Consider the following 71023-nt stretch of genomic DNA (forward strand, 5'->3'; position numbering starts at 1 on the left):
TAAGATGCATAGATGCTAGACAAGCTACGTCTGTCATGTCCGAAGTACATTCAGGAGTCTGCGGACCACATATGAGCGGATATGTGTTGGCAAAGAAAATTCTCCGAGCAGGTTATTATTGGCTCACCATAGAGCGAGATTGTATTAGTTTTGTGCGCAAATGTCATCAGTGCCAGATACACGGAGATTTGATTCATTCTCCGCCCTCAGAATTACACACAATGTCAGCGCCATGGCCCTTCATCGCTTGGGGCATGAATATCATTGGACCAATTGAGCCAGCAGCATCCAACGGGCATAGGTTCATTATGGTAGTCATTGATTATTTCACCAAATGGGTTGAGTCCAAAACTTTCAAGTTTGTGACCAAGAAAGCAGTGGTCGATTTTGTTCACTCTCATATCATCTGTCGATTTGGAATCCCAAAGGTGATCATCACAGATAATGGTGCTAATCTTAACAGCAATTTGATGAAAGAGGTATGTCAACAGTTTAAGATTACACACTGCAATTCCACCCCATATCGTCCCAAGGCGAATGGAGAAGTTGAGGCAGCCAACAAAAACATAAAGAAGATACTTCGGAAAATGGTGGAAGGTTCTAGGCAATGGCACGAAAAATTACCATTTGCGTTGCTGGGTTATCGCACTACTGTCCGTACTTTGGTAGGTGCAACTCCTTATTTGTTGGTATATGGAACTGAAGCAGTAATACCGGTAGAAGTTGAAACCCATCCCTTCGGATTGTCACTGAGGCTGAGATTGATGATGATGAGTGGGTCAAAACCCGTCTGGAGCAGTTGAACTTAATTGATGAAAAAAGATTGGCAACTGTGTGTCATGGACAGTTATATCAAAATAGAATGGCAAGAGCATACAACAAAAAGGTGCGTCCCTGGAAGTTTGAAGTGGGCTAGCAAGTGCTGAAACGCATCCTTCCACATCATGCTGAGGCAACAGGCAAGTTCGCCCCGAATTGGCAAGGGCCATTCATTGTAACCAGAGTATTGTCCAATGGTGCTTTATGTTTAACAGATATCGAAGGAAAATGCATAGACATGGCTATCAATTCTGATGCAGTAAAAAGATATTATGTATCATTTCTTTGGTATAATTGATTGATTGCTTGTATTTGGCATTATTTCGAACATTGAAATGACGAAGGCAATTTGTTCTACTATCTAAACAATTTACCCTTTATTCCCCTTTTTGAGCCATATTTATTTCTTTCATACCCCTCTTTTGGAATCAATAACAAAAAAGAAAGAAAAAGAGAAAAGAAAAGAAGTGAAAAAATATAACAACAAGGAAATTCAGGTGTGAACTACATTTGACCTGATCCCTGTTAAGGGTACGTAGGTAGCTTCACGGCTCGGTCATAGTAAAATAAAATATTCAAAAATCCCCAAGCAAGAAACTGGGGCAGAGGTTGTATCTGTAATGAGAAATGTGATTCCAAAAGTTGTAATCTTAAACCCATGTCAAATTATTTTGAGTCTTTGATACCCTTTCTTTCTAATCCCATCCAAAAGTCCACATTACGGTCCAAAGAAAGACCTTTTGATCAGTTTTCGAGAGATGACAAGTCGAGCAAATAGAGTGATTCATATCAGGGTAATACTCCGGTCCAAGCAGGGAAAATAATGAAAATAAGAGAGTCTTATTGGTGAAAACCTTCACAGGCACCATAAGGCGACAAAAGTTGAGAGAAATAAAATGAGAGTCTTATTGGTGAAAACCTTCACAGGCACCATAAGGTGACAGAAGTTGAGAGAAATAAAATGAGAGAGTCTTATCGATAAAAACCTTCACAAGCACCATAAGGAGACGGGAGTTGAGAGAAATGAGAGAGTCTTATTGGTGAAAACCCCTCGAAGGGCACTATAAGGCGACAAGGAATTAAAAGGAGCAAACGAGATAAGCTTGATGGAAAGGATCCGTCAAGACGTCAAGCAGAAAAAAGGATGTTGTTTCGGCAAAAGAAGATGGGTTGCGGGACCTTTTGAAAGTAAGGAAGGGACATCAGAAAGATTGATTGGTATAAATAGACTGGGTTGATTAGTCCAAAAATGCACAACATGATCATTGAGATCGGTTATACCATTCAGATAAGTCCTTTTCCTTTTCTTCTCTTCAAACAATTTTTTAGGAAGACTTTTCTTTTTATCTTTTGAAGTCATCATCTTTCATTTCTTTTGGTTAAAGATTTTTATAGTAGTTTGTTTTTGAGAAGGATTTTCGGAGCTTACTACCAGTTTCCAATATGGTGCAAAGTAAAATGTGGATAGGACAGGCCGAAGATAATGTGACGGGACAAGAAAGACGTCATTATAAGACCAAATGATGGATTACTCTAAGATGTCGTGGAAAGTATGGAGTAAAAGTGGAAAACAACGGTTGAGAAGTTGGTGAATACAGAAGAATCAAGAAGGTCGAAAGTTATCGGCCAAGTTTCAAGATGGTCGAACAACGCAGAGCATGGAAAAAAGAAAAGGGAAAACCATCCCCAGCAGGAACGTCCCCCATGTTTTAAACTAACAAATTTTCTTTGATTTGAAGCAGGGACAGGAAATGTTATTGATGACGGAAAGACATGCCACAAGAAAGATTGTCAAACTAGGGCAGAAAATTTTCTTTCATTTCGAAAATTTTCTAGAAGTCTAACACAAGTTTTGAGGGAAGCGGTATCCCCAACAGTTTTCGGAAGAAGGCAATACAAGTTTTAAAGAAAGCAATTTCGGGAGGAAGATAACACAAGTCTTAAGGGAAGTAGTTCCAGAGGAAGGAAAACACGAGCTTTAAGGGAATTAGTCTTTGAAGGAGGAGAATAACATATTTTTGAATGAAACACCGGTGTTATCCCCAACAATTTTCAGAGGAAAGAAACACCAGTTTTGAGAGAAGCAGTTTTGAAAGAAGATAATTTAAGTTAGAAGGAAAATGGTTAAGGAGGCAAGGGAAAACAATGCCAATGTTATATTTTTAAAGTTGTAGTTAAAGTCAGGAGCCCGCCTAGAGAATGGAGGTATTATATTTTAGGAAGTTGTTGAAGTCAAGAACCCGCTTGAAAAATGGAGGTGTTATATTTTTTAGAAGTTATATGGAAGTCAGGAGCCCGACTGGAGAATGAAGGTGTTATATTTTAAGTCATAATTGAAGTCAGGAGCCCTCCTGGAGAATGGAGGTTGTTATCATTTCGAGTTGTTGAAGTCAGGAGCCCGCATGGAGAATGGAGGTATTACATTTCGAAGAAGTTGTTGAAGTCAGGAGCCCACCTGGAGAATGAAGGTATTATCTTTTTAAGTCGCAGTAGAAGTCAGGAGCCCGCCTGGAGAATAGATGTTGTTATCATTTCAAGTTGTGGACGAAGTCAGGAGACTGCCTGGAGAATGGAGGTATTATCTTTAAGTTATTTATTGAAGTCAGGAGCCCGCCTGGAGAATGGAGGTATTATCTTTTTAAGTCGCAGTAGAAGTCAGGAGCCCGCCTGGAGAATAGAGGTTGTTATCATTTCAAGTTGTGGACGAAGTCAGGAGCCCTCCTGGAGAATGGAGGTATTATCTTTAAGTTGTTTATTGAAGTCAGGAGCCCGCCTGGAGAATGGAGGTATTATCTTTTTAAGTCGCAATAGAAGTCAGGAGCCCGCCCGGAGAGCGGAGGGTTACAACAAAAAACCCCAGCATAAACTCAAGTGCAGAAGTCAAAAGAGAGGCAACAATGGTCAAAGAAAGATAATTCGCGTGTTGAAGGAGAAACAATTCGAATTTCACAAGAAAGAAAGAAACATCAGAGGAAACACAAGCCAACAAGAAAGCAAGGCAACAAGAGCAAGTTTGAAGACTTAGATGAGACTTTGTAATCCCTAGTTTAGTCTAGCTTCTTGTTCTCTTCTACCATGGTGTAATAAGGAGGTCAGTAAGTGGTAGCAGCAGCAACAACAGCAGTAACAGTAAAACCACAGCTCCGTGGTAGTCCCATCTACCAAAACTTCCCAAACTACATTGACCTGATTCCCTTTTTGCCAGGGATATGTAGGAAACCTTTGAAGCAGAGGTTCGGTCAAATCTTTCAAAAATGCTTCACACGGAGTAGCCGAACGGGCAAAAATCGCTCGTATCCGCTCACTTTATCGTTGCACGAAAACTCTTCATGTTTCCGGACAAAGAGGGGCAGCTGCGAGCACGTGATTTTTGCCCTACAAGAACTACTCCCAAAAAATTCAAAATAAAATAGTTTTGTGTTGCTTGTGATTTATTTGTACTTGTCTGTGCATGTTTATTTTTACTTTAATTAACAAAAATACAAAAAATATGTGTTGCATGTGCATTTAGGAGTTAATTTACAATTAGGAATTAATTAAACAATATTTGGATTTGCGAGAATGAAAATCACAAAAAAATATGTACTTGGCATTTTTTAGCATTTAATCTCCAATTGTGTGATTTTATTTTAGTTGGTATTTAATGGTGTGATAATTGCTATTAGGAATTAATTAGTATTTTTTAATTTGGTTTATAATCTAATTTAGAATTTTAGTTTTATTAATTAGGAAATAAAAGAAAAGAATGAAAAGGAACAAAAGGGAAACCGGAATGGGCCAAATTGGCCACATCCCAGTTCTTACCCAAAAAATCAGCCCAATACCCGCCCCAAATCCAGTCCACCTGCGACCAACCCAGAACGACATTGTTTGGGCATTGTGAATCTGGACCGTCAATCTCATACGATCAAACGGTCCAGTCCGTCTCCAGATATATCCAAACGACATCATATCTGGCCAATAGATCCAAGCCATTGATTTGTTTTGATCGAATGGTCCAGATCACCCCTCCCATAACCCGTTTTTGACCCATTCCCTATACCCAGTATAACTCGATCCCCACACAAAACCAAACGACGTAGTTTCTCATTAGTGAAGTAATCCAGGCCCCAACACCCTCCGCCTTCAACCACCGCCCTCCGCCCACCGGAAATCGCCTCACGGCGGTTCCGGTGGTACAAACAGCCCTAAAATTACACCACAGCCTCCCCACGACGTCCTCTTTCCAAATCCCGAATCAATTTTCCTCGAATCAGTACCAGACGTTTCAAATCTTAGATCGAAGAATCGAAACAAACCCTAATCTATCCAATGACCACCAAGTTCACACCCCAGCTTCCCCTCGACCTCCCCAACCTAACCCCTCTAACCATCACCCTCGAATCGTGGCCGACTGCTTCGAATCTTAGATCTAAGGCAAGACCTCAAACCTCAAACCTACCCAATCAGTCCCAAAGTTACACCACTGAACCACCTAGCTACCCCCGTCCCAAATCCCGCCCCGGTTCTGTCTGAATCTTGTTAGAGCCTTTCGAATTTCAAATCGAAGGCAAACCATAGAAGAATCAAACTTCAGACTGTGTACGAAGTTAAAAATTTGAGGTCTTAACCGACTTTAATCGAGTGTTCTCAGTCGAGAACACTCGATTAAGGTCCGTTTTGGCTTCAAAATTTCAAGACGAAGTGTCAATGAGAACGCAGTTCATTTGGTTTCTGATTTTTGAGGTATTTCTCCTCTTTTCCTTTTTCTTCTTTGACTGTTGCTTGTTGTTTGCCTAATTAGGTTTCATTGCTATGTTTGTCAATTACTTCTTACCCCCTCCTTCGGACCTTTTTCTGGTCCAAATTTTCATTACTGTATTAATTGGATTTTATAGTTAATTGGATTTAGTTGAAATCGCTCGAACCCCTGTCTGTTTGGTTTTACTCTGGATTAGTTTCTTATTTACATTGTTGAGTGTTTCAAGTTAGGCAAGTTCAGTGAGTGATTGTATAAAACTGTGATCGTTTGATATTACTGTTGGTTCAAATTGTCTTATTATGTTATGTTTGATTCTTTCCTCTCCGTTGCCAATCAGTTTTTTGCATATGAATTCATGATATTACAATGTTTCATTCATTTTTGTCTAGGTTTGGTTTAGAATTGTGAATGTCAGTTATTCCCATATACATGTGCATCTTAGCAGTTTAATATCAGTTTGCTATTTGATCTAATCTGTGTAGTTTGAGTTGCTGTTTCATTTTGATTAAGGAAATTGGTTATAGCTGATGAGGTACAAGGGATTGGACTAGGAAAGTAAATCACAGTAATTTCAGGGGTAATTTGGGAATTGAAAACTTGAAGAAATGGGTAGTTTGAGTGTTCTGTCCACTAAGTACTAATGTACCATTAAATAGACATTTGTTTAATAGTTAGTGGGAAACAAAACATAATGGTATGTGTAGGCTTAAAAGGAATTGATTAAAATATAGCATTGCCCATACACCTTTGAATTAAACAATGAAATTAGACACTTAGTAGTGGCTGTCAGGGAATATGATGGAAGAAGCACATTTCTTAATGACTTAAGTGTTAAAACAGGCTCGAAAAGGGGTCTGTCTTAGGGTATAAAATACAGGGCAGACCTTAGAATGGGGGAGATTTTTTGGAGAGTATTGTAAGAGCATTGCTAATAGAGTCTTTGAGGCTGAAAACAGGCTGAGAATATAGGCATACACAATTGGGTTCTACTGTTCCATTCAGGCCAGGTCTTAGATAATATTCTTAAAAGTTATAGCATTTAACCCTGAAAGGAGCTACTGTTCCATATAAAAAAATGTTGTTACATTGGTCTAGAGTTTCATGCTGAGTAATTTTGGTCAAAGTTTGAGTAGATTTTCGATTGAGTTTTGTTGCTGTCAAGATTTCAAAGGTTTTGAGACAACTTGAGATGAGTTTGGGTGTAGTGTGGCAGTAGTGTTTTTTTTTCTGATTTCATTTCCGAGGGCGTTTGAGCTGTTTGAGTTTGAGTGTCCTGGTTTTGATTGGTTTCAAATTTACCTGGGTTTGTTGTACATGTTACTAGGCTGTTCGTGGATGACTGTGTTGTATTGACTGCTACTAGCCTGTTGCTGACCTCCTTCTCTTCTCATTGTATTGCCATTTCCAGGTATCCCTTGAATCCATAGAAGATGAGATACAAAAATATGTAAAGTTGTAATTACATGAAGCTTGATGAATGAATGATCTTTGGCCTTCAGTCTTCAATAACAACTTGTTTGGAATCCAGTAGCATAATGTGAAAGTAGTTAGTTTAGTCTGTTTCATCATAGTACAAGTAGTGTATTCTGGGAATCATGTTGCTCTTTCTTTCTTATCTGAATATTTGTGGTATGTAAAGTTAATTAAATACTTGAGATACTGTGTATATGGAATATTAACCTATGCCTATTCTCTTCAATAGAATCGACTTTAGTGTGGTTCAATTTTAGTATAGTCCAAGTATGGCACCCTGTTCTATAAAGTATTAAAACTGGAATATGATGGAGCCTAAAAGGTTAGGAAGAATGTCTATGTTCGTACCAGTAATTCCATGTATAATAGATAGTAGAAATGGTTAAATGGTTTATACTTCATTGTTTAGTGTCAATAACCCTAGCCTGGATATCATGTAGTCATAGTTCAGAAGTTGCATCTCTTCTAGCTTCGATATTGAGTTATTATGATTCGCCCACTGATTGCATATTGAAGGAAAGGATTGAGGCATTAGTGTAAGTTCGTTTGGTTAAAGTCTGAAATTTTTGGACCATGGAGATTGGGCTTGAATGCGTGGCAAACAAACCCAAAGATTTCCAACCCACAGAAAGGTCTCCTAGGGGAGATTAAAAGAACGTTGGGCTCTAGAACTGATCCACGACTTTGAGCCCAAACGCTGGTGGCTGAAATGTCGGGTTGCTGCAATCGTGCACAAGCAAATTCATTATTTGGACTTGGCTGGAAGAATTCAATTCATAGTTCAACGTATTATAATTCAATACATAATTAACTAGGACTCTTTCTTTTATTTTAGAGGCTAATAAAGTAGAGAATCATAGTTGCTCTTAGGTTTGCCCTTTAAATAATGAACGAGATGAGCCTCGCCAAATAAAGCACCTAGATTGTGGGGCCATCGATAATTGTATATATTAAAATACTTAGATTTCGGGACGGGCAGTTTAGCGAATTTTACGGCCTTCCCCAAAATAATAACGCGTTAGTCTCTTTAGGCGCGTATTTTAATAACATTACCTCCCTAAACTCGGGTGCGCATTTATGTGACCCAAATCCAAATCCCAACGATGTTAAAGTATGTCCAAAGACCACGGGTGCATTTATGTGACGTGGTTCAAGACTTGTTTTAATGACGTTGCAATTTTCTTTAAAATTGAATAAAAGAGGTTGAGGTTAAAATTTGCACATAGGTTCATAATTGTTAAAATAAGATAATTTAAGCCAAATATAACAGTTGAGCGACCGTGCTAGAACCCATGAACTCGGGAATGCCTAACACCTTCTCCCGGGTTAACAGAATTCCTTACTCGGATTTCTGGTTCGCGGACTGCAATACAGAGTCAAATCTTTTCCTCGATTCGGGATTCAACCGGTGACTTGGGACACCATAAATATCCCAAGTGGCGACTCTGAATTAAATAATAAATCCCGTTTCGATTGTCCTTTAATTGAAAAAACTCCCCTACGCCCCTGCGGGCGCAGGTAAAAAGGAGGTGTGACAATGGTGTGAAGTCATATGTATTTTCTTGTAATTCTTTCTTAATTTTCTTATTCATAATATTCTTTTCTATGTTATGCCACGTATTCATCGCACCCTCACACCAAAACCAAACTCTTTTGTGATAAAAACTTAACAATGTTCATACAAAATCAACAGACACATACCATAAATGTCTGTATTACACACACTTTTCATTTAACTATGGTTAACTAATATGTACTTTTTCCTCATTAAATCACTTAAACGGTAATAAATTCAAATAGTTTAGTATAAATAATAAATTTTATACCACTCTTTTGTAAAGGTAAATATATTGTCTAGTTAGACAGCCACACTCACACTCTTCATGTTTAAGTCTTGACTTTCTCGTCGTCACATTCTTTGTGTTGTCTTTCGTCCCTTTTCCCCTTTTCTATAAACCTCTTCTATTTTTAGAATTAATTGATTTTTAATACCCATTTTCCTATCTTTTCCCTTTTTAATGTTACGTGTTGTGTGAAACTTAGTTAACTTTTCACCTCCTAAGTAAAAAAAAACAACTGTTTTAATCCTCAATAAATACTTGTATTCTTACGTAGGTCCTCTATTTTAATTTATTGGAATTGTTAATTGAAACGAAAACTTCATGCATACTAGTAGTACTAGTCATACAAAATGACAAGATATTGCTATTCATAGAGCTTTCCCTTGTTTAGGCAGTTTTGATCATTAAAACTTAGAACATTATGCTTACTCAATGGAGTGGAGTGACACTGGTGCTAAAATAGTAAACTTTTTAAAACAGAAAACAGAAGAAGATAAAAAACGGTAATAAACTGTGTTACAACTCATACTGTCAAAAAGTTTCTAGAACAGATAATTCTGTATTTTTTTTTTTTTGTTTTAATGGATAAGGGAAGGGAAGAAAAAGATTGGTAGAAATTCGAATACTATGCATCTTGTGTAAGGTAATACTCGAATTTAATAGTAAGCTACCGCTTAATTCCCGTGGTGTTAATCGTGCTATTTGACTATAATAATACGGTCAAAATTTTCTAGAAGAGATAACTATTTTTTCACGGATAGAAAAAATAACTAAAGAAGCGCCGCCCCCAAAAACAAAAAACCCTCCAAAAAGAAGAGAGAACTTTTCCGTGTTCGCGTTCATACGTTTAATGATGTGATATACACAATATAATTTTACGACCAAAGGTATTCAACTCAACACCCTTCATTCTATGTGGCTACGCCCACTGGATCAAGAAATAACCAAAGAATCCAACCCCTTTTCCCTGTCCAAAAAAGGCAATCCGGTGCACATAACATCCCACGTTCAATCAGGATCCGAAGAAGGGTACCATCTGAAAGGAAACAACCTATATTAATACAAGCATTGCTGGTTTCACGACTCGAAACTATCACCTACTTTACGTCGCTCCAAGCTCCACAAAAAAAGCAGAAGAATAGCAGTTTGTTTAGAAATTTAAGTACGTAAGTCCTAATTATACTTGGAGAAAAAGAAATTTACAGCTATAAATGCGCTAATAGGCGGCACCAAAGATCCAAAGTATCTAATTGAAGAGCCTACTATACTATAGTATTCTTGATTATTTGCACAGACCACTTCATTTTTTCTTCCCGTGACCACTTTTCTAAGGAATAGCTCCTCTTCTTCTTCTTGCCTTTGAAGAATTTTATTCTTCAAAGCTTACTTTCTTATCTCTCCATTCTGTTATATCTTTAAAGAATCCTACATATAGAAGTGAACAACAAAGATTTATTAAACAATAAGGGATAGCGAAAAGGAAGAATATTAATAATCATTTTTCTATATTCCCTTCAAGATTCAAGAAAATGGCCGAAAATAGTGGAGAAAAATTAGAAAAAGGGTCGAGAAAAAGAGATCAAGATCAGAAAGTGCCATTTTACAGGTTATTTTCGTTTGCAGATAGGCTGGATGTTGCCCTAATGATCGTTGGAACGATAGGAGCCATTGGCAATGGATTATCTCAACCTTTAATGACACTCATTTTTGGCCAACTTGTTAATTCTTTTGGTTCTTCTTCTGATGATGATGTTGTTCACAAAATTTCAAAGGTACCCATTTTCTTGTAAATATTTTTCTTTCCTTCTCCACTTCTCGTGTTTTTTTTTTTTTTTTTTTTTGTTTTAATGTCATTTTTATATATTGTTCGTTTGTTCTCTTTAATGGAAATCTTTTTGTTTATTCTTGATATTCATGAGTTTTTCATCTTCCTGTTTTAAGAGAATTTAATTTTATCCATTTAATTTGTTGGTTTCATGCAGTTAAAGTTGCGACGTTCTAACCATAAGCATAAACCTAAAACTTGCCTTCTAAGGTCTTATTCAACAACAAGAAGAAACAGCATACATAAAAAGCTTCTATTTTCTTCTTTTAGGGGGGAGGTTTTTTTTTTTTTTTTTTTTTGGGGGGGGGGGGGGCGTGTTGGGGTGAAGGCATGAAAATCTGGTTTTTCTTAAACCCTTCATCTGTTCCTTTAAGCAATGGTGATTCAGGGAAAGTAGATAACTACATTCCACAAATTAGTGTTAATATACGATAATCATATTGAAGAGAGTTAATAAATGCGCCATCAATTTAACCCCATAAGTCCATAACCATATGTATTAAAGTTGATTCTATTATATTGTAATCAGCATCTTACTTAAATTGCATTTTAAAACTTATTATCCATTTGTTAGATTAAATACTTGGATTGCATTTGTAAGATCCTATTTTAAGTAATCATTAGTTGGTCTGTTTTCATTTTTATTGAAGAAGTGACAAGTTCCACTCATCTGAGTAGGAACCTATAGCTATTTTGCAGAGGTAAATGGGATGGTGTACCACAATTTAAATTTATATACACTAATAATATAAAAATAAACTATCAGCTAATCACCTTTTACAAGAAGGATTAGAGAAGTATCCTTAGTGCTGCCCCGCATCTACTTTTTTGACTTTTTATAGGACATGTCAATTTTTGGATTTACAAGAGAATAACAATTAGAATTCACTTTTTTGCCTTGTGGCAAACATAATTATGATTTTCTCATGTAGATTTCCATTTGGTTTTTGCTATGTAACGCAATCATAACTTATTTGCTTTACTTAATTTCAAAATCTTTCAATTTTTCCTTTGCGAAATTCCCACTAGACAGTGGGAAAGAACAAAAGCATATACCTATGTGCAGTTGTGCACTCTAATTTTTTGTCTCACGTCCAAATCAGCATTGTGAATACAGTGATTCGTAAGTGGTCTAATAACAAAAGCTTTTGACTAAAATGTCTTACCTTTTCTCCTTTAACTTCTTCTTCTTCTTCTCTCTTTTTTACATTTTATTTTATTTTCTTATTTCCAGGTTTCCATTTACTATGTCTACCTCGCTATTGGGTCTGGCATTGCATCCCTTCTACGTAAGTGTACACTACTTGGTTTTTAGTGTCAGTAATATTCTTGGTAAATACACAAAAGTATTATGTCTATAGTTATAAATGAGTATAAAGTAAAAAAAATTAATTTTTTTAGAAAACTATATTTCTAAAAAGAGGCTAAACATTGAACTAATTAAAACATCAAAATACCAAAAGTTATTCTTTTAAATAATACATAGAAATTCATCTAAAATATTTGAAATGTGTCCGATATTAGTATGAATATAGTTGCACCAAATAAATGTCATAGTCAAAGGTGGCCCACTCATTAGCGGTAATTTATTCAATGGATGTCTTTAAGAATATCGGTTCGGTGCTTGTTTTATAAAGGCATAATAGCAGTAAAAGGACAAGTTCAATCAATTACTACCCCACCGTGCTTAGAAAAAAATGTTGTCTTGGTTTAGATTATGATAGATATATATCTTTTGGATCAGTAAATTCCCAAGAAACGGCAATTTCCCAATCTAAGTATGAGGAAAGTGTAAAATGAGCCAGAAAAGAAGACTAGTAAGTTTGAGTTCTTGAACTAAATTGCAATGGAGAGAAAATGTGCACTGTATTGAGAGCTTAAATGACACTGTAACATTACAGAAATGTCATGTTGGATGGTTACTGGAGAGAGACAAGCAACTCGAATTCGGGGATTGTACTTGAAAACAATTTTAAGGCAAGACATTGCCTTCTTTGACACTGAAACAACAACTGGAGAAGTCATTGGAAGAATGTCTGGAGATACTATTCTCATTCAAGATGCCTTAGGTGAAAAGGTGCAGTTCCTTATTAAAAACAAATGCTAGTACTGCAACTGACTAATGTTTTAGTTTTCTTGGAAAAGAAAAAGAAATTACCAATAAAAAATAAACCTATGTTGAATGATTCCAGGTCGGGAAGTTCATCCAATTCCTGTCAACATTTATTGGAGGCTTCATAATCGCCTTCATAAAAGGATGGCTTCTATCAATAGTATTGGTTTCTTGCATACCTGCTCTTGTCATTGCTGGAGGAGCTATGGCATTGATCATGTCCAAAATGTCAAGTCGCGGACAAGTTGCCTACGCACAAGCTGGAAATGTAGTAGAGCAAACAATAGGAGCAATCAGAACAGTAAAGACTCAAAATACTATCCAAATCTTTCTACATTCTTTTGTACCAAGCTTGCACATTTAATCTAAAAGCTTGTTAACTTTAGGTTGCAGCATTCACAGGAGAGAAGCTGGCGATAAGTAAGTATGACAGCAAACTAAAAATTGCCTGTGCTGCTACTGTTCAACAAGGGCTTGTTTCAGGCGTTGGACTTGGCACAGTCTTACTCGTAGTCTTCTCTACTTATGGACTAGCCGTTTGGTATGGTTCCAAACTGATAATTGAGAAAGGTTATAATGGTGGAGATGTCATCAGTGTTATCATGGCTATAATGACTGGTGGAATGTAAGCATAAAATTCTCTGTTAAAAGCATCTTAAATTTTTTGCATTGGAAAATTACTGTAGGCTAAAGAGTGCCAACCCTTTTGTTTGTTCTCTTATCAATTTGCAGGTCACTAGGCCAAACAACACCATCATTGAATGCATTTGCAGCAGGACAAGCTGCAGCCTACAAAATGTTTGAGACAATCAACCGGAAACCTCTGATTGACACATCTGACACCAGCGGGATTGTGTTGGAAGACGTCAAGGGTGAAATTGAGCTTAAAGATGTGTACTTCAGGTATCCAGCCAGGCCAGATGTGCAAATCTTTAGCGGATTCTCACTTGTCGTACCTAGTGGGAAAACTGCAGCTTTGGTTGGACAAAGTGGAAGTGGGAAGTCCACAGTTATCAGTTTACTGGAGAGATTCTATGATCCGGAAGCCGGAGAGGTACTCATAGATGGTGTCAATTTGAAGAAATTTCAACTCAAATGGCTAAGGCAGCAGATGGGATTGGTAAGTCAGGAACCTATCCTGTTTGCAACAACGATAAAAGAGAATATCAGTTATGGTAAAGAAAATGCTACTGATGACGAGATTAAGACAGCTATTGAACTTGCTAATGCTGCTAAGTTCCTTAACAAACTCCCCCAGGTAAAATATTTTCCCATTATTCCATATTCACACACCTACAATTAGCTGTTAAATAAGCAAATGACTGTCCAAAAAGTTGTTTAACTTGAAACTCATCTTCTTCATCGCTGCGATCTATAGGGGCTTGACACTATGGTAGGTGAGCACGGAACACAACTATCTGGTGGACAAAAGCAAAGACTTGCAATAGCAAGGGCTATTCTAAAGAACCCAAAAATACTTCTCCTTGATGAAGCTACAAGTGCTCTAGATGCTGAATCAGAAAGAATCGTGCAAGAAGCACTTGAGAAAGTCATGGCGAATAGAACAACTGTGGTTGTTGCTCATCGTCTAACAACCATTAGAAATGCTGACCTTATAGCAGTGGTTAATGCTGGAAAACTACTAGAACAAGGTAATACTTCTAAAGCATGTTTAACAAGCTTTTACTTTTGTGTTTAACTAAGCTATAAGCATTTTTTTTCTTCTCTCATCACGAAAATAGGAACGCATTCTGAGTTGATACAAGATCCAAATGGGGCGTATTCCCAGCTTGTGCGAATGCAGGGAGGGAATAGGGAAGAAGAAAACATGAAAAGTATGGACCTTGATAAGGTAGATTCAACCACTGATTTGGAGAATAACTTGAGCAGGTCATCAAGCCAGCGATTGTCAGCAGTGAAACGATCAACAAGCCACGGATCATCTAGACATTCCTTCACACTCAGCTATCCTGTTCCGGGGCTAATTGATATTCATGAATCAGAGATAGGAGATGAGGGCAAGAAAAAAGAAGATAAAGGAAGCTTAGATAAACGAAAGAAAGTTTCCATTAGGCGGCTTGCTGAACTAAACAAACCTGAGCTTCCTTATTTGCTACTTGGATCGTTGGCTGCGATCATACATGGTCTGATTTTCCCCTTATTTGGACTCTTGCTATCAACAGCTATTAAAATATTCTTTTACCCACCACATAAGTTGCGAATTGAATCAAGATTCTGGTCACTCATGTACGTTGGCCTTGGTGTGGTGACTTTGCTAGTTGTACCTTTCCAGAACTACTTATTTGGAGTTGCAGGTGGGAAATTGATCGAGAGAATTCGTTCTTTGACGTTTAAGAAAGTAGTCCACCAAGAAATCAGCTGGTTCGATGACCCTGCAAATTCAAGGTTCATTAACAAATCAATAAGCATTGAATTCTTCCCTCTAACTTAACATAGTATCATAGGCTAAATAAGTGGATTTTTCTTGAGTGCAGCGGTGCAGTGGGTGCAAGGTTATCAACTGATGCTTCTACAGTCAGGACGATTATGGGTGATGCACTGGCACTTATTGTACAGAACATAGCGACTGTAGTAGCTGGTCTTGTGATAGCCTTCACTGCTAATTGGATTTTGGCAATTATAATCCTTCTCGTATTGCCTTTAATTGGTTTGCAAGGATTCCTCCAGACCAAGTTGTACAAAGGCTTTAGTGCCGATGCCAAGGTTTTCCATTTTTCTCATCTTAAATAAATTTCATTATAGGTGCTTGAATTAAATTAAAAATGGTGTCTCTCCAGGTGATGTATGAAGAAGCTAGCCAAATAGCAAATGATGCTGTTGGCAGTATTAGAACAGTGGCATCATTCTGTGCAGAAGAGAAAGTGATGGACATGTACCAAAATAAATGTGAAGGTCCAATGAAGCAAGGAGTAAAGATAGGAATTGTTAGTGGAGCTAGCTTAGGTTTTGGTTCTTTTATACTGTATTGTACAAATGCCTTCTGTTTCTACATAGGATCTGTCCTTATTCATCATGGATTAGCAACATTTGGCCAAGTTTTTAAGGTAAAAGAACTTGGTTTTCTCTTTCTTTTCAGCTCTTGCATATCTATGTTTAGTTTCTGAGAGAAACCCTTAAAATTGCAGGTTTTCTTTGCATTGACACTATCAGCTATTGGAGTTACTCAAAGCACTGGAATGGCTCCAGATGCTAACAAAGCCAAGGATTCTATAGCTTCTATATTTGACATTCTTGATAGAAAACCCAAGATTGACTCAAATTCTGATGTTGGCACTACTCTAGCTGTTATTCGTGGAGATATTGAATTTAAACATGTGAGTTACAGATATGAAACTCGCCCGGATGTCCAAATCTTCAAGGACTTATGCCTAACCATCCCTTCTGGAAAGGTATTTCCTAGTACTCCCTCTACATTATAATAACGTACCTTATCTTTTATTCGACTGGCTTAACATTTCGCTTCTCTTTGTAGACTGTTGCTCTAGTGGGAGAGAGTGGAAGCGGGAAATCAACTGTCATTAGCCTAATAGAGAGGTTCTACAATCCTGAATCAGGAGAGATATATTTGGATGGTGTGGAGATCAAACAATTCAAGCTAAGTTGGCTAAGGCAACAAATGGGCCTAGTGAGTCAAGAACCAATACTGTTTAACGAAACAATTCGTGACAACATTGCCTACAGCAGACAAGGGAATGCAACAGAAGAAGAGATCATTCAAGCAGCAAAATCAGCAAATGCGCACAACTTTATATCCTCATTGCCTCAAGGATATGATACATCAGTTGGGGAAAGAGGGGTACAATTATCAGGCGGACAAAAGCAAAGAATAGCTATAGCGAGAGCAATACTGAAGGATCCAAAGATCCTATTGCTAGACGAGGCAACAAGTGCATTAGATGCAGAATCAGAACGTATAGTACAAGAAGCATTGGATCGAGTAATGGTAAATAGGACAACCGTGGTAGTAGCTCATCGCTTAACCACAATCAAAGGGGCTGATATCATTGCTGTTGTGAAGAATGGAGTAATTGCTGAGAAAGGTAGACATGATGTTCTTATGAACATAAAAGATGGAGTTTATGCATCCTTAGTAGCATTGCATATGAATTCAGCCTGATCACTGAAAACAAGATTATTTCTTCATCTTGTGACTAAGACTTAGATAAGGTCACTTTTTGTCTTTCTTTTTTCCCACTCATTTAGATTTCTCCCTTTTTCTTTTTCACTTTTTTGCTTAAGTGTACAGTCTATTGGGGTTTTATGATTTGTATTTCAAAATATTGTCGAAGAACAATTTTACCTTTCGCGATAAAATTCTGATATTGTTTTTGTACAAAAGGGGTACACCCTTTGTTGGATTATGACATCACACCCATGTACAGCAACAAAAGCATTTCTACCGTCAAAAGCTGAAATCCAGGAGTTGTTGAAACTATTACCATATAGTAATTCATCATTTTCCACCAAAATGACCCCAATTGCATCAGGAAAACATCTTTGACAGATAATGCTTGACTGGAAGGTCTAACTTAAGTAACAAAAACAATTACTAGAAGAAAATAGTCTAAAAGTATATTTATTAATTTAGGATAATAACTTAAATATAATACAAATATAGGGATATTAAGGAGTTTCAACTTGCTGGATTCTCATAATTTTCAATTCTCATAACATCCAAGTACGATTTCTTATCAAGCTTACGAGCAAATAAACCTCTGAAATAATCTGCAGCTCCAATATTTTTGAACTTTGCCGGATTTTCAGAGGAAATGATACTTGGAGCAGGACCAATTAGTCCATCAAGTTTAGGGTTGTAAAATGTTGCAATTGAGAGTCTCTCCTTCTCGTTATTAACGGTTGCTCTATGCTCAATGCTACGGTAGGTTCCATTAGTCACTATCTGCAAATAAATATATACACATATTAATATATAGTTTGATATAGTAAAATAAAAGAAAAGAGAAGACAGTTTTAGCAGATTAATGACCTCTAAGATATCACCAATGTTGATAATGAAGGCATTAGGAAGAGGACTAATAGGAATCCACATGCCATCTTTCTTGATCTGAAGTCCTTCCATTTGGTTAAGTTGAAGGAGAATTGTGAGGCCAACACCATCTGAATGAGGAGAAAGACCGATCACTTTCTCTGGCTCGGGACAGGGTGGATAGTAGTTCATCCTCATCGCTTGCATCCCTTCTCCAAACAATTCACTCATGTATTCTTCATCTATATTCAATGCTTTCGCAATAAAGTTAATTATCTTTAAAGCCAATGTTTTCAATTCAGCTGCATATAGTTCCACCGTTTCTCTGCTTCAACACATCAACTAATTAGCCAATATCCTGGATTTTAGTTGGCATGAGACAACCACATCTCATATCAGCTCGGATTTAACTCATGTATACTAACAATAGTACCACTTTTTAACAATATCAACGTATCTTAACGTGTTGTAGCAGATAACTTGCTTTAATTTTCAGATTATTAATTTCACTTTTTATAAACACTTACCTATATATCTCATTTAGGTGACATGTAAAACTTTTTTTGCCCTATCAAATGTATTATTCAAGGTTCGTCTTCCCTATGGAAATTAATCTAAATAGTATTTGCAAAGAAAATAGCAGAACTGAGTTTCCAAAAAAAAAAAATGCACTCAGACCAAATAAAGTAGAGAAGAAAAAGTAGGAGTCATTTGGTTATATGTGTTTGTTTTAAAGGAAAGAAAATCAGGAAATTATTTCCTTTCGAATTCATTAAATTTTGGAGGAAAGTTAAACCAGATTAACCTGTGATATCTTTTAACCACTTCTTACACAAGCTAATTGTTTACCCTCAAAATCGGATAACAACTGGATTTATATGTGGTTTAAGGATATGTGGGTTAATTTGACACAAAGCGATAAATTGAATTATAAATAAAGCGAACAATAATAAAGTAAATTCAAACCATATGACTTGAACAATTATAGCCTTGAAAAGTACGTCTCACTCGAACTGGATGTAATTCAAATGGTATCAGATACAGAAGAACAGTAGCTTGCAGGAATAAAATAATATTATAATGCTTTGGCATGCGTGTTACAATGTGTTTTACAAATAATCAAACCCCCTTATATAGCAGGGGAGTCCTACTTTAGGCACATATTCTATAAATGATAAAAATCCCATGATTTGCAGATTAACCGGTTTCTCATTGATACGTGCCGAGAATTACGCCGTGATACCCGACCAATTACAGATATTTCGCCTTCCGTTACCCGGTCTGGCAATGTTTTCTCGTGCTCATTCGGGGTCAAGCCCGATTCCGAGGTCATGGACTTGATGTTATCGAGGATGGGTATTCTGACTTCGTATCTTAGTTTAATGGAACCCGGGGTCGATCTTCAACCCATCACGTTTCAAACCCGGTCTGTCAGAAATCGGACGAGCCCGATTTTGTCGTATACAGATAGTCCCCTCATTTTTTGGAGAATAAATTACGAGAAACGAGATGAGCTCCCGATTCTTGCCTCGATACCTCGCGTCAGAAACGACAATCTAAACGAAACGTCTCGTCTATCACGTCTTAATGACATTAAATGCTCGTCAGTTGCTGTTCGGCCACTTCAGATTTTGAACCGTCATTTGAAAATTATAAATACTCCATCCTTCATTCATTCAGCCTTTACGTTCAAACCTCTTCTACTCTTGTTCTTAAAATCTTTGCATTCTCCAACACTTGTGCCCAGATTTCTTAAGGTCTTTGCAAGAATTCTCACTTATCTTCACTCCAAACCATTATGCGTACTCTTTTAACTTCCTCTCCTTCATCTTTACTCAAAAGAAAATGGCGAAGACGTCTAATATAGTTCCTAAAAAGAAACTGCTTTTTCATCACGACCGGCCGGTGAGGAACCAACGGCGGAACCTCCTCTTGGCGCGTTTATTCCTGGCGGGTGCTCGGTGACCGCCGACTTTAAAGTTGAAAAACCTTCACCCATTCCGGGCCGGGACGAGAAAGTATTGAGATATATTTGCTCGATCACCGAAGAAACCCTCCCTTCAGTCATAAAGGACTACAACTGGGCCGGAAACGACGTGGTGATTCCTGGACCCGAAGAAGATATCACTACCAACGTTAAGGGATATTTAAGTGTTTACACTTATTATGTTGGGCCTGTTGGACCCGGTGATCATCCAATTCTGTAAAAGGTACGAGGTGTGCCTTGGTCAGATCCACCCCTCGTTCTGGGGGATAGTCAACCTTCTCCGATTCTTCGTGAGCAAGATTGATGGATGCCCATTCACTATTGACCATATGTTGCACCTATATAGCCCCTAATTCTTCCGCGAGGGGGGGGTGATTAAACTTGCACGTCGGGCCTCTAAAGCCCCGTTCTCGAGCATTGATGAAGATCAAAACCGAGGTTGGCTGGGCAAATTTTTCCGAGTGAGGACCTCGGATCTGATCCCGGCCGAGGACATGTCGTTCCCTGAGGAGTGGAACACAAAACGTAAGCAAAGCTCCGTTATTCCCAAAAAATTTATTTTTTACACTTTTCCTCCTTTCTTATCGATGTTTGTTGCTGATGCAGCTATTGCTCGGGTTCCAGATGCAATTTCTCGACTCAAGGAGTGGGTCAAGGGCCATGTGTCCCAAAAACCGTATTTCAAGCGGGCATGGTGTGAGCTTTCAAAGGGATGGTGGGAGGCCTGCTCTCACAGTGAGTTTCATTTCCCATGTGAATAATACTTGATTTTTTCCTCGTGTCGTAGAGCTCTTATTCATTCCATTTCCCTTTGTAGGTCTTTCCAAGGATATTTCCATGAGGCCTCCATCCGGTAACGAGGATGTACACGGCAAGTCCCCTGCTCGGAGGCAGGGTGATGAGAAGAAAAGAAAGAGGACCCAAGTTCTCCGAGCTCAAAAAAGAAAAGAACAAAAAAAGTCTGGTGCGTAAATCTAAGGGTAGCACCAGTGCTCGGGCGCCCTCTTCGGACTCACTCCACTGGTTGAGGGACAAGTCAGAAGAAGAAGAAACCTCCAAACTAGTAGCCCGCATGCGGTCAAGGCTCGAGGTACGAGGGGCCTCCGAAGCGGTAAGAGCTGAAAGTGAATTGCCTCGACTTGGGGAGGTCAACAGGGGAGCTTTAGCCGAAGCTTCCGAACTAGAAGGGGGCGAGGCCACTTTGCCTCGAGTTAGGGAGGCTGATAATGAGATCGTAGCCGATTCTTCCCGGACAGCAGATAGTGCCCTGAAGGAGGTACTCAGAGTGATTGACCTCTTTGAGTTGCCTTTATTTACCGAGCCTATGTTTACCGAGGCTCAGACACTGAAAGGACGCCCCAACGAAGAGGCACAAGGGGCGGTAGACCCCTTTCAGAACTTTTTTGATAGTGTATACTCTACCGCTACAGAGGACGTCTCCGGGTTGGGTAATTTACCGATGCCAAGAAAAAGTCCATCATTGGGGATAAATGGACCTTCCTCAAGGACCAAACTAGTCAACCGGTTCCTGGCTCTGAATTTGAATCCTAACCGGAAGTGGTCGATCGTTATGTATATCGCAAAAGAGCCCGGGTTCTTTCTGCTCCCCTAAGGGTGTCTAGTTACCTCCGGTGCTTGGTGACAGAGGAGGACCAGACCAAGATGAATGAGGTGGAAGTACCCTGCCTGTTCAATGAAGCTCAACAGGTGTTAAATCGGGTAAATTGAGATACCTCTTAATAATTTCTAGTTTATACTTAGATTAGTTTGTAGGTGATCATAACTCCTTTCTCTATGTTTGTAGGCCTCGGTACTTCACCACGAGATGTTTCTTCGCTATCGGGAAGAGCTGAACCAGTACGAGGCTGAGATCCGAGGGCTCACTAAGAAAAGAGATAATTACAAACTTCTCAGTAAGCAAAATAAAGGGGAAGTTAAGAGCCTCCGGGCTGAGTTAGGGGTGGCTCGGAAAGAGCATGCCGACCTGGTTGAGCAGGTAAGAAGAGTTTTGAAGTTAGTGACTGCAAATCAGACATGGTGACTAACGGTCCAAACCCATAGGTCCAACAGAAGCTTGATCGGATCGAGTAGCTACGGGAAAAGGTAGATGTGGTGAAGGTCGAGGCCGAAGAGTGGAAAAGCAACATGGACCACTTGGCCTCAGAAAAAGAGTCTCCCCGGACACAACTGGCTTTGGCTGGGATCCAACTTCGAACTGTAAAGGAAAAGGATTCGGTATAGGCCAAAAAGATTGAGAAACTTCAGTCGCAGCTAAATTCGGCCGTCTCCGATCGAGAAAATCTAGCCAAGGAGCTTGAGACAGCCATATCGAAGGCCGAAATGGTCAAGGTTGATGCTGAGGAGATGGTGGCCATTTACAAGGCCGATGCCGAGGTGGCCCAAGTTCGAGCAAAGGATCTCAATGAACTCACAAAGTGTCAATCCCGAAGGGAGGCTCTCGAGAAAATTCATGCTCGAGGTTTCGACTTGTCGGCCAAAATCGAGAGCGCCAAGGAGCTCGAAGCCAAGGTTAAAAAGTTGGCTTATCCCGATAATGATAATGACTCTGAGGGTTTAAGCAAGTGCGAAGACGAAGGATATCCCAAGGGTGACGAGGCAGTCCCCTGCGAAGACTAGGCCACTTAGGATCTTTAAATTTTTTTCGTTTCTCTCTTTGGTTGAGGCCCTTTTGGCCCTTGTAAATTTTTTTTGATATATATAAAGCCTTTTTTCCCTTCATTAATTTCTAAGTTTTTTGCTTTTTTATATTCATAAAGATTAACATGCCTTAGCATGAAATAGTTAGGTTTATGTCCGGTGGTTCGAACAAGCCTTGTCTTTAACATTATTTTATTTTTAAGGCATTGTGGGGTTTCGGTGTGGCTGAAATTTTTCCGCCCAAAGTACTTGTACTTTCTTAGATTATAGTTTGCCAAGGGTAGCTTTTAGAACCGTTTAGGAAACTTCGAGGCCTTGTTATTTATGTTACGGGTCTCGGACATCTCCGAGCCGTTTTAATTTGATCGTAGCCTTTTTAGTTCGGGTGTTGCCTAATGGGTTTGTCACCCCGAGTTATCGGGGCTTGCCTAGAATAACAGTCCCTGAGTTGGGATGGCGGGGCCTCTAAAATTCAGGCTCTTGCCTAATTGGTCTTGTGCACCCGAATTCTGACAGCCCGAACCGCCCGAATTTGTTTTTGGACGGTAGTCCCCAAGTGAGAGTGATTGTTCGAACTCAGATTAAGGTGTCCCTTAGGCTCGATACCTTTAGGGGATCGGATGTAGGAAATTCCCTGAGAAAATGCAAAAAAAAATTAAAAGGACAAAATATTTATCCGCAAGAAAGAGACTTATTTTTATTCTAGTTCTAAATAGTTATACATGCGTACATGAAGAACTCGAGCGGTGTATGCGGGCACGGTTGTTTTGACCGTTTTGCCCTTATAATAAGTCCTATCTATCGAGACCCTTCAATCACGAAGTTTCTTTGCTTGCTAAAATCGATATCTAAGGGGCAATGCCCCTCAGTATTCGAGGTTGATTATAGGGAAAAACCTCAGATACTGTTGATATAATCTTTGACACCGGTTTATGACCGGCCTTCTATTCTAAGTTAGCACGATCTACTGTTGCCTCATTAAAAACGTTGCTAGAAAATCCATTTGGGACAAAACCGATTCAAGGAAAAAAGAGTGCAACGCGTGCTTTCAGACCTAAAAATCTGTACCGCTTCTTGTTGGTTACCTACAAGAATTAGTTCAAAAATAAGTAAAAAGGAAATGAATGGGGTTATACCTTAGCAATAGTACCGCTTCAAGTGAGTTATATTCCAATTCTTCGGTAGTTGGTCGCTCTTCATTGTTCCGAGTTTGCAGGATCCCTTTCCAGTGATCTTGATGATCTGGTATGGTCCTTCCCAGTTTGGTCCCAATTTCCCTTAGTTCGGGATACATGTGCTTAGTGTGACCTTCCTTAGTATTAAGTCCCCGATATTAAAGTGCCGAAGGTTGGCCCTTCGATTGTAGTACCTCTCGATCCGCTACTTTTGGGCAGCCATCCGAACAAGGGCGGCTTCACACCTTTCATTCAATAGCTCTAGGCTCGTACACATGGCCTTATCATTCGATTCCTCGGTAGCATATCGAAATTTGATATGTGGTTCACCGACTTCGACCGATATTAGAGCTTTGGCGCCGTAAACCAACAAGAACCGGGTGGCCCCGATACTGGACTTTGAGGTTGTTTGGTATGCCCATAGGACTTCAGGTAAGATTTCTTTTCATTTTCCTTTTGCGTCGGTTAACCTTTTTTTGAGGTTCTAGAGTATGGTTTTATTGGTCGATTCTGCTTGTCCATTTCCATTAGGGTGATAAGGTGTTGACAGGACCCTTTTGATCTTATGGTCTTCGAGAAATTTGGTCACTTTGCTGCCGATAAATTGTTTCTCGTTGTCGCACACGATTTCAGATGGCATTCTAAAACGACATATGATGTGATCCCAAATAAAGTCGATGACTTCCTTCTCCCTAACTTTCTCGTATGTCTGGGCTTCCACCCACTTAGAAAAAATAGTCAGTCATAAACAATATAAATTGACCCTTACTAGGTGCCCATAGAAGAGGGCCAACGATGTCCATTCCACACTTCATGAATGGCCATGGCGATAAGATCGAACGCAGCAACTCCTCGGGTTGGTGAATCATCGGAGCATGTCCCTGGCATTTATCATATTTTCGTACGAACTTCTTCGCGTCTTTTTCCATGTTAATCCAGTAATAGCCGGCTTTGATTATCTTTCGAACCAATGATTCGGCGCCTAAATTCTGCAGGTGCCCTCGTGAACTTCCCTCATAACGTACTCGGTATCTCCTAGTCCTAGACATATTGCCAATGGGCCATCATACATTCTTCTGAACAAGGTCCCATCTTCAGACAAACTAAACTGAGCTGTCTTTGGTGAAGAGTCGAGGGAACTACCATCATATTGTGGATCCATGGCCTCCCCAACAGGGCATTGTACCTCATGTCCTCTTTAATCACATAAAACTTGGTTTCCTAGATGGTCCCGGTGGCGTTTACTGGTAACATTATTTCTCCCTTAGTAGTTTTACATGTCATGTTGAATCCGTTTACAACTCAGGCTGCAGGCTTGATTTGGTCTTATAGGCCGAGTTGTTCTACGACCCTCGACCGAATGGTGTCGGCCAAACTACCCGGATCAATTAACATACGTTTAACTTGAGATTTATTCATGAGTACAGATATTACTAGTGCATCGTTGTAGGGCTGCACGATTCCTTCTGCGTCGTCGTTGCTGAAAGACAAAGTTCCTTCTGTATGTAATCTCGAGTTCTTTTTTCCTTATGATGGATACTTTGGTGCATTTTACATCGGACTTTGAGGAACATCGACTGCTCCGATGATCATGTGAATGACGTGTTGAGGTTCTTTTTACTTGGTTTGTTTATTAGAGTCCCTATTTCTGAAATGATTCTTGGCTCGGCCACTCAGAAATTCTTGAAGATGCCCATTGTTGAATAACCGAGCTACCTCCTCCCTCAATTGTCAGCAATCCTTTGTTTTGTGGCCGTGAGTGCCATGATATTTGCACATCCGGTTTTGATCCGTTTGGGCTAGGTCGGATTGCAGAGGTTGAGGCCATTTGGTATCTTTGATGTGTCCGATAGCCGATACGATGGCAGCAACATCAAAGTTAAAGTTATATTCTGGTAACCTTGGTGCTTCTTTAGGTCCGATAGGCCTATCAAAATCGTTCTTGCTCATGAGTCCCCGGCTGCTCTAGCCTTGGACATTTCTCCTTTCTTTTCGCATAAAACTTTGTCTGGACCCACTACTTCTTTGATCCTCATTGTACATTTGATACAGATTCGTGTTCGGCCTTGGTTCATGATTTATATCTCTCTTGACTCTGTCGATGGGTCTAACAGGGTAAACGGACCCGGAAGAAGCCTCAAGTTGATCATCTTCGACTATGATTTTTGATTGGCATTGATTATACACATCAGCCCAAGTGATAGCCAGATATTTTATCAGATTCTGCTGCAATTGTGGTGAAGCCACCGAACTTCGAACATTAAATCCTTGGGTAAAAGCTTGAACGGCCTAATCATCAGCAACCAATGGTAGGTCCATCCGTTCCATTTGAAACCGAGACACGAATTCTCTGAGCATTTCATTATCCTTTTGCCTTACTTTGAAGAGGTCCGACTTCTTGGTTTCGACCTTGATAGCCCCAGTGTCTGCTTTGACAAAAGAGTCTACAAGCATAGCAAATGAGTCAATAGAGTTAGGGGGTAAGTTGTGATACCATATCATAACTCCCTTTGACAGGGTTTCACCGAATTTCTTCAGCAAGACAAAGTCAATCTCATCATCCTCCAAGTAATTTCCTTTGATGGCGCAAGTGACATGCTTGTTTGTCGACCGGGCTCCACCATGGATGCTATTCTCGGGGTCAGTAGGGAGGCTTATTTCGATAGCCACATGCGAATTAGCGTCCAACGGGTCCGCAATTGGAATTCGATGGGATCAACGAGCGGTCTCGTTATCGGGCACTATGTTATTATTTTCACCGTGGTGACCAGACTCATTGTAAGCAGGTAGAGGTGCTAATTGTGAGTTTGACATTTTAAGCTTAAGCCTGAAATTAGAGACACTTCAAAGAACAAGTGTAAAATAGTGTGTTATGAAAATTTGTATCAAATAACCACTATTATCCTTAACTTTTTTACCCTCAAAATTGGATAACAATCAAATTTCTAAGTGGTTTTAAAGATACATGGATTAAGTTGACACAAAGCAATAAATTGAATTATAAATAAAGCGAACAATAAGAAAGTAAATTCAAACCGTATGACAACAATTATAGCCTTAAAAAGTACGCCTCGCTCGAACTGGATGTAGTTCAAATGGTATCAGATATAGAAGAACAATAGCTTGTAGGAAGAAAATAATATTATAATACTTTGGGATGCGTGTTACAATGTGTTTTACAAATAATCAGACCCCCTTTTATAGTAGGGAAGTCCTACTTTAGGCACAATTCTATAAAAAGTAAAAATTCCATGATTTGCAGATTAACCGGTTTCTCGTTGATATGCGCCGAGAATCCCGCCGTGATACCCGACCAGCTACGCATATTTTGCCTTCCATTACCCGGTCTGGCAATGTTTTCTCGAGCTCATTCGGTGTCAGGGTCGATTCTGGGGTCATGGACTCGATGTTATCGAGGACGGGTATTCTGACTTCGTATCTTGGTTCAATGGAACCCGGGATCGATCTTCAACCTATCATGTTTCAAACCTGGTCTATCAGAAATCGGACGAGCCCGATTTCGACCGTACACACTAACCAAACACACAAAAAGAGCCAGAAAGAAAAAAATCAAAAAAATAAATTTAAGAAAAAAAAAAGACAAAATGGACTTTCGAGCATAATATACTGGAGCATAAAAAGAAGTCATTGTAATAACTGCTATTTTGCTGCAACACGAAAAATTCCAGCATAATATACTGAGATTGATGCACCTGTGTATGAACTCCAACACACGGAAAGTTACAACATAATATACTGAAGATTGGAGTACCTGTGTATAAACTTCCAGCATATTATGTTGAAACTCCAGTATATTGTGAGTTAACTATAGGGCACTTAGTTGTAATGTACGTGTGTGAGTTGTATTTACAAGGTTTATATTCTAGTACGTAATAAGGTGTGAGTTGATTAACACTTGTCCGACTTCTTCTCTTTTTCCCTTCTAATTAGTTTTATAAAAGTACAAGCATGACAATAACGCTGGAGAGATCACAGAGCGTTATAGTGAGATGGAAAATATTCCTTCATTCTTTATCAGAATTTTCTAGTTCGAGCCTTAAAAATAGCAAAACTTTTCGTAACTTTAAATTTATGCGACACAAATTTGAATTACTCATACATTGTTATAAAATTTAAAGAGAGAGTGGAGGGTACCTGAATGGTAGAGGGAGACGGGGGAACATATGTTGTTTTCTCAAAAAAGGAGGGAGGGTTGTCAAGAAGAAGAGATCAGCCCAGTCAAGTTTTTGCTCCTCAGAAACAACAAAAGCTTGTCCAAAACCATCCAAATCTCCATCCACTTGCTTCCACATTTTCTTTTCGTCCATTGGGAGGTTGAAGAAATCTTGAGTGTCCTTCTTCACTTTCTCAACTAATGAACCACTCACTCCGTGATTTATCAGCTGTGTAATCATTGCAAACAACAATAAAAAGGAATATGCAATTAAATTAAACTTTTGAGAATCTAATAAGTCCAATTTGCACGCGTAAAAATATTCATATGCACTGTAACTACTAACTCCCCCTAATGGTTCTTTTGGTTCACGGAAAAAAAATTATATAGGATTATAATGTATGAATTCTAATAGTGAAATTAATAATTTCTGAATTATTTAGTACAAGTTGTTTTATTCATTGAAATAAAATTGAGATCATGTCGTATAAATATTCAAAACATGTGTTTCGCTTGAAACTAAATAAACTTGAATAAATTTTTATTTTTATTTTAACTTTGACTTTTTCAAAAGATTTTGGTGGAGATGTAGCTTTAGGAGAAGGACATCTTTATCATTTGGTTGGTTTATTCAAGGAATTGTTAACCTCGATAATACATTCACCGCCTATTTTAAGTTTAAAAAATTAGGTGGGATTTGGATTACATCCTGTGATTATTATCCCATGTTGAAAATGGTATAATACCTAGAGAGGTAATAAAACGTTCTAATGAGATTATTTCCTTTACGCCCTGATATATACCAAATGACTCCTAACCTTCAAGATACTACTTATTTACAAATATACAGCTTAAGTAAATTATATATTCGAAAAAAGAACCTGGAAAAATCCCCAGTCTTTGCAAGCAGAATCAAGCTTCTTCAATTCGATTTCATCTCCAAGAAGCAAGCTTTCCATGTTGATGATTGGGATATTATCAGAGAAACTAATAGAAGTAGATGATTTGATCGGAGAAAAATCTTGATCATCTCTCACGTAACGCGCCGGGACTTTTTCCGGTGAGTCTGTGGCCAGTTCTTGAACACTTGGCACAGCCAACGTTCCACCTAGCGTCGTTGCCAAATTTTCCTCCATCATTATAACTACTAGCTTAATTATAATTTTGCTCTTGTTTATTCATACACACAAATTTATATATAGTATCTTCTTATGTGTGTGTATGGTGGGGGAAGAATTAGGCACACCTAACCTCATTTTTATAATATAGAAGAATACGATTTGACTTTAAATTATATAACAACACACCCGATATATTTCCATATTTAGGATCTGAAAAGGATAATATGTACGCAAACTTTACCCCTATTTAATAAAGATAGAGATGATGTTTCCAATAGACCCTCGGACTCAGAAAAGCATGGAGGAGAAGAAGTAAAGTTCTTTGTTTCCAAATAATTGTCTGGATACTGTTGGAAAGAACATTGACGACAAAACAAAAAAGAAAATGTAGTAAATGTGTGTATCTGCTTACCTGGCAGTGCAGGGCAAATGATAAAATGTTTTCTAGAAGTATTATACATAATCAATTTCTTATGTATACCAGTTATGTAATAGTACAATCTAATAATGTGAACACGAAAAAGATACATCTCACTCAACCAACAAAAATTAATGTGAGGCTGTTGATGAGCCACTCTTTGTTAAGGAGAGTCCATTGATATCGTTTCACTATAAAATTATACTGTATAAATAAATCAAATTTTATCTAAAAATATTAGGTGGAATATCACATCATAATCAAATTTCTCCGTTAACAGTATTTGCGTGTGTATTCACGGCTCTCCCTCAAAAAAAAATTCAAGGGAAAAACAGGAGAAGTGAGGAATTGAACCCTCATCAACAATGCAAAAATTCATATAGCTGTAATTAATTCATAGACATTTTATAATGACAGATAATTAGTAGGTTGGGCAGGAGAAAACGACCTGAATATTATTTTTTCCCCTTATTGTTTGATTGCGTAAATTGAGAAAGCACAAAATCCTCTCACTCGATTCCACTATTTTAATACTCTCTCTTCCAATCTATATGACTTGATTTGATCCGACATAAAGTTCAAAAAAAATATTTCTGAATTTATGGTATTAAACATATCATAATATATTTGTGTGGCTAAAATACTTTTACACATGTGATCGTAATAAATATGTCATAACATTTGTTTTGTTATATGTGATCACAAGAGGTTGTGCGTTCGAGTCACCCCAAGAGCAAGGCGGGGAGTTCTTGGAGGGAAGGATGTCGAGGGTCTATTTGGAAACAGCCTTTCTACCCTAGGGTAGGGGTAAAATCTGCGTACACTCTACTCTCCCCAGACCCCACTAGTGAGATTATACTGAGTTGTTGTTGTTGTATTTGTTTTGCTATAAAACTTCTCATTACAGAAAAAATAAAAAGTTTAAAATTATATTATTTTAAATACAAAAATATATCATTCTTTGAGAAACAAATTTATTAATTAGAAAATAATGTCAGATAATTTAAAATTTGGAACAAGTCGGACGGAATAGTCTTTATAATTTATGGTTGAGAATTGAGATGGAAGAGTCATTTTCACTGGTGATTCGCATGGTGTCCACATACGATGGCGAAGTTGTATCAAATTAATTTATTGTAATTATTGATAAATTTAATATTTGTAGCAATAACAAGTATTTTAGTACCTTATTGTACAATACAATGCATTGAAAGTAAATAACAAAAAAATTTACTATTTAAACAATAACAAACGATATAATCTATTCAAATATTATGTCCACGAAATATTACAATACGAAACAAACGATTATAAAACGATGTTAGTAACAACCATCCATAAAAGTTGTAACTATATATCAAAGCATAGCATGATTCCAATACATAAGCAGTGATTTGTTTTATTTTATCTTTCATATAAAAGGTTTTATAGGTCATTTTCACAAGTGATTCTCACGGTGTCCACATATGATTTCCCGTCAAGTTTACGGGTGAAGAATCCTCTAAAATATTCATGTACATTTATAGTTTTAAATATCGGTGGACTATCAGCAGTAATAAGGCTTTTAGCTGGACCTAATTCACCATCCAATTTTGGACTATGAAATGTTGCTATGGAGATTCTTTCTTTCACTGCGCTCACCACTGATCTATGCTCTATGCTTCTGTAAATTCCATTTGAAAAAATCTGGAAAAAGAAAAGTTAAGAGCTTTAAATTTTGATATAGCACAGTACCAAGTTATTAGACAGTTAAAACAAATAAACTCATAATAGTCATAGTTTCAGAATCTTCAATCCTTGGTGTTTAGTATTATTGACGTCTTTACCAATAGCTTACAATGCAAATTAAATGTAAATAAGCAAATTTGAAAGAATGGAGGAAGTTACATAGATAGAATGTCACTTCTTGGTATTTCCTTTACTTCAAATAATAATGCAATTATGAAATATCAGTACTAACACTAACTCTAACACTATTTAGTAAAAAAAGACCACTTAATAAAATGCTTGTGAAATTGATACTCCCAGAAGTTTTAAAAAAAAAGTAACAATGTTCTTGAAATTGAGGGAAATATATTTGAAATATATTCTAATCCTTCATAAAATAAGACGGTGGGCAGTAATAAGTAGTGGAAATTGAATGGAGAAAGTACCTCCAAAGAGTCTCCAACATTGACTATGAAGGCATTGGGGAGGGGTAAAACGGGAATCCAAATTCCATCTTTCCTAATTTGAAGACCATCAGTTTCATTGACTTGAAGAAGGATTGCTAAGGCACATGCATCAGAGTGAGGGCAAAGTCCCATCACAAGTTCTGGTTGTGGACAGGGTGGATAGTAATTCATCCTCACTGATTGCATCCCTTTTCCAAAAAGGTTGTTCACTTCTTCTGCTTCAATCCCCAGAGCTTTACCCAACAGGTCCAGAACTTTCATTGCTAGCTCCTTTACTTCTTCTGAGTACGCTTCAATTGTCTCTCTGCATATTCCAAGAACATGGGATTTATAAAATTAAATTCCGATTTAGGTAATAAAGTTCAGAGGTGAAATCAGAAATTCAGAATCTAGAGTTAGTACGTTCAAAATCATATGATCTTCTAATATGTGTTGTAATACATAATTCAAGGCAAAAACAATGGTTCAGGCGAACCTACAGTAGCCGCCTTAGCTCGGCATCTAATAACAACAACCCAGTATAATTTCACTTAGTGGGGTTTGGGTAGGGTAGTGTGTACGCAGAACTTACCCCTATCCTGTGGTAGAGAGGCTGTTTCCAAATAGACCCCCGACATCCTTACCTCCAAGAACTTCTCATCTTGCTCTTGGAGAGACTCGAACTCACAATCTCTTGGTTGGAAGTGGAAGTTGCTTACCATCAGAGCAACTAATAAACCACTCAAAAATACTCTTAACATTGTATAATATTATTCGACATCTGCTTTGGTCCAAGCCAACATGATTTTCCTCTAATGTTTCACTCCATTAAGAATATTCAAGTCTCATAAGTACCTTTTTCCCTACTTTTCATGTGGACTTATTCTCACACACACCTAACAAATATTCTGATATTAGATTTGTAACAAGTACCCGGTATAATCTTGGGGAGGTAGTGTGTTCGTAGACCTTACATCTACCTTGTGAAGATAGAGACGTTTCCAATAGACCCTCCGCTCAGGACAACTGTTGAATATTATGGTTGATTACTAGAAAAGGACATTATACATACCTAAATGGAAGGGAAAGTTTGGAAAATATAGGCCTCCTTAAATGTGTAGGCGAGGTCTTTAAGCAAAACATGTCTGCCCAGTCAAGCTTTTGTTCATCAGAGACAACGAACAGTTGCCCAAATCCATCTGTATCCCCTGCCAATTGTTCAAACTTCGCCTTCTCTTCTAATGGCAGATTGAAGAATTCTTGAATCTCAGATTTCATTTTCTCCACCACTGAAGAACTTACTCCGTGATTAATCAACTGCAAATAATGTTAGCATATTGAGTGCATACACAAATTATTCGTATTTCACTTCTATTTTCTTGAATATATTCAGTTACAACCTGTAAAATCTCAACACTAGGAAATATAGATAAGTACCTGAAAGAAACCCCAATCTTTGGCTGCAAAATGCAATTTCTGAAGCTCGAGATTCATAGAGTCAGTAGAGTTTAAATGTTGCATGTCAATGACTGGAACTTCCTTGTCTAATGATGAGATTGAACGGTCCTGATCATCGCGTACATATCGCGATGGAATCGTCACCAATTTCTGCTTTGCCAGCTCCTGAACAGAAGGAACTTTCATGGAACCTCCTAGCTCAGTCGTATGTGCTTCCATGGCCATATTGATTTATTCTACGACGTTGCTCCTTTCTATCTCTGTCCAGTCCTAAACTATTTTCTGATCCCAAAATTTGATTATTCAACAAGGATTATAAGGTTACGATGAGGAAGAACTCCGTTCTAATTTATGTGACCATGTTTGTCTAGGCACGGAGTTTAAAAAAAATGAAGACTTTTGAAATTTGTGGTCCTAAACAACTCAAAAAGGTATCCAGAGTATTTGTGTAGTTATAAAAGCTTTTCATTAAAGATAGAGTTGTAAGTTTAAGCTAAATAGTTACCAAATTTAGAAAGATAACATTCTTTTTAGAACAGACTAACAAATGAATAGGTTCACCTAAATTGAAAAGGAGGGATAAGATTATTGCGTGAGAGGTCATCAAAACTTACACCTTTTGCATCTACACGTTTTTCGGGTCCAATTGGTAGTGGTAAGAATACTATAGACAAAGACCAAACGGAAAATAGACAGTTAACCTCTAGAAGCCATAAGGAAATTAATGTCCTAGATACATCATACATGTGGGACGGTTCCAAAAAATAAACTCACTGCGCATTACTTTCCTTTTTAGCTGTTTCGACAAAATTATTGCTTTTTATATTTGGTAGTTTTAAATTTAACACTCTACATGACATGACATGATTAAGGCCATAAGATTCAAATAATATTTTGGTACATTACTCACATTTTTAATTTAATACTACAAAACTAAAAAGTCTTTTTTTCTAAAAAAAAAATCAGTGCCTAGTCAAATTAAGATGATTAAACGATTGAACACGGAGTAAAATAAATTGAAGTGTAACATTTTTTATTATAGATTTTAATTATTAAGTTGAAGATTTCTTGTGAGAATGTAAGATCACCATATATATTGTGGGGTCATGTTGTACCCAAAATAATTGACATTTTACGTTTTTATTTGTTTGAACTTGTTTGTTTTGTTGAAAGATACGTTTACAAAGCCTTGTCGACTCCTAAAAATGTAGCACTATCGCGTATATATGCAGGTAATAATTTATTCCAACTTTCATGCGACAATTACAAGACTGAAATAAAGTAAATACTCTATGAAAATTTGGATTAGGGTGTTATAATCAACTAGAGAAGATTAGCTTAATAAGAGTCACTGAACTTATCCACGATAAGATTTCGATTAGGGTATAAAAAATTGTGGAGAATCTATCTTGACATAAAGCGATAAATTAAGTTGCAATTGAAATAAGCAATGATAAAGTAAACTCAAATCACACGAATGGAACAGTTACAGTCTTGGGACTAGATGCACTTCGGTTGATCTAAGATACGGAAGAATAAGAGCTTAAAGAGAGAAATAATAATGTATTGCTTTGGATGTGTGTTACAGTGTCTTAAATTAATTATAAGGCCCCCTTTATATGGTAGAGGAGTCCTACTTTAGGTACAATTCTATAAATGCTAAAAAATCCCTTGATTTGCTGATTGCGGGCCCCTTATTGATAAGTGCCGAGATTTCCGTCGTAATATCCGACTAGTCACGGACATTTTGGCCTTCTGTTGGCTATGTTAACAATGTTGCTTGGAGCTCGTTCGGGACTAGGATCGATTCTGGGATCATGGCCTCGATATTCTCGAAGCCAGGCGTCCTAACCCCGGGTTCTAGCCCGGTCGGACATGGGATCGATCTTCGGTCCTTTATTGTCATATTCCGAACCTGACCTACCATGTTATAGGCGAGCTCGATTTCGTATACAAATTTAACCAAAAGAATAGTTATATGATATTACTAATATAGTGGGTAAAGTTAACTCCGAATATCCAATAGTTGATTTTTAATTAAGTTAATAGTGTAAAAGTTCATTGTTCCGCTAGATGAAAAAATCCCGCCTACCATTCAACGGCTAACTGTCATTCCTCTCTTGCTCTGAAACAAATTCAAGGAAACCAAACTCCCCCCCCCCCCCCCCACAATGCCTCAATCCTTCCAAACTTAATTTTTTTTTTTAACTTTTGAAGTGAAAGCAGAAACTTCTTTTCCAATTCACCCTTAGAAATTCGAGCAAATGGTGCCCAAAATTAGCAAGCTCAAGGTTTCAGAAAAAGCGAGGAAATTAGTATTTCCTGAAATGCTTGGTAGCTTTGTGGTTGGTAGAGAAGAAGGAAATTACAATATGGGGTCTGATAAAAGAGATGAATCTGCAGGTGAAGAATTACGCACTTTTGAGCTTCATGGGTTTGCTTTGAAACATATGATTAAGGATCAAACTTATGATTTTGACGAGGAGCTTAGTGTTCCCCAAAAGGCAAATAAGAATTTGGGAGCAATTGTACACGCAATCATTAATGATGATAATGAAAAAAGATCTGATCTTGAACATGAGGTGAGACTGGTTAACATAATTTTCATTAGTTGTTTTCATTATTTTCACTCTTGATTATGGATGATCTATACTTTATTTATCATGTTTCAGACAGCCAAGGCATTTGCTTGCTAATCCACATACTACCATTTATCTCAATTAATAGGCAAAATGGTTAAAAGAAAACAGTTAACTACTCATATTATCCACTAAAAAATGGGTTGAATGATGAACTTTTTAAAAATGGGTCAAATATGGATAAGAACCATATTATCCATTTAAAAAATGGATAATCAATGAGTAATCAATGGATAACCAATGGGTCTAACTTTTACATTTGTAAAACCTCAAATTGGGGGTTCCTCAAGTTAAGGAGACTAAGAATTCTCCCAAAAGTGATCATATGCAAGAATTCATGGATCCGCCGGTTAACCTATTTTTTATTTTATTTTTATCCGTATAAATATTGGTCGGGTCGGATAATTGATCCGTTTTTTCATTACTCGTTTTAGACCCGAACCATATCCGACCCGACCCCCCGTTGCCACTCCTAGTTCCTAGTATAATTCCTGCACACAAAGTAAATTTTAGAGCTTCTATGCAAAATGCTCACTTGTTGACTATATATGTAAAATAGCCTAATGGTTTTGCCAATTCTGGGGTTTCTGTGATGTTGGTGAAACAGATTTCTGAGAAGGAGATTAATTTGGAGAAGTTGCAAAGAGTTGCCAGTTCAGGTATTCCTGATGGAGGGAGTTTGCGAGCAAAAATTTGGAAGGTAAAATACCTGTGCTTACTATTAATTACCTGATCCCTTAATATAATCATTTTTTCACCAAAATTATGTACTTGTTTCCAGCCAATGTGTTGTAATCACCACAAGTATTTTCTTTTGAAAACATACGTCTGTTTTTCTTGATCATTGAGATTAAATAAGTATGCAATGACGAACGGCGTATCAGAAAGATGTAAAACTGGAAGTTACTTTGGAATAGGAAGTAGAAGAATGACACTGATTAAACTAGAACGAATATAGCGTGTGTATTGGATGAACGAATACTATGACCTGATAGAACTGAATGGTGAACAAGATTATGAGATTAAGCTGACAAAAAGTATTTCTATTGAATGTAGAAGAATATAATGTTGAATCCAATCCGACATAGTAGTTTTTTTCTTCTGAAAGAATCTTTATTCGTTCTAAGATTCAATACAAGATTCTTGCAATCTTTAGTTCTATTACTCTATGTCTGAACTTCTTTATTACTTTTAACATTGTTTTGCCATGATAATAAATTGCAGCTATTATTGGGGTATTTACCTACTTCTCGTGATTTATGGGAAAAGGAGTTGACTGAGAGTCGATTAAAATATGCTAAGCTCAAAGAGGAGCTTTTACTAAACCCCGTAAGCTTCCACTACCTTGTAGTTTATGGTCTTAGTTGTGTTGTTTAATACGACTGTATATCAAATAACACTCCTTAATTTAGACAGTCAGAATTGTCAAGGAGAAAAGATAAAAGCTTGAGATTCCTTGAACATGCTACTAGCAGCGACGCAAATGAGCCCCTTGAACGCTACAACATTTCTAAAGAGGATCATCCACTAAGCTTGGGTAAAGCTAGTATATGGCATCAGTACTTTGAGGCAAGCACCTACTGCACTGTGACTTCTTCTGGAACCTTTTAGCTCACAGATATACTTTTTTATGACAATAAAACAATGGTGTTTCTAGTTTTCAGAAATTTCAGTTCAAATAGACCGTGATTTGCAACGAACTCATCCAGATTTAGAATTCTTCTCCGGAGACTCTCCACTATCTAGGAAGAATAGGGTAACATTTTACTTATATCTCTCAACTCCTGATATTAAGTATTTCTTCACCATCAACTAACCCTGCAAATCATGGTGACTTTAGTCTGTGATGCCTTTATCGATCTATGCTTTGCAGGAGTCAATGAGAAATATTCTTCTTTTGTTTGCAAAGTTAAATCCGGTAATTAGTTATGTGCAAGGCATGAATGAGGTCTTGGCCCCATTATACTATGTCTTCAGCACTGATAGCAATGAGCACAATACTGTAAGTGTTTTCCTCAAATTTGTTCATTATTTAAATTCTTGCCTTTCCCAACTCCTTCTCAGAACCCATAAATAGTAAAAGCAACATTTGCTTTTCCGCTATGCAGGCAAATTTAGAAGCAGATACTTTTTCCTGTTTTGTTATACTAATGAGTGGCTGTGTGGATCACTTCTGTCAACAATTAGATAGCAGTTCTGTGGGTATCCACTCCACTCTTTCAAACTTGTCAAAGTTCTTGAAAACCAATGATGAGGAATTGTGGCACCATCTTGAATATAAATCAAAGGTGAACCTATTCCTTAAGCACTGACAAATTGTTTGCATTTAATCTTCTGGTCTAATTAATTCCTCAAATTATTTGAGAGTTGCTTTTATGTGCAAGTAAACAGGTTGAGCCGCAATTCTATGCGTTTAGGTGGATCACTCTGCTTCTTACTCAGGAGTTTAGCCTGCATCACATCTTAAGGATCTGGGATACACTTTTAAGCAATCCCTTTGGCCTTCAGGTTGTTCTCCCTTCATTACCATCCAATTTGTACAACAGCATATTATGTGTGTATTTTGTATGTATAGATTTAGAGGGTTGACCTAATAATATCACAGAGTGAAAATAGATAAGTACCTGTCGACCAATTCCAAATTCATTTTACTGGTGGCTGAATACACCACTTGTAATGTGTCGTTTGCAGGACATGCTTCTGAGGATCTGTTGTGCTATGCTAATATGTGTCAAAAGCAAATTACTGAGTGGTGATTTCGTTGACAACTTAAAGCTTTTACAACATTTCCCCGAATTAGATGTTGAGCACCTTCTCCAGATAGCACAGGGCGTGACTGTGGACACGTCCTTCCTTTCAGCTGTGTAACCCGTCCAACTAAACAAGCCATTGCTACAACAATTGCTCAAACACACACTAAATTGGAACTCATGCACGTGCCTTTCTTTTAGCTTGTTTTTAAGAAATCAAAAATGAAGTTCATGTCTTTGATCCTTATGTGGAATTTAAATTCATTCCTGGCTTTTTAGGTTTTGTATTGAAGTATAAATTTATCTTGTTCTCTTCACCTTTTAAGCTTTGCTCCAGATAAGACGGATTGTACTTGCTTCAAAAAAGGCCATTAATACAACAATTACTCTTCCTCTTAAAAGCAGTGTTGTTATCCAAGCAGAATATTTCTCGCTACATTCAAATGATAATGTTGGGTTGCTTAAAATTGAACCATGGACAAATCAGGCAGAAATACCCAGGGAAGTCATTTACTTGGTAGGAACACATATTCATCATACAGACCAAGTATCCAATTATAGTATAGTTAATTAATGGATACGCTTAAATCTCATATGTCCCATACATATCTGTTATGCACAAAAAATTGGCAAAATTTTATGGATAGTCAACCAAAACGACTCCTTAATCTTCTTGTTACAAAAGTATCTTAGACAATGGAAGTTTACCTTTTGGTTCGTTTAGTAGTAGATGAAGAAGTTATATTACAAGAATTAGCACCAGCCTCAGTGACATCTCTGCTAAACCAATAGTCATATAATAAAATTCTTTATTTCATAGGAACTCAGTACAGAGAAGCATAAACACAGAGAGGGAAGAAGCGGGGAAATTGGAATGCATCACAGAGAGAAGCAACAAAGAAAGTAAACATGAAACATTCATGAGAAAAAGCATCCAAGAATGCAACATTCAATTGCCCCCATCATCTCCACTTCTAATCCTATAGTATCTAGGTATGATTTCCCAACGAGCTTTTGAGAGAGAAATCCTTTAAGTAATCAGCCACTCCAATCCTCCTAAATTTTGCAGGGTTTTGAGGAGTGAGGAGGCTAGGTGCTGGACCTAGATCACCATCCAATTTGGGGCTCAAAAATGTAGCAATGGAGATCCTCGCCTTGTCCTCATTAACTATTGCTCGATGTTCAGTGCTTTTATCAATTCCATTTGTCACCACCTGCAAACCAATTATACCACCATTAATGTCATAAACCATTGAGAGCCAAAAAAGAAGACAATAAATTTTATTTCACACCTCTAAAATGTCTCCAATGTTGACAATAAAGGCATCAGGAAGATGTGAAATAGGAATCCAAGCTCCATGTTTCTTGATTTGAAGACCTTCAGTTTCAGTAACCTGAAGGAGTATGGCTAGACCAATAGAATCAGTGTGAGGACATAAGCCCATGACAAGCTCTGGTTGAGGACAAGGAGGGTAGTAATTTTTATTCTCATCATTTGCAGCCCTTCTTCAAACAGTACATCCATATCTTCAGCTTGCATGGCTAAAGCTCTTGCCGTTTTGTACATAATTTTCATAGCAAGTTCCTTGAGGTCTGCTGAGTATTGTTCCAGTGCATCCCTTTATGGTCCGATAATATAAATAAGAATGATTAAAGATTAATTAGATAGGAAAAATAAAATTGTATACACAGTGCAGAAAACTTTTATAAGTACTAGCTAACCTGGAAAAAAAGTTAAGTTACATATACAACTAGTTAAGCTATCAATACTACAAGAAGTTGTTTGCATTCTCTATATACATAAATTAAATCTTTCACTACTAGGTCTATCTTTAGATTCAAAGGCAAAGCCACTTAGATTAGTTTTATATAAAGCATTGAGCATTACAGAAAACATGGGGTAATTTCAACTTTATTGAGCCAAAGACATTCAATTTTTTTGTAATCAAAAAGTCACTCAACTTTAATTGACATATATATATGTAGTGGTGGCAAAATGATTCAAAGAATACAGTTAACCACCCATATTATCCACTAAAAATGGGTTGGATAATGAACTTTTTAAAAATGGGTCAAATATGGATAAGAACCATATTATCCATTTAGAAAATAGATAACCAATAGGTCTAACTTTACATTTGTAGAGCCTAAAATTGGGGGTTCCTCAAGTTAGGAGACTAAGAATTCTCCCAAAAGTAATCAATATGCAAGAAGTCATGGAGAATATGGTTACTCATATTATCCGCCGGTTAACCCGTTTTTTATCCGTATTAAATATGGTTCGGGTCGGATAATTTATCTGTTTTTTTTCATTACCCGTTTTCGACCCGAACCATATCCGACCCGACCCGTTGTAATATTTTCACTAACGCTAGTATCAGGGTAGGTTGTCTATATTACAAACCCCTAGGGGTATGGCCCTCCCTTGCACCATGCGTGAACGCGGGATGCTTCGTACACTGGGTTGCTCATGCTTCTAAAGTTTGTATGTCCCAGTCCAACATTAAATCAGGTACAGGGGCAGACCTATAGTCTGATAGTTGAGCATGACTATGAGTTATAAAGAGTATGGTTTTGTGTAACATTAACGTGCCTTGTTTCTTTTCTATAATGGGGGAGAGAGAGAGTACCTACGTGAGAGAGGGAGCTTAGGAAATAAGTGAGGTTTTTTCAAATTGGTAGGGAGAGTGATCATGTAAAACAAGTCTGCCCAGTCTAACTTTTGCTCTTCAGATACAACAAAGGCTTGCCCATATTTCAAGATCCCCTTCTTGCTCAAACTTCTTCTCTTCCATTGGTAGTTCGAAAAATGCTTGGATTTCTGACTTCACTTTCTCCACCAATGATGAGCTCACTCCATGATTCACCAACTGCTCATATATGTAAATGATTTTTAATATATAATTGATAATTTATTCTTTACTTTCGATGCTATATGTGTCAACAACAATCAGAATCAGTCAATCACTTGTTTTTGCATTGTTCAGTGGCTGCTGATCTGTGGTGCATGTTCTTATCAGTTTTTGGCGTAAGTTGGGCAACTCCTCACACTATAAAGGAAGCAGTGGAAAGTTGGAGTCTCTGGAAAGTTGATAGAACCATCAAGAAGATCTTGCAGTGTTGCGGAAGCCAAATGTGTACAGTGTGAATGAGTCACAATTACTATATCAAAAATTATGGCAGCCACCAAATAATAAATAAGACAATAAAGCAACAATAAAAGGAACACTAGAATTTACGAGGTTCGGCCAATTTTGCCTACTTCCTCGGACACAACCAATATTTTATTCCACTCCAAAAATACAAGTGAAATAATACTAAAAGAGAAGATACAAATGCCTTAAAAAGATAAGAAAGCAAATGAGAGGTGTGTTTCAATCCTAAACATTAGGTCTCCTTTTATAGGTGAAATTTCCATAAACATTTTGCCCACAACCGATGTGGGACTTTGGCAACCAACAAATCTCCACCTTGCAAAATTCCACATCTTCAATTTTCTCTCAGTAACAAATTTTGGTTGTGTCTTCATCTTCAATCTTCAGTGTTAAACAATGTTGATCAAATCCAAACAATGTTGAAACTTGACTGCAGTCACCACTTTTGTCAGCATATCAGCAGGATTCTCTGTAGTATGAATTTTCTTCACCGTGACTCCACCTTCTTCAATGATTTCTCGTACGAAATGATATCGAACATCAATGTGCTTCGTCCTTGCATAATAAACTTGGTTCTTCGCTAATTGAATAGCACTTTGACTATCACAAAAAATTGTGATACTTTTTTGTTCAACACCAAGCTCCTTTAGCAACCCTTGAAGCCAAATTGCCTCCTTCACAACCTCTGTAATAGCCATGTACTCTGCCTCTGTTGTAGACAAAGCAACTGTTGACTGCAAAGTAGACTTCCAACTAACTGGTGCCTTTGCAAAAGTAAACACATAACCAGTAGTTGATCTTCGTTTGTCCAGATCATCCGCAAAATCTGAGTCACAATATCCAACTACAGACTGATTGTCTTCCTGCTCAAAAACTAATCCAACATCTACAGTATTATGAACATACCGTAGAATCCACTTCACAGCTTGCCAATGCTCCTTTCCTGGATTATGCATATATCTGCTAATAACTCCAACAGCTTGTGAAATGTCAGGTCTCGTGCAGACCATTGCATACATCAAGCTACCAACAACATTTGCGTATGGTATCTTTGACATATACTCTCGTTCAGCTTCATCTTTTGGCGATATAGTAGTACTTAGCTTAAAATGGGGAGCAAGTGGAGTACTAACTCGCTTAGTATTTTCATCTATGCCAAAACGTTGTAGTACTCTTTTCAAATATTCTTTCTGAGATAAACAGAGTTTCTTTGAACGTTTATCTCTTATTATCTCCATGCCAAGAATTTTCTTTGCCTCACCCAGATCCTTCATCTCGAACTCCTTCTTCAGTTGAATCTACAACTTATCAATTTCTTTTGAATTCTTGGAAGCTATCAACATATCATCAACATATAGGAGAAGATATACAAAGGAACCATCTTTAAGCTTGCGCAAATACACACAATGATCGTACTTGCTTCTCTTGTACCCTTGCCGCAACATAAACTTGTCAAATCTTTTGTACCATTGTCTAGAAGATTGTTTCAATCCGTACAACGATTTTTCAAGTTTGCACACCATATTTTCCTTTCTAGCAACTTTGAATCCTTCTGGCTGAGTCATGTAGATTTCCTCCTCCAAGTTTCCATGTAAAAACGCAGTTTTTACATCCATCTGAACTAGTTCCAAATCCAACTGTGCTACCAAAGCCAACATAATTCTAATGGAGGAATGTTTTACAACTGGAGAAAATACTTCATTGTAATCAATTCCCTCCTTTTGAGCATATCCTTTGGCCACCAATCTTGCTTTGTAGAACATCTTCTTGGTTAGGAAATCCTTCTTTCTTTGCAAATACCCATTTGCACCCAATTGCTTTCTTTCCCTTCGGGAGATTGGCCAATCTCCATGTATGATTCTGATGAAGGGATTGTATTTCATCATTCTTGGCAATCCTCCACTTATCTTCTTCTGAACTTTGGACTACATCTTTATAAGTGGTAGGAACATCATCAGCTACAATTGAGGTGACACAAGCAACTGTCTCTATGAGACGAACAGGTTTTGTTATTGTCCTTTTTGGCCTGCTGGTTGCTATTGATTCAAGTTGTTGTTGAGGTTCCTGAGTTGGAATCTCCCTCTCTACTGGCTCTTCTTCCAGAGGATAATCTTCATTTGTTTCCTCCTCTGCTTCTTGTGTAGGAAAAATAAATTTTCCCTCAAACTCCACCTGCTTAGAAGCACCCTCATTTTGTTTGGTATCTTCTGTTACCTTATTTACCATAGTAGATTCATCAAAGGTAACATCCCTGCTGAATATTACTTTCTTTGTCATAGGACACCATAAGCGATATCCTTTGACTCCAGAAGTAATCCCCATAAAAATAGCCTTCTTTGCTCTTGGATCTAATTTTGACTCTGTCACATGATAATATGCGGTTGAGCCAAACACGTGCAAAGAGTCATAATCTACAGCAGGCTTTCTATACCATTTTTCAAATGGTGTCTTGCCATCAATAGCAGTAGATGGTAGACGATTAATGAGGTGGCATGCATATGTAATTGCCTCAGCTCAAAAATTTTTGCCCAAGCCAGCATTGGACAACATACATCGTAACTTCTCCAGCAAGGTCCGGTTCATACATTCTGCCACTCCATTCTGTTGTGGTGTATGTCTGACAGTGAAGTGTCGGACGATGCCATCATTTTCACAAACCTTATTGAAATGATCATTTTTGTATTCACCTCCATTAGCTGTGCGAATACACTTGATCCTCCTGCTTGTTTGATTCTCCACCATCGTCTTCCATTTGAGAAAAATTCTCAGCACTTCGTCTTTGCTCTTCATTGTATACACCCACACTCTTCAGGAAAAATCATCAACAAAGGTTACAAAATAGTGTTTCCCACCCAATGAAGGTGTTTTGGAAGGACCCCAAACATCAGAGTGTACATAATCCAAAATACCTTTAGTATTATGGATCGTTGTACCAAATTTAACCCTTGTCTGTTTTCCTTTGACACAATGCTCACAAAACTCCAAGTTGCAAGTCTTTATTCCTTTTAACAATCCTTGATCTGATAGAGTTTTCAAGGATTTTCCTCCGGCATGTCCCAAGCGCATGTGTCATAGCCTGGTTGCTTCTGCCTCTTTGTCGTCACTGTACGTCACTGTCGTTGTCCCAATAACTGTACTACCACGATAGTGGTACATGTTATTGTTCTTCCGATTAGCCTTCATTACCACTAGTGCACCAGAGCATACTCTCATCACTCTATTTTCTGCAATGATTTTGAACCTTTTTTATTCTAGGGCTCCCACAGAGATGAGATTCTTCTTCAAATCCGGTACATATCGAACATCTGTTAATGTTCTGATCATTCCATCATGGTTCCTTAATCGTATTGAACCAATGTCATATGAGGTAAGAGGGATGTTATCCGCTGTGTGGATGACTCCATATTCTCCTTCTTGAAATTCCACGAACCAGTCCCTGTTGGGACACATATGATAGCTACAAGCCGAGTCCATCAACCATATGTCTGATGATGTTGATGACTCTGTTGTAACTAATGAGAAGTCTGAATCATCACAATCAGCTACATTTGAATCCATAATGGCCTTTCCATTGTTATGTTTGGCCTTATTCTTCAACTTCAAACAGTCTTTCTTCCAGTGCCCCTTTTCTCGACAAAAGGCACATTCATCTTTGCTGGGTTTAGATCTTGACTTGGATCTTCCCTTCTTTGTCCTCATTTAATTTTGAGGATGACCCCTCACAACCAGTGCTTCTCCTTCTCCGCCCTTCTGTTTTTCTCCTTTTCTTTGTTCATAGCTGTACAAAGCCAAACAAACTTCTCTGAGAGAAATTTCGGCATTCCCATGGAGTAGAGTAGTTTCAAGGTGCTCGTACTCATCAGGAAGTGACCCCAATAACATCAAGGCCAAGTTACCATCATCAAAAGTTGCATCCATATTTTGCAAGTTTGTGACCAATTTATTGAAACTGGTGATATGTTCGTTCATTGTGGTACCAGAAACATAGGTGAAGCGAAACAGTCTCTTCTTCATGTACAATTTATTTTGATTGTTTTTCTTCAAAAATTTATCCTCCAGTGTTTTCCATAATTTACTTGCAGAAGTTTCATTTGTGTATGGATATTTCTGCTCTCTAGCAAGGTAGGATCGAATGGTACCACAAGCAACACGGTTGATAATTCTCCAATCTTCTTCTCCAATAACATCTGGTCTTTTTTCTTCAATGGCAAGATCTAGCCCTTGTTGAAAAAGGACATCTAGAATCTCGCCTTGCCACATCCCAAAATGTCCTGATCCGTCAACAATTTCTGCCGCAAATTTCGCATTTGACGCAATTCTTGTCATAAGTGAAGATGCCAACGATGACGTATTATTGACACTTGATGTAGATTCTTCTTGTTTATTGTCTCCCATTTTGACACGAATATTATTTAATAGCTGACGACACAAATCAAGATTATTTCCTTTCTGGTGTGGAAGATCAGACTAAGCTGCAACCACAGAGCATACTAAGACAGAACCCTGACACAGTTACCAAGATAAATCTTTTCTGATGTGGAAGATCAGACTATGCTGCAACCACAGAGCATACTTAGACAGTACCTTGGCTCTGATACCAATTGTTGCGGAAGCCAAATGTATATAGTGTGAATGAGTCACAACTACTATACCAAAAATTATTGCAGCCACCAAATAATAAATAAGACAATAAAGCAACAATAAAAGGAACACTAGAATTTACGAGGTTCGGCCAATTTTGCCTACTTCCTCGGACACAACCAATATTTTATTCCACTCCAAAAATACAAGTGAAACAATACTAAAAGAGAGAAGATACAAATGCCTTAAGAAGATAAGAAAGCAAATGAGAGGTGTGTTTCAATCCTAAACATTAGGCCTCCTTTTATAGGTGAAATTTCCCTAAACATTTTGCCCACAACCGATGTGGGACTTTGGCAATCAACATGCAGATGATTCCAGCTTGCATTTTCTGGTGTATTTGGACCGAAAGGAACCACATGTTTTGATGGCATTTCAACTCCTAGCTGTTCACTGAAATCCAAGTGTTTGATGAATCTTTTCAGTTGGAGTAATTTAGACCCTGTAAATGATGCAATTTCCCTAGTAGATTTCATTAGTTCTCTTACTTCAGTTTAACAATCAAGTAGTTTGATCTTTGGATTTAGCTCCCTGCTTCAATTGTTGTTTTTGTATTCAGGAGCTAGTCCAAAGTTTTTTCTAATTTCTGCATCTTCTTGGTGCCATCAATATAACACCTTACTTCATAAAAAATAAAAATAAAAAAAGATAATTTATTCTTTACTTTCTAATTTCGTTCTAGTTCTCCATTTGCATTGAGGTTTGGTAAATCAGTATATAAGATTCGTGGGACACGAAAATAGATCTCACCATCAAGCTTTGTTTTTGTATAAAAGTAGAAGCAGGCAACCCAAAAAAATGCATATAATAATTGGTGGGACAAGAAAAGGCTACCTAGGATGAGAAATATTTGTACAAATCCATGAAACGAGTATTAAAAGATTGTTGAATTTTGTTGTTATATGTAAAGTGGAGTATATTATATTCTTTTGGCTTGTGGTTGCACGGGCGGCCCGATTTGTGGCTTGAAGCCAAACTTTATGAGGGCCTTAATTCTTTTTTAAAAAAATTATTATTTATTTGAAGTCTATTTTTTTTAGCTTTTCTTGGATACAAAGTTGTTAATAATTTACTTATAATCAATAACTCCTAATAAATATTTTCAATTGACAATATGGCTAATCCATTTAACCTTTCTTGTGACATTATTGATCTTAGGTAAGATTTTATCAATATTATTTATGAAAACTTCTTTCCGCTGAAGCAACGGTAACATGAGTTATTAACATTATTCCATAAGCAATTTAGGCATTTGAAAAAGAATAAAATCTTTTTATTTTATTAAGTGTATTAATTAAACTGCTATCTTCTAATTGTACTATTTTCCTTAATACTTTTATCAGAAAATAAATCTAAACCATTAAATACGAATTGATTATTATGCTTTAAGGAACATTCAAGATTAAGGCAATATTTTTTTCAAATTTTTAACATCTAGTGATCTTAGTTTTTACCGCCAAATAGAAAATCAAAAATATTTTCATATGCTGTGAATTGTTCAAATCTATTTTGAAGTGAAAAAATAGTCTGGTCTATTATGTATAAAAGTAATCAACTCTAAAGTACTCTTCGAAAGATTTTGAGATTTCATTATCAACATTCGCATCAAATTGTCACTTCCTATATATCACACGTTTCTTAGGAAATTCGGGTTCGATATTCATTTCAAGTGCAATTTCCTTGGTAGAAATCATAGCAGTTGCAAATCCTTCTTATCTATTTGTTAAAGAAAGAAATCAAACTTTTTCACTTTACAGAACATTTTTTTAAAAGTTATACATAGTTTATTAGGTGTAATAAAAAATAGGCCCCCAAACACATGGGGCCCATAGTGGTTGCTTTACTTGCTTTATGGAAGGGTCGCCCTGGGTAATTGTTGATGACTAATGAGTCATCACTAACCATTTACACTATTCCTATAACTTACCTAAAATGAACAGTGGTTGATCATTGAAATATACCTGGAAAAATCCTGTCTTTGCAAGCAAAATGAAGCCTCTCAAACTCTGAATCATCATGATGATCATTATTTCCAACTGCCAGCAGTCTTTCCATGTCAATAACTGGAACTTGAGGCAATATGAAAGAGGATGAAGGATTGGATGTCAAGATAGTCTTCTCTATATCATCACACAGCTAGTTGTTGCTTTGCCAACTCTCGAACATAGGGAACTTTCAAAAAACCACCTAGCTTTCTCGAGCTTGCTTTTTCCATCAATGAGTTTTTTTTCCCAGCTTCCTCTAAGAGAACATGTTTTAGATAGTAAGCGTACAAAGATATGAAATTGTAACGTGTAATATGTATATACAAGGGGGTCCTATAATACATGGGTACTTTTATTTGTTCTGTTTAAGGTAGCCTAGAATATCATTTTATAAACATGAGGAAACACGTGATATCTGAAAGTTTTCTGATCATAGTCAACATCTTACCTAATTAATACTCCATTAAATACCTAAATCTAATTAATTAATCTATCATGACCCAAAACTGAAGGGTCGCAGATGGGCATCTGACAAGTCTGACGTCCACCGAGCGAACCTTTGACCCAATCATAACATAATGAACCTAAAAAGTAAGAACATGCAATTGAATATCATGTGACTTTGTACAATCACATAAAATAAAAATGGGGCAACGGGTGACTCTGTACAATAGTGCAACAGTTATCATAAAATAAAGTCGTGAAAAAGCCTGAGGCCATCCTTAAAACAAAATCAATCCAGACATGAGGCAAGATAAGATGTACAACCCAAAAATATAATGTCTAACCCACGTAACTATTTCCTTCTCTATACCAATATAATACAAAAACTTAAACATTTTAAACTCCGTATCAAGTATAAAAAGACTCTTCACATATAATGAAACAAAGAGCGTACGTACTATTTTTCTATTTTACAGTATCAAACAGTGGAACTCCAAATTACACCAGCAAAAGTAACTTATAAGAACATTTCATGTGATATAGATAAACTAACTAACAAGAGTATCAAACTCTACCTAGGACTCGTCATCCCTCGTCTCTACCTTCATGAAATCAACATACGACTTTCCATCAATTTTTCGTGAAAAAAAATCCAGTAAATATTTTTCCACGGGAACTCTACGGAAAATTGCTGGATTATTTGGTCCAATAAGACTGTGTGCAGGTCCCAATTCGGAGTCAAGGTTGGCGGTATAGAATGTTGCAACAGATAGCCTCACTTCGTTTGAATTTACAACTGCTCTGTGCTCTATGCTCCTATAAACACCGTTGCTCACTATCTGCCAAGTCAATTAACACATTTACACCATTGAAATTTTTATTAGTATCCTATTAGAAAATGAGCTCTTTCCTTACAAAAATAGGATTATATAAGTTCTCACTTGCAAGTGAATGGATTAGCAATAGTTTTTTTATTTAATCCACATGTCTTGAGCTAATTATAAGTCATATAATCTCCAATTTGTTCTAATCAAGCAAGTTTTAACCTAATTAGCCATATAATTTAGCAAACTAAATCACATGAAAACATTAAGACTGCCCACTCAGTGGTGTATGGAGTCTATATACTATGAGTTCAATCGAACCCAGTATCATTTACATGGAACATAAATATACAACCAAAAATCAATAAAATTTCTAACAAATCTTAATTTCTGGACTCAAGTTCAAAAGTAAATAATAAGTTCAATGTTAAAAGGGAAAAGGGACAAAATTGTATCTCTACTATTGAAAATTAGTCACGTTAATACCCGTTTCTACTTTCCATCCAAAAGCATACATGCCGTTACTAAAGTATATAAATTTGTCCCTAACCCTGACAGATTTCCTATGTGGCACCGGGGACCACAAAATAACTTGCCTAACGGAGCACCACGTCAGACAGCCTAAAAAATCAGAACCTTCCAAACACCTGATTCCTCCTTGAACAACTCTAACACCACCATCTTTTAGACATAGCAGTGACCTATCCTCCAACAACCATCCAAAAAAAAAAAACACTGGTGGAACTCCACTACAACACCAGCCATCAGCCATCAATTCACCTGTACATCGGATAATCTACAACTCCCAGCCTTAATCAACAAAAAAGAAGAAGACCCCCGACTGATGCCCAAACTGAAAACCTCAACAGAAGTCGCTCCACTTTCATCCTTTTTCTTGTGACAACTTTCGATAGGGGATGTGAGAGAAATTCTATCGGACAGAAGGGGTATCTCTACTCCTTTGAAAATAATTTTAGATAATGGAGATGGTGAGAGTTGGTCTCATAAATGAGGGAGAAGCGAAATTTTTGGGAATAGTCTTGGTCCCTCGAGAGTAATGGGAGGTAGCTGGTTGTTTTCCTTTTTATGGTGATGGGTGAAGGTGAAGGTGGTAAATTTTAGACTGAATCATTAAGATGAACAGAGGTGGAGGCATGGTGGATTTTTCGTTGGTTTTGCTTTAGGTTTAGGTAAAATATAATATAATATTTGAATAAGAAAAAAAAAAGAAAATCTGCAGCAATTTATTTAGTGGACCTTCAAAGCTTTCAGCGCCGGCAATGGCAGTCACTAGCAATGGTTTAAATTTAACCTGATTCCTCCTTGAACAACTCTTAACACCACCATCTTTTAGGCAAATTTTAGTGGGGCGGGTTTCTAAAATAAACGGGTCAAAATTTGCTTAATTGGCAAGTTATTTTGTGGTCCCCGGTGCCACATAGGAAATCTGTTAGGGTTAGGGACAAATTTATATACTTTACTAACGGCAGGTATGCTTTTGGATGGAAAGTAGAAACGGGTATTAACGTGACTAATTTTCAATAGTAGAGGTACAATTTTGGCCCTTTTCCCATGTTAAAAACCTTAAAGGTTGAATCGATCAAGTTTAAATTTTGGGTCCACCTCTGGTCCTACTTCCACCTTCCTCAAAGGATCTTATTTTTCTCAGAGGAAGGGTGGATACTTTGAATTATCTGTAAATTTATTAACTCGCAAAGTCTGAATCAAATCCTTTCAAGCAAATTTGGAAATGTTAATAATTGAAACAAGATGACACCGTCAATAAAACAAAGACTTAACCTATAACTTGCACACCAAAACTGCAATTTTCACTACATTACCACCCTTTGAGAAATCAGTTACTCGACAAGGAAGTTATTACTTACCTCCATCATATCGCCAATATTCACAATCAAAGCATTTGGGAGTGGTTTTACAGGCACCCAAACACCGTCTTTTCGCACTTGGAGACCTTCAATTTCATTTAGCTGAATAAGGATGGTGAGGCCATCAGCATCAGAGTGAGGGCTGAGGCCAATGGTCTTGTCTGGCTCAGGGCAAGGAGGATAATAATTCATCCTCATTGACTGCATACCATCACTGAATAGATCTCTCATTTCCTTTTCATCCATCCTTAAAGCCTTTGCCAATTGACATAGGATGCTTATTGCTAGGCTCTTCATTTCTTTGCAGTATGCTTCCATGCTGTGCCTGCATTTCAAAAGTATTCAATCATATCATACAAACATAGATGAGGAGACTAAAGATCAAGGCTCAAGTTAGAAAACAAGTTCCCACAGAAAAAGTAGTCACAAGTCTGGTTAATCTCAAGTCCGCATTATTATGCCACAAGAATATTATAGCTCAAGGTACATATTGTGAAATAGAACAGGGAACCAATAAGCTCCGTAGCAGGAGGAGGAGGAGCCAGGGCTCTGACCGCGTGCCGGTTGAAGAATGTGTTGGTGACTCATATGTTAGAAAATAATAAACAAAAAATGGCTTTGAGGCGTGAAAATCGACTGTTCTTAAAGAGTTATCGCCTGTATACTAATTTAGGGAAATACAAAACGATTCTCTTCAGGATACAACAAAGCCTGTAATAATACTTGTGATTTTTTTTTGTGTGCCACTTCGTTGGAAATTCTTGTGTATTTATAGACAACCAACAGACCCTTTCAGAAAAGATGTCTTGTTTCACAAACAGACATATTCGGTTGGACCCTTTCATAACAGACATAACTATTTGTTCGAATTTTGAATTTAAAATTCAAATAATTTGATTTTTCTGTCACAAAAATAAAATAATTAATTTTAGGATCCGACCCGGTCCGCACCCAAGCCCAAGTCTTGATTATAATATATAAATATATAGTGTACTTAATTGCACATACTTAAAAGTATGTGTCCTAAATCAAAGACATAAAAAGGACAAGTACTTAAAAAACTTCAAAATTGTCTTCTCTCTTCCGATGTGGGAACAACCCACTTCCCAAGTTGTGAATAACAAACTATCTTACATCATAGGCAGTGGCTTGGTTAAGCCCACTGGAGCCATAGCGAAAACAAGTCTTCATAAGTCAATTGTCACTGCTTATGGACTCGAACCTGGGTGATCTACCCATGACCAGAATGAAGCTTGGGTGAAACTACGTGGGTCCTTCTCATTTTCTGGTTATAAATTGTTGATGCTAAGATCTTACCGGTTTTCTTGTAGGTCGCCGAGGAAAAGTGAAGGGACCTAACTCATAGTTCAAGAATTAATGGTACAATAATTGATGGGCAAATTTGGACCTTTTGCACTTGATTTTATTTAAAGACCTCAGAATCATTTGAGAAATGAATGTGATTGTTTTAAGGTTAACACTTAACACTCTTCGCCAGAAAATGATACCATGTATATAGATTAAAAATCTACTTTTTATTCATATTAAATCGTGAACACCCTTACCAAAATCACTAGTTTTGCCACTAGTTACCACAGTGTGAGAAAGAGATAGTGAGGAGAAAGGCACCTGAGCTTGGGAGGCAACTTTTGGAACAAGTCCATTTTCCGCATATGAGGGGGAAGAGTAGTTATGCCAAACATATCACTCCAATCGAGCTTCTGATCCTCCGATAGAACAAATAAATGCCCGAAACCTTCATAGCTGTCTCCCTGTTGCCATAGCTTCTTCTTTTCTTCCATTGGAAGTTTGAACAACTCTGTAACCTCTCTCTTGAACTCCTCCACTACTGAAGGTGTCACTCCGTGGTTTATAACCTAAAACATTCAAACAGATGTGCTAGAAAATTTTGCTTCAGACATTTTCACAATTACAAAGCTTAGATCTCCCAGAAGGTGAGAAAGTGAGAAGGAAAGGGACATGGAATCTTATGCATTTTTAGACTCCATTAATGTGATGTTATGCTTAATCCTTGAGAGCAGTTAAATCTAAGTCCCATTTTTTTGGAGGAAAATGGAAAAGCTGAAAATAAGTACTCCAGTACCGTCCAAGTTTTAGCATGTGTTAGATTGTTTTATATGAGCTAAATAGATGAAATTTTATTAAGAATCTTAAAAATAAAATGGAAAAGAACTACGAAATGCAAGAAAATTTATTAGCTTGACATCAAAATAGTACTTATATTTGTCATAACATTGTAAAATATTTTAGACCTGTGTGTCATGTAATTAGTGAAACATAAAAAATTTCGAAACCAGCTACAATACTAAAAATATCGTACTAAAATTTTAGATTTTAATAGCTAAATGAATTAGATTTGTTGTTACAAATTTGTAGTGTTGAGTATATTGAAAGGCTTTAAGATTCAAAAATACCACATAGAAAAGGTTATATCAGTTTCGCTGGTTGACAAAAGAAGGGTTCGGGCCAGGGGCGGATCCACCCTTATGGGTGGGGGTGGTATGGCACCCGCTCGGTTGGTAAAATTATCATATATTTATGTATAAAAAAAATTAAACTAGGTTAAATATATGATCCTGCCACCCCATCCGCAAACTTGACAAAGGTGCCATGACTAGTAGACCTTTTTGAAAGCTTTTCTCGTGTAAAATTCAAGTTGGAATTTATCTTGAACCTTGTCTGACTTTTCCTTTTCATCGTGCTTTTTATATTTTTTTCTCCCACTCATTTTCCTTTTTGGCTACCTTCCAATTTCTTATTTGTCGTTTATTATTTTATTTGTTTTCCTTTATTCTATTACTTTATCTATGATATTTAGCAAGAACACTCAAATAAGAGCCTCCAAAATTTAGAAATTTCATAATATAAGCATTTCTTTTAATCTCAAATCTTTTAGTTTCTTCTTTCAATATAAAAAAAACTAGGGTCTTGATTTAGATTGAGATCAAAATTAATTTAAAATTTCTTTTTTTTATTATAACATAAAAAATTTGTGTTATTCTATGATTGGTCAATACAATTTAAATCTCTTTAGTAATAAATTATGATGAATATTTCGCAAGCATTAGATTTATGATTTTAAGTTTTTAGATCTTGTAGTTTATCTAATTACGCATTTATTTATGGGGTATAATTTATCTATTGAATTTTTTTTTATTTTATTCTGATCGATGGAGTTCCCTTATTAAAGATTTTATTTTACTTGTGCAAATTTATTTTTAGCATACAAAAAAATATAGTTCCCTAGTGAAAAATATTGATTTTACTTGTATTACTAATGATAAAAGTGTGATTCCTTCTTTAAAATGTTAATTATATTTGCTTCTTAATGTCTGAGATGTAATTTTCATACGGCAATAATAACATATATACCCGATGAAATCTCATAAGTAGGGTCTGGAAAATTGATGTAATTTTTATATTTGCAAATAAAGTGCTTATTAAATTGCCCAAATAAACTAAAAGATCAACCGGACAATCGTTCCGAACAAATTATATATTAGTAGTTAAATTATATATTAGTAGTTCTTATAAGGTGTACATTAAAGAAAATTTTGGCACCCGCCACCTTTAAATTCTAGATCCGCCTCTGGTTCGGGTTTAGGAACTTTAATTGAAAGAAAACTCCAAATGAATATGTCAACAATCCCATAAGCGCCAAATTATGAATACAAGAGGCCACAGAAAGCAAAAAATAATTAAGCAAATTACGAATGAAAATAAACCTGGAGGAAACCCCATTGTTGGCAAGCTGAGTGAAGCTTTTGAAGCTCAGAATCCATGGAATCACCAGACATCAACTCTTTAAGATCGATTACTGGGACAGAAGGAACCGCCGTTCCGGCGAATATGGCCGGAGATTCCTGTTCTGGACGGACATACCTGGTCGGAATATTGGTAAGGTGCTGTTTGGCAAGCTCTTGAACACTTGGAACTAACAAATTTCCAAATTTCAATTTTGCCGGCGTTGACTTCATCGGCTTAGTCAAACCTGTTCAGTTCTCATGTATGGAGGGATTTTGATTATATAGAATGTTTCAATGAACACAAAAAGACAAAACAAGACTTATAGAATCCTTTTAGCTATAGATTCCATTTACCTAACTTTGTCAATTTCCCAATTCCTGTGCCATTTATTCATACTTTTTTATTGTTTTGTTTTTGTCTTTGGCATCATCGTCAACTATCAGCTTCACATCGCCCACCGGGGCACTGCAACTCTAACTAGAACAATATAATGAGAAATGGAGGTCGCTCACGCACGTGATCCAAAGGGAAAAAAGAAAAACAATTTTTATAGTTTTCAAAGTTTCCTAGGAATTGTCCACAACCACGTGCCATCTTCACAATTAGGGCATTCGAATTTCACTTATGTGTATATAGGTGCATTATATACCTATAATATACATATTTTTTATATATTTTTTTACTAGCGAATGCAATTAGTTTTTGGCGAATCGATCAATTTTATATTTTACCCGAAAAGACATGTAGATGGAAAATGATAAAAGGGATAGGATATGAAGAAAAGTGTTTACCCTAAAAACGGATAACAATTGAATTTATACTGTGATTTTAAGAATACGTGATTTTCCTTGGCACAAACTGAGCAAAACGTAGATTGATATTGAAATTGACAGTAAATAGAAATTAAAGCAAACCAAATGAATCGAGCAGCCTTGGCCCTCGAATTTTATCACCCTAGAACCAAGTGAGGATTAAGTTGATACAAGAACGAAGTAACAGAATATTGAGAGCTTAGGAGAAAAATAGTGTATTGCTTTATGTAACGTGCATATGATGTGTTTTGCAAATGATCAAATCCCCTTTATATAGTGTTGATACCCAATTTTTTCCAAAAAATATTTCAAATTGCATATATGTCTTCAAAAATCATGCATTGATTAGCAATTGATATTTTTCCACAATTTTTCTATATTTTTATTAATTTATACAGCATTTTATTTCCAAAAAATAATTACAAAATTACCTCACAAATGATTTCAAAAGCATTTCTTGATGTAATGTATTATTTTTGGTCCTATTAAGACCAAACTATTTCATAATTAGACAAATTGGTACCTTTTGGCTATAATTGTAATAACTTTGCAATTATAGCCCAATCATATGATTTTATACTATTTTCATCCAGAAATTAATCATGTGTATTTTTTTAATACTAAATAAACATTTTAAAATTATTTTCTATGCATGAAATTTATTTTTATAATTAACATATATTTTGTAAATTGTTTTAATTAATTTACATTGGGTATTTAACAAATAGCCACTTTTATTTCAATTATAGCCTAATTAAATCAGACCCCAACCCAATTAAAACGGCTCAAATACCCCAGGCCCAATACCTTATCCTACCCGACCCAATCCTTTGTCTAATCTGGACTGTTGATCAATTTTAAACAACGGTCCATATCTCTCCTTTCCTTAATTAACCCTAGAGAATACCCCCCCCCCCCCCCCCGCGCATTTCTCTCTTTTACTCCGCCGTTATACTCTTCCCTCACCTCTCAAATTCTCTTTGCTAAAACCTAAAGCTCTCATCGGTCTTCGACTTGCTGGTAACTATGGTGGTCTCACCACTATCCCAGCACTCATGGCTCCTTCCTACGTCGGGTTACTGCTGCCTTGAGGTCTTCAAAGGAACCAGAGGCGGTTCAACTCACTCATATGATTTTTCATGTCATTCTCAGGCCAATCTTGGCCTGTCCGAGTAAGATCATGCCGTCTCCGGCTAGAACCTGTGGTTTCTAGGCTGATTCTCTTTCTTTTTGGGTTATCTCTCTGAAACCCTAATTATTAGCTCTTGATTTCTTAGATCTGTAATAGATCTAGGTATATTCCGAGCTATTTTGTTGTTTTCCTTAAAGATTTTTCGATTTTTCTAAAACGATTCTCCATCTTCAAACCAGGGTTTCTTAACCCCTTTTCAAAATGGTTTTTCCTTCTGATTTTCGTATTAATCTATGATTTTCACTATGTTTAAACGTTTATTTGAGTTTTCTCTTTTTATCTGAGTTATTATGTTGAAAACCCTAAGTTTCTTGGTTTTAATTCTGGATTCTGAGTCTGTTTTGTGATAATATGTTCGCTTAATCTGTATATGTGCTTGTTTCTCATGTGCCTTATGATTCTCTGTGGTTTTACCCTATTTTGTTCATCAGTGTCTCTGACTTTTACTTCTTCCACCTATGTCATGTTTGTTCTATTAATTCATGCTATGCTCTATGTGAATCCCTAATTTTGTGTGATTTTACCCTATTTGGTTTATTAGGGTTTATGATTCATGCCTATTATGTGTTTATTCCGCTTGTTCTCATAAATTTGTGTCAATTTCTCCTAAATCAGTACTATATGCTATTTTTGAATCTTTAAATCTCTATGGCTGATCCTTCACTGATTTCTTATGATATTCTCTACTGATTTTTACCTTTAAGATATTTTCTTACCTTAATCTATGGTCGAACATGTTGTCAATTGATTCTTAAGTATTTTCCTTGATTAGAATCTGCTGAACCTAGTCTCTATACATGTTGTGTACTTGTACTATGCTGAAAATATTTCCTTATTTGTTATATTCAGCCTTATGTGATTTTCTTCCTTATTTAGTATTTGTCTGTTACCGTTTAAATTTAACTCCTTAATTAAAGGAAGTACTTATACTGATTTGATTCTAATTAGTACATAGTTCCATAATTACTGTTGAACTATGATTCTTGCCTTATTTTCTACCTGTTTTCAAACTATAAGTACCTTGCTCTTTCATTAGCACATGGACACGAACACATTGGTTCAAAAACTCTCTCTCACACACAAAAACTCTCTTCTGCTCTCTTTTCTCTAGTTACTTGCTATTGTTCTAAAGTCAGTCGGCTGCAAGCCAAGGCTGATTACTCTACTCTCTTGTTCATCACTTTGTGTTTCCTACCTTCTTTACTGGTATGTTCTGATTTCAATTCAAGTTCCAAAAACAATATGGTCCTTTATTACTTTAATTCATCATGTTTCTAGTCTGCTTTTACTTATGGTTTTGCTGTGAAACCTGTAGTTGATATGTTTACACTATTAGCATGTACTCCCCTTCCTTAGGATTAGTATGAACATGTTACCTCCCTCTATGTAGTCTATCTCCATGTGATCTTGCTCTATCTGGTTTCTGGTATGAATCCCCTTGTAAAGTAGTCTGCACTCCTAAACTCGTATGATTTTGGGATTGATTTTAAATTATGTTGATCCTATATTGAACCCCTTAAGCATTGTTGATTTTGTGACTATGTTTAATCAGTGTTTCTGAGCATATCTGTACCAATTCCAAAGACTTATGTCTGTTATGTGTTTACCATTATGTGCTTTACCTATCCCCAATTCTCATTTACCCCTGTGTGGAGGCTTATGGTGTTAAACCTGTCTTGGTTCTTTGTTCTATGTGTGATGCTGAACTTGTTTTGGTTCTGAGGTTGGTCTGTTGTTTGTTGATTGCCCTACTCTTTTCAAAACTGTATTATTGAATAACTCCTCTGTTGTTTTACAAAACTATTTTCAAGTCTCTTTTCAAATTGTTTTCCTACTTAAACTTTTTTTCAAAACTAAGTCAAGCACTCTCACTCTATTCTTAGATCTCTAAGTTCTGCCCCCTCTAATGTGTGACTTCTTATGAGATCCCTATGAACTCTAATGCATTAGAGTTGGCCCTTCCACACTGCACTTACTCAAATATGGTTGTGAAATCTGGGTGTGAGCACTGCTCGGGATCCCTTGAGGTCCTTAGGGAACTCTGACATACCTGGATATTGAGAAAGGCTATGAAACAATCTGAGCAGTTGAGGTTTTTGAAATCTGGGCCTACTTGCAGGCTCCCTATAGTGTAACTTCTTATTTTTCTTTATCTATTAATGTAATTCATTCAATGTTGGTTTGTAATATTCACTGCCCGGGATCCCTTGGCTAGTGAAAAAAGGGGGGTAGTTATACATGCTATAAATATCAAGAATAGAAACCATGCTTTAGGTTTACAATTTTGTATGTGCATTAGAATTCATGTTGAAGACCAATACATGCAAAGCATATCATGCATTAGATACCATGCTCCTAGGTTTCATGTATACTATTTTCAGCATCTCATTTTGACATCCTTATTATCACTCAAAAATCCTGTTTATAAGATAAATGACAATATTAAAATAAACTATTACTTATGCATATTCTGAAATCTTGTTGTAACCTGCTGTGCATTTAGAAATCCTGCTTTAGGAACTCTGCATATAAACCATTCTGAACCTTATATGTGTATATTAGATACCATGTTTAGGATCTCGTTCATACTCGCTCAGTCACACCTAATTAAACTATTGATGCATGAAAAAGGATATAAAAGAGTCTCATGTCTATTTATCCTATTTAAGTAAAACTGGTAATAATTTCGTATCTTGTAAAACTTAGAACAGCATGCTTTAGGTAAAATATCTCATATCCTGTTTTAATAGTTCTGGTAATAATTGAGCATTATCCCACGCCTAGGTAAGCCTTAGGTAATCAAATTTCTTATAAAACTGGAAACTGCCTCTTTGTGTTTACTGCTTAATGGTTAACATGCTTAAATAGGCAAACTGATTAGGCCCCTGCTTCTAAGTTTAAAAAAAATCTGCATGTCTCTTGTGTTCTAATACTCACCTAGACATCATGTCTTAGGATCCTGTTTAATAATACTGCCCTTGTTTGTGTTTGAGTCATGTTGTTTACATGCATTATCTGCGGAGGTAAACCTAAGCCTCTTATTTGCTCCTTCCTGCTTTTATTTGCTAAAGTTCTATGTGTTCTTGCTTGTTGCCTTAGTATTTTCTCCTTTAAACCTTAGGGTCTATCTAGAACTGCCTATAGGTAGAGGTCCTAATTTCCTCCAGGACCATTAAGAAGGGACGGGTAACAGTGCGCATAGAGATCGCTAAATAATATTCGCTTAATAACCGCTAAGGGGTGGGAAGGGTAGATATGGATATGATGACTACGCGTTAATGTCACGTGTAGCCCCTCATTGAGGAATGTCACCTGGACATTGCGTGGGGTGATCCTGTAGGCTAACCAGCCTAGGACCCCTCCTTCCCAAATTCCCTTTACTTTCCATGTGTATACAATTTGTTTAAGCCTTTCCTTTGTCTCATCATTTGAGTCATGTAATGTCCGAAACCTGCTCTTATTTGTAATTATGTGTTTAAAACTATTTATTTGTTAATGGACTAGTTCATAAGTATAAGTTCGGCCGGGACCCACCATTGTGGACCAAGAGGGGTGCCTAACACCTTCCCCTCAAGGTTATTTCGAGCATTTACCCTAAATCTCTGGTAATGCAAACCAATCTAAAAGTTAATCGCTCTAGGTGCCCTAACGCACCGTAATCCGTTAGGTGACAACTCTTCAAATACCTAATTCCCAAAAGAAAATGAATTATTTCCCATATGAACGTCGAAACCCGGACTTCTCTCCGCGGAGGGAAAAAAGAGGGCGCGACATATAGTAGGGGAGTATTATTCTTGGTAGAATTCTAAATACAGTAAGAAATCCCACGATTGGCTGATTAATTGGCCTCTTCTTGATACGTGCCGGGATTTCAGCCGCGATCCTCGCCGATCGCGGATATCTCAGCTTTCCGTTATTTGACTTAACAGACTCCCCTCGATCTTTACCCCGCTCGGTCTCGATCCAGGCTGGTCTCGATCTCGATTGGTCCCTGAGTCACGAGCTCAGCCATCTACTTCGTGTCTCGGTCTGGTATGGCATGGGGTCGAACCCTGGCCTGTCACCCCCAGGTCTCGATTAATCATAAAAAGGGGCAAGCCTGATTTTTACCGTATATAGATAGTCTCCTAATTTTTTGGAAAGTAATGACAAGAAACGACTTGAGCCCTCGATCTTCACCATGACATAAGCATCATGACGTAAGTAACAGAGGTAACTGAAATGTCTTGTTGGTACAGTTTTCCAAGCATTTAATACGTTCCAGTCGGCGGTCGGCCATTACCAGATTGAACCGTCATCTTAAATCTATAAATGCATCCTTCTTCTTTTGCCCAAACTTTTCTTTCAAATATTTTTCTTTTTCCTTCCTCAAAGCTTTATATTCTCAGATATGTGTTTCTTCGCCCGTTTCCTCACAAAATACCAAGCGTTTCTTCCCAATTTTTATTCTTCTTCATTTGTAAAAGTAAAAATGGCTAAGACTTCAAAAACCATTACACAAAAGGAAACCTTTTCTTCATCAAGGCTCGCCGGTGACGGAGCCGTGGCAGAACTCCTCTTAGAGGACTTCATTCTGACAAAGTGCCCCACTGCTGCTGATTTTAAGGTAGAGAATACACCCTCGGTACCAGGCTTATACGAACCAATGTCGAGGTATATGTGCACAATTACCAAACATCTCCTCGACCAAGTTAAAGAGGACTGCAACTATGTTAACAAACACATGGAGGTGCCCTTGCCTGATGAGTCAATCACTACCCATGTGGAAGGGTTTCTAAGTGTTTACACTTATCCTTTCACATTGGGTCCTTTAGACCCCATCATCATTGCCTTTTACAAGAGTACGATATGACCATTGGTCATATTTATTCATCATTCTAGAGGATCGTGATTCTTCTCCAATTTTTCTAAACAAGATCGAGGGGCATCCTTTTACCCTCAATCACCTTATGTATCTCTACAGTCCCTGGCTTTATCAAGGAGGATTGATCAAGCTTTACCACCAAGCCACAAACCCCCATTCTCGAGCATAGACGACACCCAAGATCGAGGTTGGATGGGCCGATTCGTCTGAATAAAGACTTCATACCTAATCCCTGCTGAAGACATGTCGTTTCCTAAAAAAATGAAACATAAATCGTAAGTATTGCTTTGCCTTGAATATCTATCTTTGCCATTTTTCTTCTCATCTTCTTTCCTCATCTATGTTTTTTATGTTGCAGATGTGGCCCACATGCTGGAAGTAATCCCCGATCTCAGGTAATGGGTTAAAGGCTTAGTGTCGTAGAAGTCTTACTCCATGTGTGCTTGGACGGAGTTATCAAAGGGTTAATTGGAGGCCCATAACCATGGTAATTTTCTTAGAACGGCTATCATTCGGGTCTCTTATCAATATTACTCATCTTTTTTCCTTGTATAGGCCTCGGGAAGGACGTAGTAATGAGGCCCCCGTATGGTGATGAAAAAATCCTTCCCCCACCATCTATCTCGAAGCCGGTAAAGGAGAAGAAGAGGAAAAGGGCTTCGACTTCCATGAAATCTGAGGGGCATAAACCCCAAGAGAAAATGGCCCATAAAGCCAAGGGGAACGTCATCCCCCAACTTTGGAGTCAGTCCAACAGCTAAGGGATGAGGCCGAAGAAGAAAAAAATGATGAAGACTCTGGGCTAGTGGCTCGTGTGCGAGCTGGCACCGAGATTCAAGGAACTACTGGGCCGGCGGGAGCTAAAACTGCTTCTGCCTCGATTTGATGAAGTCCTCGAGCCAGAAGGAGCTAAAGATACTTTAGCTCGAGGTGAGAAGGCTATCAAGGAGGCGGTCGATGCTGGTGTCGAAACCATGCTCGAGGCTTCCCAAGATGAAGGTGGTGCCCCAAAAGATTTACTTTGGGTGGTAGATATTGGATATTCCCCCTCATTTCCTTCATTTACTGAGTCGATGCTACATGACGCTCAGGTAGTGGAGACTTGCCACGAGGAAGGGGTACATGGAGCAGAAGAACCTTTCCGTGGCTATTTTATTGGAGTGGAAGATGTCACCAGCCTGGGTGACTTGGATGTACCAAAGAAGAGCTCGAGTGAGGCTTCCTCGAGCTTTAAACTAAACAATCAATTTCCAGCCCCCAGTGTCGATCCCAAGCGTAAGCGATCAATTATCATCTCGGTCCTGGAGGATGCTCGGGTTCTTTCTGCCCCTGTAGCTATCTCCGATGCTTGGTCACCGAAGAAGAGCAAGCCAAGATAGATGAGGTGGAAGTTGCTTGTTTGTTCAACGAGGCCCAACACGCTTTGAATCAAGTAAGTTCGAGAGCCATTCCATTATCTTTTTAAAACTTTGAATTGTAGATAATTCTAACATTTTTTTCCTTACTCGTATGCTTCAATGTTGCATCACGAGGCCTTCTTTCGAATCTGAGAAGAATGCAAGGCTGAGGTTCGGGGCCTCACTGAGAAATGCGATACCTACAAGATTCTCAGTAAGAAGCTTCAGGCAGAATTGGTGACGACTCGAGATGAGCATGTTGAGATGGCCGAGCAGGTATTCTGAGTGCTTCATGATAGTGAAGATGAGTTGGAGATAACAATTAATGATCCAATTCTACATGTTCCACAGAAGCTCGAACAGATCAAGGACCTTCAAAGGCACATAGATGAAGTACGAGCCGAGGCTGAAAAGTTCAGGGGGTGTATGGACATCTTAGCTTCAAAAACGGAATTTTCAAGTAGAGCTGGAGTCGGCCGAGTCTCGGCTTTGGGCTGTAAGGGAGAAAACCATGGTACAATCAGAGAAAATTTATGAGCTTCAATCCAATTTAGCCGACTTGGACAAAGAGCTCGAAGTGGCTAAATCTGAGGCGGCAGTGGCCAATATCAAGGCCCAAGCCAATGCAATCCAATACAAGGTCGATGTCGAAGCTACCCAGGAATAGGCCAGAAGCATGGTGGATCATGCGAAGTGACAAGCTCGAAGGGCGGCCCTCAAGAGAACCCGTGTTCAGGGTTTCGATATATCCACTGAAATCGAGATTGCCAGAACAGAAGAAATAAGGGCTCGAAAACTGGCTTTCTCTGAGGAAGACTCCGAGAGTTTGAGTGAATCTAGTGGAGAAGACTACAAGGGTGAAGAAGCTTCCTCTAATAAGGACCATGCTGCTTAGGCTTTGTAATTTTTGCTTTTATGTTGAGGCGACGTTTGTAAAGAATTCTTGATTGGGCCATATAGCCCTTGGAAAAAGATTTTGATGAATATATGAAACTTTTTCCCTTCCATGGCTTCTGTTGTCTTTTTGTTATTTCATGTAAGGGTCAAAACGCCTTAGCATAAGATCATGAAGTTGTGTTTAAGGGTCCAAGGTTTGGGATGGTAAGGACTGATAATAGGCATTGCCCTCGACCATTTCTAATCGATGGACCTCGAATGATTATTCGAACTTGAGTTTATGTAGCCCTTAAGATTAATGATCGAGTGAGAACCTGCTTGAACTCGAAATAAGGTAGCCCTTAGGCTTTCTAGTCGAGTGAGAATGATATCTCGAACTTGAAGTAAAAGTAGCCCTTAGGCCTTTGTAAGTTTTGTATTTGGTCGATCTAGCCTTTGTAAAAAGATCATTTATATATAAGGCTTTCCACCCTTTTCAGCTCTAAAAATTTTCCTTTGTTTTACTGCTTGTATTCACAAAGTTTGGAATACCTTAGCACAAAATAATAAGGTTGTGTTCGAGGGTTCGAACAAACCTTGCCTTTATTGCCCTTCTAGTTTAAGGCGTTATCGGGGTTCAGTGTTACCGAAGTTTTTTCTCGAAAATATCTTAAGTTTAAGATTCTGTCGAGGGTAGACTTTAGAACAGGTTGTGAAAGAATTTTTTTCTTTTTTCAAAGGCCTATATTTGTTATGGATTTTGGACATCTCCGAACCATGTTAAATTGGTCGTAGCCTTTAGTTCGGGTGTAGCCCAGTGAGCTTGCTTTCCCGAGTTATCCAGGCTTGCCTAAGATAACAGTCCCCGAGTGGGTATGGCGTGGCCTTTAAATTTTGAGGGTTGCCTAAGAGGTCTTATGCCCTCTACGTTCAATATTTTGATTTGTTCGTGTTTATTTTATGTATGGCAATCCTCGAGTATGGGAGTGATTATCCGAACTCTGGTTACAATCGGCCCTTGGACTCATTTCCATAATAGATCAAAGGTATAGGGTTGTAAAGTGGAAATTTTTCCAAGACATTAAATTGTCGTAAGGAAAGTACTTCTCTTTATTCTTGTTAAAAATAATCATACATTCGTACATGTTTTATGTCAAGGCTCGAGCAATCTATGTGGGCACAGTTCGTTTTGACCGTTTGGCCCTTACAATAAATCCTACCTATTGAAACCCTTTCATTTCGAAATGATTTACTTGCTAGAATAATTCAATATCCGAGGTTAATCCCCCTAGTATTCGAGGTTGATTGCAGAGAAATCTCAGATACTATAAACATAGTCTTTGATACTGATTCATGATTGGCCTTCAATTCTAAGGTAGCACGATCCACCATTGCCTCATTAAAAACCTTACCGAAAAACCCATTTGGGATTAAAACGGTTCAAGGGAAAAAGAGTGCAACGCGTGTTTTCAGACCTAAAGGCTTCGTACTGCTCCTCGTCGATAACCTGCAAGTGTTAGTCAAAAAATAGAAAGAATTGAAATAGGGTTGTACCTTAGCAGTAATATCATTTGAGATGTGTTACGTTCCAATTATTCGGTAGTTGTTCTCCGTCCATCGTTCCGAGCTTATAAGATCCTTTCCTTGTGATCTCGAGAATCTGGTACAACCCTTCCTAGTTCAGACCCAACTTTTCTTCATTCGAATTTCGGGTGTTTAACATGGCCTTCCTCAGTACCAAGTCCCCGTTATTAAAATATTGAAGGTTGGTCATTCGTTTGTAATACCTTTCGATTTGTTGTTTCTGGGCAGCCAATCGAACAAAGGCAGATTCACGTCGTTTATCTAATAGCTTCAGGCTCGTATTCATGGCCTCGTCATTTGATTCCTTCATCGCATATCGGAATCTGATGTTTGGCTCCCCAACTTCGATCGGTATTAAAGTTTCAACACCATAAACCAAAGAGAACAGGGTAGCCCCGGTACTGGACTTCGAAGTTGTGCGATATGGCCAAAGGACTTCAGGCAGGACTTCTCTCCATTTTCCTTTGGTGTCGGCCAACCTATTCTTGAGGTTTTGTATTATGGTTTTGTTGGTCGATTCGGCTTGCCCATTCCCACTAGGGTGATAAGGTGTTGATAAAATCCTTTTGATCTTGAGGCCTTCGAGAAATTTGGTCACCTTGCTGTTGATAAACTGTTTTTCGTTGTCACATGCAATTTCGGATGGTATTCTGAATCTACATACGATGTGGTCCCAAATGAAATCGATGACTTCGTTCTCCCTGAACTTCTGATAGGCCTGTGCTTCAACCCACTTAGAGAAATAGTCAGTCATAAATAAAACAAATTGAGCCTTACCCGGTGACAACAGAAGAGGGCCGACAATGTCCATCCCCCACTTCATGAATGGCCATGGGGATAAAATCGAATGTAGTAACTCCCTGGGTTGATGAATCATCGGAGCATGTCTTTGACATTTTTCACATTTTTGCACAAACTCCTTTGCGTATTTTTCCATATCAATCAAGTAATAGCCGACTCTAATTACCTTTCGAACCTGTGATTCGGTACCTGAGTGGTTCCCACATGTTCCTTCGTGGACTTCCTTCAAAACATACTAGGTATCTCTCGGTCCCAGACATATCGCTAGCGGACTGTCGAACATCCTTCTGAGTAAGGTTCCATCTTTGGCCAAGCTAAATCAGGCTGCCTTCGTGCGTAGGGCCCTCGATTCCTTTTGATCTGAAGGAAGTTTCCCAATCTTCAAATACTCTATGTATTTGTTTCTCCATTCCCAGGTCAAGCCTGTGGAGTTTATCTCAGCGTGACCTTCTTTGACCACTGACCTTATGAGTTGTACGCTAACCCCCAAATTGAGTTCATTATCTTTGACCGATGAGCCTAGATTTGCGAGGGCATCAGCTTTGCTATTTTGATCTCCAGGCACATGTTACAAAGTCCATTCCTTGAATCGGTGTAGGGTTACTTGTAGCTTATCCAAGTATCTTTGCATTCGTTCCTCTTGAACTTCAAAGGTTTCATTAACCTAATTCTAAATAAGAAGGGAGCCACATTTGGCTTCGATCATCTCTGCTCCCAAGCCTTTGGCTAGTTCCAGACCTGAAATCATGGCCTCATATTCGGCCTCGTTGTTAGTCAATCTTACAGTTCTAATAGATTGTCTAACCACGTTACTTGTGGGTGGTTTCAGCACGATGCCGAGTCCGGACCCCTTTACGTTCGACAGACCCTGTGTAAAGAGGGTCCAGATCCCCAAAGATGTACCCGAGTTGACTAATAATTCTCTTTCAACCTCAGGCACTAGGGCCAGCGTAAAGTCATCCACGAAGTTTGCCAAGATTTGAGACTTGATGGTTGTTCGGGGTTGATACTCGATTTTTACCCGCTGAGTTCTACGACCCATTTGGCCAATCGCCTTGAAAGTTCGGGTTTATGAAAAATATTTCGAAGAGCATAAGTTGTTACAACACATATGGGATGACATTGAAAGTAAGATTTTATTTTCCTAGAGGCGCTTATCAAAGCGAGTGCTAATTTTTCTAGATGAGGATACCTAGTTTCGACTTTACCTAGGGTCTGACTAACATAATAGATAGGGAATTGTGTACCTTGTTCTTCTCGGACTAGGACTCCACTTACCGCTATCTCAGATACTACCAGATATAAGTAAATTTGTTCGTCTACCCTTGGCATGTGAAGCAGCGACAGGCTCGACAAGTACCGGTTAAACTCCTCCAAGGCATGTTAGCATTTTGAAGTTTACATGAAGTTATTCTTCTTATTCAGCAATGAAAGAACGGATGGCTCTTATCAGAGGACCTCGAGATGAATCGCCCAAGGGCGGCTATGCGCCATATTAACCTCTACACGGCCTTCACGTTGTCTACTTTCGTGATATCCTCGATAGACTTCATTTTGTCAAGTTGATCTCGATTCCTCGATTGGACACCATGAAGCCGAGAAATTTGTCAGAGCCGACCCCAAACGCGCATTTTTCTGGGTTGAGCTTCATGTTGTATTTCTTTAGTATACTGAAAGTTTCCTACAAATGCTTCAAATGGTCCTCTGCTCGCAGGGACTTAACTAGATGTCATCAATATAAACTTCTATAGATTTCCCTATTTGTTATTTGAACATTCGGTTTACTAGGCGTTGATAGGTTTCACCAGCATTTTTTAGTCCGAATGGCATTACATTATAGTGTTAGGTACCATATTTGGTGATGAACGAGGTCTTTTCATGGTCTTCCGGGTTCATTCGTATTTGATTGTACCCGGAATAGGCGTCGAGAAAACTGAGGATCTCGTGGCCGGCCTTGGCATCAATCATGTGATCGATATTAGGCAAAGTAAAAGTGGGACATGCTTTATTTAGGTCTTTGTAATATACACACATTCTAAGTTTGTTTCCCTTCTTAGGGACTACTACTACGTTCGCTAATCATTCGGGATATTTTACTTCCCGGATAGACCTTATTTTGAGAAGTTTGGTTACCTCGTCTTTGATGAAAGCGTTTTGACCTCAGACTGGAGCTTTCTTTTTTGCCCTTACTAGTTTTGGGGCTTTTATTGGCAAAAACGGTTTTTGTTTTCTAGCCAGCAATTTTCGGATTAGCCTTCGTCATCGGACAAAATTTCGGGTCCAAGATCAGTTTATGGGTGGTAATTTCTGGTGGGATCCCTGTCATATCGAGATGGGAACAAGAAAAGCAATCCATGTTAGTTTTAAGGAATTGAATAAGTTTTCACCTGAACTCGGGGCCTAGCCCCGTGCCCAGGTATACCATTCGCTTGGGCTGATGTTCAACTGGTATCATTTGTTCTATCTCTTCGACTATTGACTTGGTGGCATCGAAATCATCGAGGACTATGAAGGATTGAGGAACCCCCGTAGTCATCATCCTTATTAGTCCCTTGTTTCCCTAATTGGGTCGAGGTCGGTGTTTGTGGTTGCTATTTGACCTTCTGCTTCCCTTCGAACTTGACCCTTTCGTTGATGAGAGCATCGATATCGGTATCACTTCATCGATGGCAAACATTTCCTTGACGGCGGGTTGCTCTCCATAGACTGTTTTGACTCCCTGCGGGGTTGGGAACTTTAGAACCCGGTGAAGGGTCGAAGGCACTACCCTCATGTTATGTATCCACGGTCTCCCGAATAGGGCATTATACCTCATATCGCCCTTGATCACATGGAATTTTGTTTCTTGGATGGTCCCAGCCATGTTTACTAGCAAACTTATCTCGCCTTTGGTGGTTTCACATGCCATATTGAAGCCGTTTAGAACTCGGGTTGCGGGTACAACCTGATCCTGTAGGCCGAGATGTTTTACGACCCTCGATCGAACTATGTTGGCCGAGCTACCTGGATCAATCAAAACACGTTTAACTTAAGTCTTATTCATAAGTACTGATATTACTAGTGCATCGTTATGGGGTTGTTCGATCCCTTCTACATCCTCGTTATTGAAATACAAGGTTCCTTCCGTTATGTAATCCTGAGTTCGCTTCTCCCTTGTGATCGACACCTTGGTGCATTTTAATACTGGTCCTTGAGGAGTATCGACCCCTCCAACGATCATGTGAAATCATGTGCAGTGGTCCTTTTTACTCGTTATGTCTACTAAAATCTCTGTTTTTGAAGTGATTCTTAGCCCGATCACTTCAGAATTCCCGAAGGTGCCCCTCATTGAACAACCGGGCTACTTCTTCCCTTAGCTGTCTGCAATCTTTTATTTTATGGCCATGAGTGCCATGATACTTGCATATTTGGTTGGAATTTCTCATGGCCGGATTGGTCTGCAGAGGTCAAGGCCATCTAATATCCTTGACACATTCGATGGCTGATACGATGGCGGATGCATCTACGTTGAAGTTATATTACGACAATCGTGGCGCTTCTTTGGGCCCAACATCCATGTCGAAACCACCCTTGCTCATGAGTCCCCGTGAACTTTGACCTTGATAATTTCTCCCCTCATTCCATGCAAAGTTTTTCCTAGACCCGCTGCCTCTACGGTCTCTATTATACGGTTGATATCGATCTCTATTAGACCTTGGTTCTCGATCGATATCCCTCTTGATTCTATCCACGGGCTTGTTAGGATAAACGAACCCAGAAGGAGTCCCCAGTTGATCATCTTCGACCCTGATCTTCGACTGATACCGATTATGCACATTGGCCCAAGTGACAGTTGGATACTCGATCAAATTTTGCTTCAACTGCTGTGAAGCTATGGAACTCCGGACGTTGAGGTCTTGAGTGAAATCTTGAACAACCCAATCATCGGTGACCATAGAAAATCCATTTGTTCTATTTGGAATCGAGATATGAATTCCCTAAGCATCTCGATGTCCTTTTTCCTTACCTTGAAAAGGTCCGACTTTCTTGTTGAGACCTTAATGGCTCTGGTGTGTGCCTTTACAAAAGAATCTACAAGCATAACAAATGAATCAATAGAATTAGGCGGTAAATTATGATACCATATCATAGCACCCTTTGATAGGTTTCCCCGAATTTCTTTAACAACACGGATTCAATCTCATCCTCTTCCAAGTCATTTCCTTTGATGGCGCACGTGTATGAGGTGATGTGTTTGTTTGGATCAGTCATCCTGTTATACTTAAGGATCTCGGGCATATAGAACTTCTTAGGGATTGGCTTCGGAGCCGCACTTGGGGGGAAAGGTTTTTGTACAAACTTTTTAGAATCTAGTCCGTTCAATATCGGTGGTGCCCCTGTGATTTGGTCGACCCTGGAATTATAAGTTTCCATCTTCTTATGATTTTCCTTGATCTTCTTT

The 71023-nt window shown here is 37.9% G+C and overlaps 5 protein-coding genes and 1 pseudogene across 7 annotated transcripts; 2 read left to right on the top strand and 4 right to left on the bottom strand.

Annotated features, from left to right (window-relative positions):
* Positions 1-10059: 10059 nt before the first annotated feature.
* On the top strand, positions 10060-17171 carry LOC107766745 (ABC transporter B family member 9). The gene is made up of 12 exons (XM_016585582.2): positions 10060-10646; positions 11934-11988; positions 12601-12776; positions 12892-13113; positions 13199-13437; positions 13545-14070; positions 14191-14464; positions 14555-15218; positions 15308-15536; positions 15611-15877; positions 15959-16222; positions 16306-17171. Exons 1-12 carry the CDS (start codon positions 10404-10406, stop codon positions 16948-16950), a joined length of 3804 nt encoding a protein of 1267 aa, XP_016441068.1. The 5' UTR covers positions 10060-10403; the 3' UTR covers positions 16951-17171.
* An 87-nt stretch (positions 17172-17258) lies between these two features.
* On the bottom strand, positions 17259-29052 carry LOC107766747 (oxoglutarate-dependent flavonoid 7-O-demethylase 1). Its single transcript, XM_016585584.2, has 4 exons — positions 28696-29052; positions 27796-28043; positions 17821-18145; positions 17259-17733 (listed from the first exon to the last, which is right to left on the bottom strand). Exons 1-4 carry the CDS (start codon positions 28951-28953, stop codon positions 17467-17469), a joined length of 1098 nt encoding a protein of 365 aa, XP_016441070.1. The 5' UTR covers positions 28954-29052; the 3' UTR covers positions 17259-17466.
* A 1530-nt stretch (positions 29053-30582) lies between these two features.
* On the bottom strand, positions 30583-33595 carry LOC107766748 (oxoglutarate-dependent flavonoid 7-O-demethylase 1). Its single transcript, XM_016585585.2, has 4 exons — positions 32944-33595; positions 32579-32823; positions 31507-31831; positions 30583-31039 (listed from the first exon to the last, which is right to left on the bottom strand). The coding sequence occupies exons 1-4, from the start codon at positions 33187-33189 to the stop codon at positions 30779-30781; spliced, it is 1077 nt and encodes a 358-aa protein (XP_016441071.1). The 5' UTR covers positions 33190-33595; the 3' UTR covers positions 30583-30778.
* A 1540-nt stretch (positions 33596-35135) lies between these two features.
* Positions 35136-38740, top strand: LOC107766746 (uncharacterized). Its single transcript, XM_016585583.2, has 9 exons — positions 35136-35546; positions 36211-36303; positions 36828-36932; positions 37020-37172; positions 37261-37359; positions 37477-37605; positions 37712-37891; positions 37995-38111; positions 38295-38740. The coding sequence occupies exons 1-9, from the start codon at positions 35229-35231 to the stop codon at positions 38469-38471; spliced, it is 1371 nt and encodes a 456-aa protein (XP_016441069.1). The 5' UTR covers positions 35136-35228; the 3' UTR covers positions 38472-38740.
* Positions 38741-39134: 394 nt separating this feature from the next.
* LOC107766749 (oxoglutarate-dependent flavonoid 7-O-demethylase 1-like) lies at positions 39135-48204 on the bottom strand (annotated as a pseudogene).
* Positions 39835-55574, bottom strand: LOC107790223 (protein SRG1-like). Of its 3 annotated transcripts, XR_012708013.1 has the most exons (6): positions 55035-55574; positions 52918-53165; positions 51289-51613; positions 49154-49417; positions 48111-48390; positions 39835-39972 (listed from the first exon to the last, which is right to left on the bottom strand). XR_012708013.1 is itself a non-coding variant. In XM_016612130.2 (5 exons), exons 2-5 carry the CDS (start codon positions 55284-55286, stop codon positions 49154-49156), a joined length of 1089 nt encoding a protein of 362 aa, XP_016467616.1. In that variant the 5' UTR covers positions 55287-55300; positions 55410-55574; the 3' UTR covers positions 48992-49153. The 3 variants fall into 3 exon arrangements, 2 of the variants coding, with proteins under 2 accessions (XP_016467616.1, XP_075106274.1); XM_016612130.2 differs by lacking the exons at positions 39835-39972; positions 48111-48390 and having other exon boundaries at positions 48992-49417; positions 55035-55300; positions 55410-55574; XM_075250173.1 differs by lacking the exons at positions 39835-39972; positions 48111-48390 and having other exon boundaries at positions 48992-49417; positions 55035-55411.
* Positions 55575-71023: the final 15449 nt, after the last annotated feature.

The sequence above is a fragment of the Nicotiana tabacum genome, chromosome 3 (genome assembly GCF_000715075.1).
Source record: "Nicotiana tabacum cultivar K326 chromosome 3, ASM71507v2, whole genome shotgun sequence".
Taxonomy (NCBI): Eukaryota; Viridiplantae; Streptophyta; class Magnoliopsida; order Solanales; family Solanaceae; genus Nicotiana; species Nicotiana tabacum.

Bases quoted from the DNA above. Each gene is read 5' to 3' on its own strand.
- LOC107766745 (XM_016585582.2), top strand. From the start codon at position 10,404: ATGGCCGAAAATAGTGGAGAAAAATTAGAAAAAGGGTCGAGAAAAAGA. The intron at 14,465-14,554 runs GTAATACTTCTA...TCACGAAAATAG, and splicing joins TGGAAAACTACTAGAACAAG to GAACGCATTCTGAGTTGATA. The intron at 16,223-16,305 runs GTATTTCCTAGT...TTCTCTTTGTAG, and splicing joins TAACCATCCCTTCTGGAAAG to ACTGTTGCTCTAGTGGGAGA.
- LOC107766746 (XM_016585583.2), top strand. From the start codon at position 35,229: ATGGTGCCCAAAATTAGCAAGCTCAAGGTTTCAGAAAAAGCGAGGAAA. The intron at 37,173-37,260 runs GCAAGCACCTAC...TGGTGTTTCTAG, and splicing joins TATGGCATCAGTACTTTGAG to TTTTCAGAAATTTCAGTTCA. The intron at 37,360-37,476 runs GTAACATTTTAC...TATGCTTTGCAG, and splicing joins CACTATCTAGGAAGAATAGG to GAGTCAATGAGAAATATTCT.
- LOC107766747 (XM_016585584.2), bottom strand. From the start codon at position 28,953: ATGATGGAGGAAAATTTGGCAACGACGCTAGGTGGAACGTTGGCTGTG. The intron at 18,146-27,795 runs GTACCCTCCACT...GTGTTGAAGCAG, and splicing joins CGTCTCCCTCTACCATTCAG to AGAAACGGTGGAACTATATG. The intron at 17,734-17,820 runs GTCATTAATCTG...ATTTATTTGCAG, and splicing joins ACATTGGTGATATCTTAGAG to ATAGTGACTAATGGAACCTA.
- LOC107790223 (XM_016612130.2), bottom strand. From the start codon at position 55,286: ATGAAGTCAACGCCGGCAAAATTGAAATTTGGAAATTTGTTAGTTCCA. The intron at 53,166-55,034 runs GTTTATTTTCAT...TGAATGTTTTAG, and splicing joins AACAATGGGGTTTCCTCCAG to GTTATAAACCACGGAGTGAC. The intron at 49,418-51,288 runs GTAAGTAATAAC...TTGACTTGGCAG, and splicing joins ATATTGGCGATATGATGGAG to ATAGTGAGCAACGGTGTTTA.
- LOC107766748 (XM_016585585.2), bottom strand. From the start codon at position 33,189: ATGGCCATGGAAGCACATACGACTGAGCTAGGAGGTTCCATGAAAGTT. The intron at 32,824-32,943 runs GTACTTATCTAT...CATTATTTGCAG, and splicing joins AAGATTGGGGTTTCTTTCAG to TTGATTAATCACGGAGTAAG. The intron at 31,040-31,506 runs GTACTTTCTCCA...TTCTTTTTCCAG, and splicing joins ATGTTGGAGACTCTTTGGAG to ATTTTTTCAAATGGAATTTA.